Source organism: Vigna unguiculata, chromosome 10 (assembly GCF_004118075.2).
Source record: "Vigna unguiculata cultivar IT97K-499-35 chromosome 10, ASM411807v1, whole genome shotgun sequence".
Classification (NCBI taxonomy): Eukaryota; Viridiplantae; Streptophyta; class Magnoliopsida; order Fabales; family Fabaceae; genus Vigna; species Vigna unguiculata.
In genome coordinates, this window is record NC_040288.1 from 13794148 (window position 1) to 13866236 (window position 72089).

The 72089-nt window shown below is 35.9% G+C and overlaps 1 protein-coding gene, 2 long non-coding RNA genes and 1 other non-coding gene across 5 annotated transcripts; 1 reads left to right on the forward strand and 3 right to left on the reverse strand.

The window, feature by feature from the left end:
- The first annotated feature begins 17818 nt into the window (after positions 1-17818).
- LOC114166682 (TMV resistance protein N-like) lies at positions 17819-47510 on the forward strand. 2 transcript variants are annotated; one of them, XM_028051445.1, is made up of 14 exons: positions 17819-18498; positions 18585-18674; positions 18757-18819; positions 18925-19023; positions 31996-32100; positions 32189-32281; positions 32372-32479; positions 32571-32636; positions 39430-39537; positions 39619-39717; positions 40220-41324; positions 41569-41844; positions 45282-46091; positions 46753-47510. In XM_028051445.1, the coding sequence occupies exons 1-14, from the start codon at positions 17966-17968 to the stop codon at positions 47335-47337; spliced, it is 4140 nt and encodes a 1379-aa protein (XP_027907246.1). In that variant the 5' UTR covers positions 17819-17965; the 3' UTR covers positions 47338-47510. The 2 variants fall into 2 exon arrangements, with proteins under 2 accessions (XP_027907246.1, XP_027907247.1); XM_028051446.1 differs by lacking the exon at positions 17819-18498 and having other exon boundaries at positions 18630-18674; positions 18779-18819.
- Positions 42541-45274, reverse strand: LOC114166686. The gene is made up of 2 exons (XR_003599980.1): positions 44314-45274; positions 42541-42874 (listed from the first exon to the last, which is right to left on the reverse strand). It is a non-coding gene; the product is annotated as an uncharacterized LOC114166686 (long non-coding RNA).
- Positions 47511-54140: 6630 nt separating the features above from the next.
- Positions 54141-55742, reverse strand: LOC114167551. The gene is made up of 3 exons (XR_003600261.1): positions 55256-55742; positions 54971-55073; positions 54141-54198 (listed from the first exon to the last, which is right to left on the reverse strand). It is a non-coding gene; the product is annotated as an uncharacterized LOC114167551 (long non-coding RNA).
- A 9104-nt stretch (positions 55743-64846) lies between these two features.
- LOC114167979 lies at positions 64847-64953 on the reverse strand. Its single transcript, XR_003600578.1, has one exon. It is a non-coding gene; the product is annotated as a small nucleolar RNA R71 (small nucleolar RNA).
- Between the last annotated feature and the right edge of the window lie 7136 nt (positions 64954-72089).

Consider the following 72089-nt stretch of genomic DNA (forward strand, 5'->3'; position numbering starts at 1 on the left):
GGTTATGGTGGAGACAGTATGTTATGGTGATGATTCAGTTCCAATGCCGACATCAGAGGTTGGTATTGTATCACAAGCAATGGGAACCTTCATCGCTTTGTCGAAACATCTTTTGAGGATGACACCACAAATTGAATTGGTTTGTATATGTAGTAATATTTTTTCATATGTAGTATATAATTTATCCTAACTAATATTATGCTTGCTTTTATTTGTAGCAAGATGAACCAGAGTTGCATGTATCAAAAAATTTTGAGGATTCAATAGCGGCATTAGTGGAATATACTGCAAGCATGAGTACAAATGTTGCTTCTATTCCTTGGAATGCCAATGTTTTTGGCAGAGAAAACGAGTTGTCGTTGTACATATACAAAAGTGATTTGATGGAGATCATATCAGGCACAGAGGACTTAAATGTGTCTATTATGCAATTATGGATGATGTAAGTGAATCATTTTTTAATAGTTTCCTTCTTAGATATTAAATGTGTGTCTTCATTGTTAAATTAGGTACTTGCATGGTTTGAGTGTGCAAGCAGGAAAGAATGACATATATGGGTTTATAAACCCTCATTTCATGACTCCAATGGGTAGTAGGAACCCTGCAACAAAAACATACATCTAGAATTCCATAATGCAACGAAATAAAAAGATTTTCATTGCTCCATATATGGATAGGTAACTATATCCTTATTTTTCATTTCATAAGGTCTAAATTTTGTATTATTAAAATTTGAGGTATTTAAACTAATTTTCATTGTAGTTGTCATTGACAATTGCTTGTTGTATTAGTGCCAAAGTGTACCGCTATATGGTTTTTCTCTTGTCATAAACCTCCCCCCCTATTTGAAGAGCATAATTGATATGTACGTTTTTTTCAATAAATGTCTTCATTTATACATTAATCTTGAATATATAATCTCATGTTTTGTATTGATTATTTTAACTTTAGTGCTTTTAATGGACAAAGTATATTGAGTGGTAGATCAACTGTCAATGCTAAAAGGGTCACTTAGATTTCCCTTCGGGTACTTATACTATATATGTCATTCATTTACTCAGTATTGTCATGTATATTTATAACTAAATACAATTACTGTCAGTGTAGTGTAATAAACAAACTGAGAGTTTTGAATGTGACTATTATGTGATGCAATGGATGACAACAATTGTTCAAGGCAATTATGAAAGCGATTGGGATGCGATAATATACTAACTTATTTCATGTACTAATATTAACTTAACCTAATTTACATATGTATTGCTATTAATTTTTCTAACACTTTTGCAAAAATTCAATGACCCAAGTCCAATTGATTCAGGAGCAATAGCTTATGTTCAAAAAGCATGGGCAAAGTACTTTCTATCTGTAGTTAGTGAGAGTTGGGTTAGTGACACTTAGAGGTAGTTTAGACTTATGTTGTTAGACTTATGTTGCTATATAAGTTATTTGTAACTTTGATGGAACTGTTTAGATTGAAACTCTGTCTGGATTGGAACTTCATATAAATTGGAATTCTGTTTATGGATTGGGTCTGTTTTTCTGAATTACAAGTTCGGATAATACATCAAACAAAGCTTGCTTTTTTTTAAAAAAAAAGCCCATAATTAACGACGGTTATGACCATAATCATCATTAAAACAAGTCTAATCCATGACGGTTTTGGCACCAACCGTCGTCGTTACTTTCTGGGCTTCTAATCAAGGTCCAAGTCCATATTGTTATCGTTCATAGTTCAACGATGACTCTTCAAACTGTCATCGTATTAGTTAATAATGACGAAGGTTATAAAATCATCATTGTTGTTTGTTGCTTTTAACAACAACTTAATCAACAGTGAATTTGGAACCATCTTCATAAACTTTGGTTAGCCGTCATGGATAAATATTGCTACAGTAGTGATATGATAAAGAAAATAGAAGTAGTGTGTAATTTCTAAATAATATAAAAAGATATATAATTCACATTCAACTACACAAAACAGGAGTAGTTTTTTTCTCAGGGTATATAGAAAACGAAATTGTAAGGACGCTGAATACAACGAACTATTATAAATGATAAAACAAGTTTAAAAAAACAAAGGTTGTGTTCACTTTCTAATATTCACTATTTCAGAAGATGAAATGGAGACCTGCAAAGTTATTTGTATCTTATTTTGGTTTTAGTTTTGTTATATGTACTTTATTCATCGTCATCATTACCTGTTACGAAAAAGACGATACCATTTACTGGTTTTTCATGATTAATGGCGCTTTTTTGTTTGCACTGAGCTGTGTTTTGTTGCAGGAATGAATGGGTCCTATGGACTACAAGATAGGCGTATTCATTGGAAAAGTCAATGAATGGCTTTTTAAGATAACAAATTTCATTATAAATGGTCCAAAATAAAATCTACATTATTAAGTTTATAATATAAAGTTAAAACAATAATATAATATTAAGAGTATTCAAAGATGATCTAAGAGGATAAGAGTCTGAGGTCACTCCAATATTGAAATTCACTTTTTCTTATATGCACCGGTAATAAATAGAATATTTATAATCATTTGTTTTCCAATTTTATTTTTAAAATAAAAATTTTAAATTACAATAATTAGCTTATCAATTTTATTTATTAAGTGATCGTGTTTTTTAAATTTTAACAATTATTTTACTTTTACTAATTTTTTTAAATTTAACTATTTTTGATTAAAAAATTAACTATAAAATATTAAAAAATTATTTATAATAAAATTATAAAAATTATAAAATTATTTATATTATTAAAAGAAAATAGCATTACAGGTGTGTTTTTATTATTATAAAAAAATTATTAAATCTAAATTTAGATTCTTCAAATATTTTAATTTAGATTCTTCAAATATTTTAAAATAAACAGAGAAGGGACGACCTAGTCAATGCCCATCGGTCACTCAACCAACTCAGTGGCTTAAGTCTACAAGCGTGTAGACTTGGTTCCACTCCACACTTGTTGATGCATAAAAATATCTGTACAAAAATATAATGTTTTTTTATTTTATTTTAAATTTCTTCATATAATTCAAAACAAAAATTAAATTTCACAGCGTTTTTCAAACTAAATAATTCCTAATATTTCTAAACGCTTCTTCATTTAGCAGCCAGCCAGTACTCGCATTTCATATTAGATTGGTAAATGAATCTACTATGAACAAAAGCACTTATGGTCAAGAGAGAATTAATTTTCAGAAATCTGAAATTGAAAACAAATTTTTATCTTATTTAAGTATAATTTATATTCAAAATTTAATTAGATTACTCAACTAATATTTATATATTTTAAATAGTTTTATTCTATTATTTATATTATTTTTAATTTATGGTTAAATATTTTTTTATTTTTTAAATTTGTACTCACAATTGAAGTTTATCCATATTTTAAACTTTGATACACTTTGGTCCAAAACTTTAAAATTAAATTTTTTAGTCTTCTTAATCGAAGGATGTTATTTTTTTTTTACGTGTTAAATTGCGTTCTATGCTTACATTTGAGCTAGAATGTGTTAGTGTAAACAGCTCAAACATTAGTCTGAAAGACAGTTAACAAAATTTAACGCAATTAGGTTAAAAGAACTATATCCATTAATTTTTAAAGTTTAAAGACCAAATTTGTAGCAAAGTTTGGGATAACGATGAATTCTATTTTCATGTTAAAGTTTAAAGAATACAAACATATTTACCCATATTTTTCAAAAATTCTAAAGCAAAATCAAATTAAATTTTTTTACCATTTATTTTAAAATTATTTTTTTTGTCTACTTTCTACCATAAAAGATTTAGTTTGAAATTAACTTTTAAAATATGAATTTAAAGTGGATATCTAGTATCCCATTATTTGTTTATAGTTCCACTCTAAAGTGTGTTCACTTACACTTAGGGTTGAGAAAAAAATCGTATCCGAAGTGTACTGTACCTAACCAAACTCAATCAAGTAAATAGTACACATATCAAAACCACATACTACCTAGTACTCGGATGCCATCAACACAAGCCATCTAGGCAAGTAGTCGGTCTCGGCCGACTACCTGTCTAGAAAGTTGGTCAACATCAATGCCCCAATACACCTCTAAGACCTGTTATAGGACCAGGCCCACTCATGGCCCAAGCCGGGGCCCAAGCTAGGGCCTAAGTCAAGGCCCAGCCCATGAAATGGTCAAACGTCATTAATACTCTATAAATACACGTGGACCCCATCATTTAAAGGTACGCATTCATTAATTGCTGATTTGACTCTTTGAGAGCTTTGACTTACTTGAGCTTCGGAGATTCTTCTGCAGGTAACCCCTCCTAGGTTCAAGCCGACATGTATCGAATGGGAAGAGGCCAACTGAGGAGATAGCGGACTACATGGTAAGGTGACTCTTGTGTCTGACTTCTTATTTGTTCTCTGCAGGAACAATTGGCGCCCACCGTGGGGCACGAGACAAACACCCTTAGTACCCGCTTTTCTCTGAAGATGGTTTCTACCCGCAGCAAAGCTGGAGCTAGCAAACAAGTTGACGCTGGTCCCTCTGGACTTCCTGGCGTCACCCCTGACCTGGCCGCCATCCTAGACGGCCAGATGAAGATGCAACGAGAACTCGCAGATCTGAAGAAGCGCAACGCTGAAGAGATGGAAGCGCTCAAACAAGAGAACTCCCGCCTCAGGAGGAGAATCGAGGCAGATGCCGACCTGAAGGGTAAAGCCAAGGAGACCTCTGAAGCCGTGAAGTCTCCGGCTTTCCAACCTACAGAAGAAGAGAGTGAATACAACCCCACCCCTCACACCTTCACCTCCACCCAACAAACCCCTCTCACGACCACACACCCCCAACACCTCCCACCCAGTCATCCAGGGCTTACAGCACCCTCAACAACCCACATTCCCCACAACCTACCCACCACTCTCCACACCACATACGTCCCACCCTACAACCCCCCATATCTCCCCACAACCCACATCCCTCCTCATAACATCACCTCCACCTTCCCTACCATGATCAACCACCCACCTCCACCCCACATTCCCCATCCCCACCACCCCAGACGCCGCCACCCGTTCACAGACTTTATCTCCAACACCCCTCTCCCAACCCAGTGGGAACCATTCAACCTCGATCGCTACACTGGCGAAACTGACCCCGACGAACACCTCAAAGTTTACATCACACATGTCGCCCTGTACACGTCCCAGGACGCAGTCTTCTGCAAAGCTTTCCCCACAACACTCAAAGGCCCCGCCCTAGAGTGGTTCACCACCCTCCCACCCTACTCCATCGATAACTTCGACACCCTTTCCCACATGTTCTCCACACATTTCGCCGGCAGCCGCCCTCACCAAACCACTACCATGTCCCTACTGGGCATCAGACAAGAGCCCAACGAACCACTCAGAACATTCATCGACCGCTTCAGTAAAGCAGCCCTCCGCACCCCACACCTTAACCAAGAAATGATACTCCAGTGCATGACCCTCACCCTGCAACCTGGACCCTTCGGTAACAACGTCTACCTTCACCCGCCCACCTCCATGCACGAACTCAAGCTGCGTGCCGCTGACTATGTACGCATGGAAGAAATGCAAACTCTTCACACCAAATTCTGCAACGACTATGCCACCAACACCTCCAACCCCAATCCCAACCCCGTACCCAATCCCACCCCACAGCCTCAGCCGCGCCCCGATACCCGTCCACGTGAACCCCGCCAACCACGTTTCACCAGATACGCCCCACTCACAGTAGCCCGCTCCCGCATACTTGACGAAGCCCTCCAGGCTGACCTCCTCCCCCCACCACGCAAAACAACCACCCCTCCTAACGCGGATATGACCAAATATTGTCGATACCACCGCAATCACGGTCATACTACAGAAGAGTGCAGAGCGCTACAGGATAAGATTGAAGAACTGGTACGCGCCGGCCATTTTCGCCGCTTCATCCGCAGAGATGACCACAACTCCTCCCGACCCCACCACACCCCACGCCACGACCACAGACAACAACCAAACACCGCCAGCCACAATAACCAACCCACCCAACCCAATGATCAACACTCACAACCCGCCCACACCAACATCACCCCTGCCGACCCCCCCTTGCGAGGTACTATTAACACCATCTCTGGTGGCTTCGCAAGCGGAGGCTCCACCTCATCCGCCAGAAAGAGACACCTCCGCCACATACAATCTATCAACCACATCACCCAATCTCATCACAGACGACGTATGCCCCCTATCGTGTTCACTGATGATGATTTTCACGGCCTCGACCACCAACAAGACGACCCCATGGTCATCACAGTTGAAATAGAAAACTATGCCGTTAAGAAGGTATTAGTTGATCAAGGCAGCTCCGTCGACATTCTCTACTGGGCCACCTACCAAAAATTACAACTACCTGACACCGCAATGATCCCTTATGACGAGCCCATATACGGCTTCTCCGGCGAGCAGGTCTCTACCCGCGGCTACATAGACCTCCATACTGTCTTTCGGGAGGGAACCCAAACCAAAACTATCCCAATCCGCTTCCTAATAGTCGATGCACCTACATCCTACAACATACTCTTGGGCTGTCCTTCCCTCAACACCCTCGGAGCAGTCGTCTCCACCCCTCATTTGGCCATGAAGTTCCCAGCACCATCCGGCGATATCCTAACCATCCACTGTGACCAACGTCTGGCACGCGAATGCTACATGGCGAGTTTAAGGCCCCAACTCCCAATCCAACAGACAAACCACATCGAGCGACCGCCTAATTCACGCATAGCCTTATCCGGCGAAGACCTTGATCCCAGAATAGGCCGAGACGCCCGTCTCGAACCAGTCGAGGACACAACTCCACTGGAATTTCCCAACGGCCATTCCATCAACTTGGGCACTGGTTTAAGTCTTGATGAGCGTGCCACAATCACACCCATCCTTATAAACAACACGGATCTCTTCGCCTGGTCAGCCGCCGACCTCCCAGGGGTAGACCCTAACGTCGCATCCCACAAGCTCTCGGTATATAAAGAAGCCCGCTACGTATCTCAGAAAAAACGCAAACTTGGCGAAGAACGCAGACAAGCAGCCAAAATAGAGGCCGAGAAGTTGCTGAGCGCAGGATTCATAGACGAAGCGCATTACACCACCTGGCTTTCTAACGTTGTCTTGGTGAAGAAGGCCAACGGTAAATGGCGGATGTGTGTGGACTACACAGACCTAAACAAGGCATGCCCTCGCGACGCCTACCCCCTACCCAACATCGACCGCCTCGTAGATGGCGCGGCAGGAAACAAAGTACTCAGCTTTTTGGACGCATACTCAGGCTATAACCAAATACCCATGGCCACAGCAGACATGCATAAGACCGCCTTCATCACAGACGATGCCAACTATTTCTACAAAGTCATGCCCTTCGGCCTCAAGAACGCTGGGGCAACATACCAGCGGCTAATGGACAAAGTCTTCAGCCACCTCACAGGACACTGTGTCGAAGTCTACGTCGATGACATGGTCGTCAAATCCCCAAGCCATCATCAACACGCTATAGATTTAGAGGCAGTTTTCTCCGCACTACGCCAGTACAACCTCCGCTTGAACCCAGAAAAGTGCGTATTCGGCGTGGACCGGGGTAAATTCCTCGGTTTCATGTTGACACAGCGCGGCATAGAGGTTAACCCCGAAAAATGCAAGGCCATTATCGAGATGCGTAGCCCCACCACCATCAAAGAGGTACAGCGATTAATTGGCCGCCTCACGGCCATATCTCGTTTTCTACCTAAACTAGCAGAACAAACTCAACCCATAATCCAGCTCCTAAAGAAATCCGCCCGCTTCACTTGGACTGAAGACTGTGAACACATCTTCCTCAAACTCAAAGCATCCTTAACCTCACCCCCCATCCTTCGCAAACCTGACACCACACAACCCCTGCTGGTATACATCATGGCCACCAATCACACCGTCAGTGCTGCCCTTGTCCAAGAAGCAGAAGGCACCCAACACCCTGTCTACTTTGTAAGCAGGACACTCCAAGACCCTGAAACCAGATACCAAATGGTAGAAAAACTAGCCCTCTCCCTGGTCCACGCTGCACGCCGCTTACGTCCATATTTCCAAAACCACACAATAACCGTCAAGACCGACTATCCAATCCAGAAAATATTGCAAAAACCAGACTTAGCCGGGCGCATGTCGTCATGGGTCGTGGAGCTCTCCGAATTTAACATTCGCTACGAACCACACGGCCCCATCAAAGCCCAATGCCTCTTGGATTTCGTCAACGATCTACAACAAATACCTATCGAGGACCAATGGACGCTTCACGTAGATGGCTCCTCGAACCCAAGGGGTGCAGGTGCCGGTATTGTACTAGAAGGCCCCAACGACATCCTCATTGAAAAATCTCTTCATTTTGCTTTCAAAACATCAAATAATCAAGCTAAATACGAAGCTATCCTGGCCGGTCTCTCCCTAGCCCGTGAAGTAGGCGTCAAAAGGCTAATATGTAAGACCGACTCCAAACTCACAGTAGGCCATCTGAATGACGAGTTCCAAATCAAAGACCCCGTTCTCCAACAATATTATCACTTGGTCCGCGCAATCATCCAATCTGCCTTCGAACTAGTCCGCGTCGAACACATCCCCAGAACCGACAATATCAGAGCCGACATCCTTTCCAAGTTGGCCAGCACCAAACTCAAAAACCGCAACCAGTCCTTGCTACAGCAAACACTATCCTCACCCTCCGTCACACACACTTGCCAAACAATAACTCACACCCCATCAGACAATATCACCCCTACCCTAAACCCAGACTGGACCACCCCATACATTCAGTACCTCAAAACTGGCAACCCCCCGGCCAACGCGGACAAATCTTGGCTGGCCAAGGCCGCCAGGTACACTATGGTAGGCGACGATCTCTACAAACGCGGATACGGCCAACCCTTGCTTAAATGTGTCACGCCAGAACAAGCCCAGTACATCATTAAGGAACTACACGAAGGAATTTGCGGATATCATTCAGGCGCGCGCACCATGGCCACAAGAATCCTTAGAGCCGGGTACTTCTGGCCCACAATAGAGGCCGACTGCCACGACTACGTCAAAAAGTGCAAGCCATGTCAGAAGCATGGTAACCTTATACATCAAAAGCAAGAACAGCTACATCACATATTATCCCCCTGCCATTCGCTAAATGGGGAATGGACATCCTAGGCCCATTCACACCCGGTAAAGGACAGGTTAAGTTCCTAATCGTGGCCGTCGACTACTTCACCAAGTGGATTGAAGCCAAACCATTGACCACTATCACGGCCCAGCAAGTCCAGCAGTTTGTGTGGAAGGACATCATATGTAGATATGGTATACCACATACCATCATAACAGATAACGGCCGACAATTCATTGACAAAGAGCTAGCAAAATTCTACACCGGTTTGGGCATCAAACATATCACCAGTTCAGTAGAACACCCGCAAACCAATGGGCAAGCAGAAGCGGCAAACAAAGTTATCCTCGTAGAACTACGTAAAAGATTGGATACCGCGAAAGGCCGGTGGCCAGAAGAGTTAATTGAAATACTTTGGGCCTACAGATGCACCCCGCAATCGTCAACCAACGAATCCCCTTTCAGCCTGGTCTACGGTGCAGACGCCATGATACCGGTAGAAATTGGCGAACCATCCCTACGCCGAGAACTATACGACCCAGCCAGCAACCACCAAAACATGGCTTTCCATCTCGACCTCCTTCTCGAACTCAGAGACAAAGCCCAAATACGCAACCTCGCCGCCAAACAACGAGCCGCCAGGAAATACAACGCAAACCTGCAACCGCGTTCGTTTGTCATAGGAGACTTAGTATGGAGAATGGCCAGCAGTGCTAGAAAGAAAGATGGCAAGTTCTCTGCCAATTGGGACGGCCCGTACCGCATACGAGAAGACACAGGTGGTGGGGCTTATCGCCTAGAGCAACTATCTGGGGAAGAAATTCCCAACACATGGAATGTCTCCCACCTCAAATTTTATTTCAGTTGAACATGCATCACAAGCAAATCCATGTTTGTAACCACGGGTGTACTCTTTTTCCTCACTTGGTCTTTTTTCCCTAAGGAGGGTTTTGGCCAAGGAGGTTTTAACGAGGCACCCCCATTTGAATAAATAAAACGAGTGGTTCCCTACTTTATAACTCTATACCCTTTACTTGTGTTTAATTCGTTTAAGTTCCCCACCCTTACCACAAGTAAGCGGCCTGGGTCGAACACCCTCTACTCGTGTTTAATTCGTTTAAGTTCCCCACCCTTACCACAAGTAAGCGGCCTGGGTCGAACACCCTCTACTCGTGTTTAATTCGTTTAAGTTCCCCATCCTTACCACAAGTAAGCGGCCTGGGTCGAACACCCTCTACTTGTGTTTAATTCGTTTAAGTTCCCCACCCTTACCACAAGTAAGCGGCCTGGGTCGAACACCCTCTACTTGTGTTTAATTCGTTTAAGTTCCCCACCCTTACCACAAGTAAGCGGCCTGGGTCGAACACCCTTTACTTGTGTTTAATTCGTTTAAGTTCCCCACCCTTACCACAAGTAAGCGGCCTGGGTCGAACACCCTCTACTCGTATTTAACATACAAACGCCAACAACGTTCCCCTAGTTAAATACACATACAACACAACATATATCATACTCCTATCACATGCTATCATCAACAACCACAGAACAGGTACATATCCACAAGATACATCATATTAAAAACAAATCAAAATATTGTACGAGTTATTACAGACTTAGGATTCATTGCGCAATAAAACAATATGAAAACTACATCCTAAGCTGTCTGGTTGCCATCACCCTCCACGGTTACACCCGCTTCCTTCTCCGCCTCGGGCGCCTCCCCCCCAACCTCTTCCTCACCCTCTTCGTCCTCCCCCACCAGCTTTCCACCAATCACATCTTTATCTACATCAAACCTTGAATCCAGTGTATCCACATCTTTATAGAAAAAGGCCGCCTGCCGCAAACCCTTCTCAAAGCCGTTTATATGCTCCTGAATAACACTGTTCTTCAGGTCATCCAACTCGCCGACAGCTCCGTCGTACTTGTCTTTCAAGTCATCATAATCTTCCTCCAGCTCCCCAATGCGTTTGTTCAACTTCTCCTCCGAATCTAAGCAACGCACCTTCCACGACGCCAACCTTTTTCTCTCAGCTTCCCATCCCTCCTTCTCCTTCTCCAGCGCCGCCTTCTCCTCAACAAGTTTGTCCACCTTACCTTGTAACTCCGTCACCTCCTTCACTTCCCGTCGGTAAAGTGACCCCACCCGGCGACCCAGGACTAATGCCTTGCTTCCAAATTCAACCATTGTCCTCACAATGTGATCAACCTCCATGTTATCAATAGAATTCACAACAGTGTCCGGGAGGTTTATTGCGATGTCTTTCCTCACTGATATCTCGGGCAACTCAATCAGCCCAGCCTCTGGCAGCTTCTCCCCACTAGCCGATCCAGCCCCACTACTTGACCCAAGAATGGCCGCCCTCACCTTCTTCACGTCCTTACCCTTCCCCGGCCGAGGCGGTAGTTCAGCTTTCCTCTTAGTTCCTCCATGTACGTGGACTTCCACAACGGATTCCTGCAAATTGGGAACACCAACTTTCCCAGCTTCCTTGGCCTTGGCGGCCATCTCCTTCCTCAGTGCCTGGAAGAGCGCCAAGTTCTTCTTGCCGGATTGCGCCATATGCCCTGCAATAACATATCACATCTCGGATCAAAACAACTTAGCATCACTAACACAGCTTAAGTAACAAACAGATACCTTCAATATCTATAATCGGATGCACCGAATTATAAACCCTAACTAAGCCCTTAGTGGGCAACTTATCCACAAATCTTAATAACATCCCGACCACCTCCCTATCTCCGGACGACAACTCCTCCATCCCCATATCCTTGTACCGCGAAGGGTTGTTGGTCCAACTAAAAGGGAATTTCGTACTCCCATCCGCATTCAAAAAATACTCCTCGCCTCCCTCCTTCACCACAACCTTGAAGTATCCATCCTTGAAGTGCTTGAAAGATTGGGAGAAGGCATCCAATTTACTAATGCTAGGACGGCTGATCAATGATAGCCAGGTAGCCGGCCTCCGGGGTCTGGTATCATAAAAATATAGGAACGCGTATGGTGAAGGCTCCAAGTACAGCGACTCGCACAGGATGCAGAAAGCCTGTAAGTACGCCCAACTATTAGGGTGCAACTGAGTAGGCGCCACGTTCAGAGCCCGTAGCACACCCATAGTAAAGTCATCGAATGGTAGCCGTATATGAAGCTGAGAAAAGTGGCACATGTACATATAGAAGAACTTCTCAGCAGCCCCTTCTTGCCCATGGCATACCCGGTCTATGGCGCTCACTCTTTCTAATGAGACAATATCTCCACTAACCCCTTTAGAGATGACGGGCGTACAGTTTAGCCAGGAGTTCAGCAGACGAGACCACCTGAACAGGGATGACTGGTCTCGAACATCGGATGCAACCCACGCATATCCGCCCTTAGTCGGCCAGTTGCTTTCCTCCAGTTCTTCAGGAGGATCTTCTCGGATCTCTCTCACTACCTCCATTGGCACCCCGCTTGTGCCAACTCCAGCACTCACACCCTCTCCACGAAACCGGTCATCTATACTTCTATCCGACTCAGTACTCTGACTACTACTAGATGTAGATAACGGTGAGCTATCGCTACTAGACATACCTGTTTGATTTTTTTTACGGAAAGATGTCGGCGGAAATTGGGAACTAGTCGGACAAGAGGACGCGCACAAGATCTCTGTTTTCAAAACTCGCAAATGAACCAAGTAAACCATCAGCTGCATTCAAACCCGTATTTATACTCCACGATCCCAAACGACTCAAACTCTTCCCGCCAAAATGAACCCCCAGACCAAGCGACACCATCATTGTGAAATATACGACACATAAAAAATGGCGGCGCCAAAAGTATAACGATGTGACCACCTGACGCCCTTTCACCTACCTTCTGACACTTCCAAGCCTTAACACTGTTCACCACACTTAAAGGCTGGGGGGCTGGTGTATCACACCTAGCCGGTTTTGCTAGTTCACCTACACATGTCATCCTTGACCGACAACCCATATCGGACAAGGCTGGGGGACTGGTGTACTGTACCTAACCAAACTCAATCAAGTAAATAGTACACATATCAAAACCACATACTACCTAGTACTCGGATGCCATCAACACAAGCCATCTAGGCAAGTAGTCGGTCTCGGCCGACTACCTGTCTAGAAAGTTGGTCAACATCAATGCCCCAATACACCTCTAAGACCTGTTATAGGACCAGGCCCACTCATGGCCCAAGCCGGGGCCCAAGCTAGGGCCCAAGTCAAGGCCCAGCCCATGAAATGGTCAAACGTCATTAATACTCTATAAATACACGTGGACCCCATCATTTAAAGGTACGCATTCATTAATTGCTGATTTGACTCTTTGAGAGCTTTGACTTACTTGAGCTTCGGAGATTCTTCTGCAGGTAACCCCTCCTGGGTTCAAGCCGACATGTATCGAATGGGAAGAGGCCAACTGAGGAGATAGCGGACTACATGGTAAGGTGACTCTTGTGTCTGACTTCTTATTTGTTCTCTGCAGGAACAATTGACGCATTCATTAATTGCTGATTTGACTCTTTGAGAGCTTTGACTTACTTGAGCTTCGAAGATTCTTCTGCAGGTAACCCCTCCTGGGTTCAAGCCGACATGTATCGAATGGGAAGAGGCCAACTGAGGAGATAGCGGACTACATGGTAAGGTGACTCTTGTGTCTGACTTCTTATTTGTTCTCTGCAGGAACACGAAGAAACCCAAAGTAAATGTAAGCATACGGTTGGGTTGGGTTGGGTTGGGTTGGATTGGATTGGGTAAGTAGATAATATTGGATAAATATAATTGAGTACAATGAATAATTGCGGTCAATTTTGGATAGTGGATTGGAACTTTATTGATGATATCCAACATAACTTGAATTTATATTTTTTAGGGTTAAATATGTTTTTACTCCCTGAACTTTGACACGAAATTAAAATTCGTCCATGTTTAAAACTTTAATACATGTTGGTCTCCAAACTTTAAAAATGAATAGACATAATCTTTTTAACATAATTATGTCAATTTTTTTTACGTGTCAAATGTGTTTCATGCACATTTGAGTTGTTTATATCATTTGACACATTCCTGCTTCAATGTTAGCATGGAAACATGTTTGACACATAAAAAAAGTTGGCTTAAATACCTTTTTGGTCCTCATTTTCGTAGTGTTTGTTGCGGATGGTCCTCATTGTGACAGAATGTTTAAAATGGTCATCATTTTTACCGGATGTTTAAAATGGTCTTCATTTTCGTAATTTGTGTTTTATTTGATCCTTTTTTGTAACGTCGTTTAAATCATTAACGGAGCATTGTACAGGTGACACGGTTTGTAGTAGAGTATGTGTACTGTGTGGTAATTAACGTTAATTACTCAATTTAGGAGAAATTTTGCAATTAGGGAAATTTCTTCATCTTCGTCTTTCTTGAGCTCGGATTATTTGCAGAGGAAGCAGCTAATACTTGTCATTTCATCATTGGATTGCAGTTGCGCTCTTCATTTCAATTTTACATATTGGACTTTAAAAGATTACACACAATAACAGTACGAATAATACAATAACAACACAAGTGAACCCTATTACTAATTGCAACCTCTTCTCAACAACCTTCAATGACTTCTCCAAATCATTAATCTGCCTCATTTGTGTCATGATGATGACATCCTTTTCATCAACACCACCATTTGAAAAAGTTGCAGCCCACATTATTGGAACCACTACTCTGTAAATCAATAAACCAAAAATTAAAACCAATTTATTATTAACACAAAAATAACAACAGATTGTACCCAAAATTTTCTACCAATATTATTTGGAGTTCTTGCCATCCTCAAAGTTGCCATCTTTCCGCAGCTACTGCCATCTTTCTGCAGCTACAAATCGGGGTTAATCCATTTCTCGTTGAACCACCAACAGTGCACGAAGTGATACAACACGGTTGCCTCAAACTTACAACCAAAGGTAAAGGAAGAAGATTGGGACCGTAACATACCTATATAATGGGATTGCAGGAAGAAGAAGATTAACTGGAAAATTGAAATGAAGAGCGCAAATGCAATCCAATGATGAAATGGCAGTATTAGCTGCTTCCTCTGCAAATAATCCGAGCTCAAGAAAGACGAAGATGAATAAATTTCCCTAATTGCAAAATTTCCCCTAAATTGAGTAATTAATGTTAATTACCACACAGTACACATACTCTACTACAAAACTGTGCCACCTGTACAATGCTCCGTTAATGATTTAAACGGCGTTACAAAAAAGGACCAAATAAAACACGAATTGCGAAAATGAGGACCATTTTAAACATTCAATAAAAATGAGGACCATTTTAAACATTCTGTCAAAATAAGGACCATCCACAACAAACACTACGAAAATGAGGACCAAAAATGTATTTAAGCCTAAAAAGTTTAACATAATAGGGTTAAAAAGACTATATTTTTTTAATTTTGAGGACCAAATTATACAAAAATTTCATACAGGAATGAATTTTAATTTTGCGTCAATGTTAAAGGACTAAAAACATATTTAATACTTTAATATTTAAACATTTGTAAATATATTTTAAATTTCAAATTTTATTTTCGATATGATATCATTTTGTTAAAAAATAGTAATAAGTTATATAAAATCATACTCCATTATAATAATAATTATTAAAATTATACATTTTTTAAGTTAAAGATTCATTATATTTATGTTATTTATTCAAAATAAAAATAAATTTTTCATTAAATATTTTTTTAATTTAATATAAATTCACAATCTAAAAAACCTGATCGTTTTAACCCATAACCCAAACAACCTAAATCCAACTAACCCAATAGATTAAATGGTCATATATAAATAATATAAATATAATGATGATCAACTTTACTAGATTAGTCAGGTTGGATTTGAATCCGACCTAATGAGACCAATGATCAACCTTACTTATACTTGTTTTTGTTTTCTTTGGATAGAGATTTTTATAATTGGTAACATATTCAAATATATTGAATTTGAATTAAACATATTTTAAATTGTTTTACGTTTTAAATATTTTGTTCAGATAAAATAATTTAAATTTAAGGTTAAATTATTTCAGAGGTCTCTATTTTTGTAGCGAAATCTCAAGTAGGTTCTCCCATTTTTATTTGACTCAATTGAGTCCCTATTTTGGAAAATTCGTTACAATCAGTAGTTCTTTTCCGTTAGTTTTATAGTAAAGGTGTTAATTATGTGTCACGTGTTAGCACGTGGTTTTTTTTTTTTTATTTTAAAAAAAATTATAATTTTTTTTAAAAAAATGAAAATTTCCACATGTCAATATGACATTGTGCAAAGTGGTAGAGACAATGTGATGTGGCAGTGGCAGTGACACGTGTCACTATTGGATGTGAAAAGTCTCAATGTAGTCCTTGTATTTGTTATTTTCTCTCAATTTGGTCTCAATTTTTTTAAAACTGAATCAATTTCATCCTTATATCAAATTTAATTTTTATATAAATGTTACAATGGTATTTTTATTATAATTGATATTTTTAACAAAAATTAAGTTTATTTAAATGTATATTTTGCATTGAATTTCATTTAGATATATTTTCAAATATTTATATATCAATAATTTATAGACAAATGTTAGAATTGTTAGAATTTTTTTAAAAAGTTTTATATTTGAATTTATAAAGTTTTTATTTTTAAAGCAACTCTAACATTTATTCATAAATTATAGATATATAAATATTTAAAATAAAATTTAAATAAATATTAGTGCAAAATATACATTTAAATAAACTTAATTTTGTTAAAAATATCAACTATAATAAAAATAGCATTGTAAAATCTATATAAAAATTAAATTTGATACAAGGAGGAAATTGATTCAGTTTTAAAAATACTGGGACCAAATTGAGATAAAATAACAAATACAGGGACTACATTGAGACTTTTCACATCCAATAGTGATACGTGGCACTACCACTGCCACATCACATTGTCTTTGCCACGTGGCACCATGTTAGATTGACACGTGACAATTTTCATTTTTCTTTAAAAATTAAAAAAAATTAAAAAAAATTAGAAAAACTACTTGCTGACACGTGAAACATAATTAACACAGTTAATGTACAACTAACAGAAATGAACTGATTGCAACGAATTTGTCAAAATAGGAACTCAATTAAGTCAAATAAAGATGGGGGACCTACTTGAGATTTAGATACAAAAAGAGGATGAAATTATTTATCCTAAATTTAATAAATTTTAATTTTCTTGTTTGGTTAAAGTACTTCAATTTAACAAGGTCGAGCTCATACAAAGTTAGGCGGAGTCAATCTACATGTTCAAGTTGTTCCATGTTCAAGTTGAATCAATTTCTTTTTTAATTTACAGTTGTCTATATAAAATTAATCTTACGGTTATTAAAAAGTTTAAACACCTATTTAAATATCTTAATTACTGACCATTAATAAAATTTAAATCAAAAACATATTTAAAATTGTTGTATTAAATTGATTTTTTTACTATACCAACACTATATAAATATATATTATTTAAAACTCACTGGTGATTTATTTGTATAATAGTAAAAGTTTAAAAACTCTAAAATTGATAAGATTTCACGTTAAAGTATAACTACGATTATTTTGTTTTGTTTTTTAAACTTTACAAATATAAATATAAATTTAAAAGTTGACGCGGCAAAGTCGTCGGCAATGCTTTTCGCCTTTATGGTGGTGTTTGAATTTTGAATGAATGAGTGGAATGGTTGTGATTTGCTCCTAAGCATTTCTCTGAAGCTCCACTTTCGTTCTCTGGGAACAAAGAAGTTTCATCTCTTCCATGTCTCTCTCAGGTGGCGATGATGACATGGAAATGGACTTTCTCCGTGATCGGTACCAGGACAGCAGAAACTTTGAAGTTTTTCTGAGTTTCAGAGGGGAAGACACGCGCTTTTCTTTCACTTCGCATCTCTATACCGCTCTTCAGAATGCAGGAATCGTGGTTTTCAAGGATGACGAGGCACTTCCACGGGGAAATCAAATTTCACCCTCTCTGCGGCTAGCGATCGAAGAGTCTCGAATTTCTGTTGTTGTTTTCTCGAAAAATTATGCAGAGTCGTGGTGGTGTTTGAAAGAGTTAGAGAAAATAATGGAGTGTCACAGAACCATAGGGCAAGTGGTGATACCAGTGTTCTATGACGTTGATCCCTCTGAAGTGCGTCATCAAAGAGGCGACTTTGGGAAAGCATTTCAACGCCTTTTGAACAAGGTTTCGATAGAGGAAGAGGAAAAAGTGCTGGATTGGAAGCTGCGTTGGAGGACGACACTTGGTGAGACTAGTGGCATCTCAGCGGTTGAAATCCTAAATTTCAGGCAATGAAGCGCTCCTTGCTTCCTCTGATTTTTACAGAACATTGTCTCTAAGAATAACATTTTTGAAATTCATAACATGTATGTAGCTTTGAAAGGGTAGACGAACACGTAGAGCGTTGGAAAGAGGCACTTTCAGAGGTTGCTCAGATCTCAGGGGTTGTAGACTTAGATCCAAGGTAATAGAAACGCTTTTTATTAATTTTTACTGAACATTGTCTCTCAAAATAATAATTATGATATCATGAAAATGGCTGATAGGATAAACTTCCTCGTGAAGCAGTGGGTGGAGGGACTTTGTAAGGGTGCTGAAATCCCAATTAGGTCTGTATTAAACCGTGAGTAATTGAAACATTTCCTGCTTTTAGAGTTTTCGAGTACATGGTCTCCAAAAATACCATTTATCAAATTCCAACTTGTATGAATTAGAGAAATGGAGATTGATGATAAGATGGACTTCCTCTTGAAGCAATGGAGGGTATTTTGCAAGCCTGTTTGCATGCTAGAGGTTGCATTCTTTGATCCAAGGTAATTGAAGCACTTTATGCTTTCAGAGTTTTGCTTAACATTGTATCCTTTTTAAGCCAATATGCATCACACTATACCGGTTATAATGCTAATGCTAACTAGTTTACATTATAACCTGTTTCAATCAATCATATGCAACATTCTTCATATTATTAACAAGCAAGTGGGGGTAACCAAACCAAACCTAATAAGAAAAACCTCTTCTTTTGTTGTAGACTAATCTTGTATCAAAGTGGTCAAATCAATAAATAGTAACAAGGGAAGGAAAGTTTTCTTCTGGGTTGTGTAGTACGAGAGTGGCCAAAAATGGGGATAAACTAATTTTGCAACTAACTATTTGATGTTAATATCTTTATTTTAGCATAACTATATTCTATCAAATATATAGGTCTCCAATTAATACATTCAAACTAATTAAGTTTATCTTTATTAGGCAATCCCCTATTTGCTGAATTATAAGAAAATAAATTGTGTGAACTCGAGTGGAATTAAATATATTTATCTAACATTTGAAATTATTATTAGGATGTTACAACAATGAGGTAATTAAGTATGCCTACTGGATGAGATATCTTCCCCTGTCTTTTACTAGCTCCCCTTGACCTGAAAGACACTTCAAATTAGGATTCATAGGCTGGGGTGACAATTAGTCATACCAACCTCGATAAAAATGTCCAAAGCATACTTTTTGCTGGGAAATGATAATGCCAAATGTGGATAGTGCAACTTCGATGCTAAGGAAGAACTTAGTGTACCTTAGTTGATGTTATTCTTACAAGGTAGGAAGGATCTTCATAAACTCAAGTGGTGTTAGAGTACTCAAAAACATGGAAGAACAAAGGAAATAACAAAAGCATTGCCACTTGAAGCTCCAACTCAAGATATGACTTGAAAATTTGAAGAGAACTCAACTTTTACAAAATCACTATAGTAACTTTACTTTAATTGAAATATGTCAAATATAAGTGGGGTTAACCTTAATTATTGTGTGGAGTGGTCGAAAACTCCAAGTAGAGGGAGATTCAAAATTCAAATTGTTTGTCCTACGTGCTCCTAAAATTGCACCGCACAAAGTGGAGCGGGAAGGCCATCCATACTTTCAACATTTGACATGTGTTTAATGTGTCAAGTGCGGTAGACGATGCCAACGTTTAGAGCATCTAGTGTAATGTGTATATGTGCGTTTAGGGAATGCATCTAAGATGTATGTGTGTCTAAGGTGTGTGTTTAGGATTTAAGTGGGCTTGAGGTGACCTATTTAATTACACCAGAAATCTATTCCACTGAAATACAAAATAAAGTAAACAGTTGATGCTTTGACCCTTGTTTCTGAGCAATGCTCTCGGTGATTCTTCTAGGAATAGTTGGTCCTAACTCTTTGAGTTGTTTGGGTTGACCGTCTAGACCTTGGGTCTTGTGTTATGCTCCTTGTTATCCTCCTAGATGGGTCTCTGGTCAATTGGTGTTGGACTAGTCATGGTTTCATCCTCTTCCTTGGTGTTCGACTATATAGAAAAGTATATTTACTGAATGTATTGTTTGTCTAATGCAGACTACACAATATATATTTATATTAATTTACATAATCAAATTCAATTAATTTCCACCTAATAATCATGAATCAATCATCCCAATTTCCTAGAAATCTGAAATAGTTAATTATATTTTAACACTCCCTCTTAAGCTGGAGCATATATGTCTTATGCACCAAGCTTGTTAGAAATGTACTCAACCTGATGGTCTCTAAGGACCTTGGTGAACATGTCACTTGGTTGTTCGCTAGAATTGACAAAATTAGTAGTGATTTGTCCAGGACACCTTTTCTCTCACAAAGTGACAATCAATCTCAATGTCTTTGGTTCTTTCATAGAAGACTAAGTTTGATGCAATGTGAAGTGCAACTTGATTGTCACAAGTAAGCTTTGTTTCATAGATGTCCTCTATTTTTAGCTATAGTAGTAGTTTCCTAAGCCATATAAGCTCACAAGTGGCTGCTGGCATAGCTAGATATTCGACTTCTACACTAGGTTTGACAATTATATTTTGCTTCTAGCTTCTCCGTGAGATAAGGTTTCCTTCGATAAGAACACAATACCCAGAAGTGGATCTTCTATCTAATGGTGATGCTGCCCAATCCGCAGTAACAAGTGATCTTAGTATTGCGTTTGTCAATAATACTCGTTCTGGAGTATATTTTATGTATTGAAGAATACGGGTCACAACATCCCAATGGCTATCACAAGGGACATCTAAAAATTGGCTTACCACACTAACCGCAAAAGTGATGTCAGGTCTGGTAATGGTGAGATAGTGGAGTTTGTCTACCAGGTGGCGATATCTTTCCTAGTCTTTCAATGGCTCCCCGTGACCTAGAAGAAGCTTGATGTTGGGATCCATAAGAGTATCACAAGGATGACAGTCAAGCATACTGGTTTAAGTAAGAATGTCCCGAGCATACTTACGTTGATTAATGACAAATCTATAAGAAGATTGAGTAACTTCAATGCTTAAGAAATATTTGAGAGGGCCTAAATCTTTAGTATGAAATTGCTGTGAAAGGTGCTTTTTGAGTAGTCGAATTCTAGTCTCATCATCACTAGTGATGTCAATGTCATCAGCATAAACAAGGTAAATGCACCTGTTGGAAGAAGAATGAAAGGAGAAGGCAAAAGGATCAGCCTCACACTTAGTCATGCCAAACTGTATCAAGGCAGAACTTAAACAACCAAACCAAGCCAGAGGAGATTGCTTCAAACCACAGAGAGCTTGATGAAACTTACAAACAAGATGAGAATCGCCAAGTGCAAGAAAACCAGGGGACTAACCCATAGAAACTTCATCTTGCAATTCACCAGGAATAACAACCCTAGCCAGAAATAGACGAACAAAAGTGATTTGTTCCATAGGGGAAAAGGTGTCATCATAATCTAGATAAAAAATCTGTATATTTTTTGGCGACCAATCAAGCTTTTAATTGATCAACATGACCATCAGGTCCAATTTTCACTGTATAAATCCAATGACAACGCACAATTTTATTGCTAAGAGGTAAAGGAACAAGTTTCCAAGTGCCACTGGAATGTAAGGCTGCCATTTCCTCTACCATTACTGGATGCCGGCCGAGATCAACCATGGCTTCAGTTTTTGTCTTAGGAATAGAGACAAAATCCAAAGACGAAACAAAGGAGAAATCGGACGGAGACAAACAATCATAAGAAATGGTAAGCATAAAGAGGGTTGGGATTGTGAGAAGAGCAAATACCTTTTTGTATCGCAATTGGAAGTTCAGGTGTAGGAGGCATGGGCGGAGGGGCGATTGAAGCCGAAGATGATGTTTGGGATTAGTGGAGTGAGTCACAACTAGAGTTTCAAACGTATGTGGTATTGAAGCAATGGAGGTTGAGGAGAAGCAATGACTTGAGTCGGAATAGGCGAGACTACTAACGATTCTGTTGCAAAATTGACATCCAATATAGTGAAAGTGTAGAAGGGTGTAGTCTCGAAAAATGTGACATCAATAGAAACTATATATAGTTAAAGTTGAGGACAAAAACAATGATAGCCCTTTTGAAGGCGTGAGTATCCAAGGAAAATACACTTGAGAGATTTGGAAGAAAGTTTATCTTTACTTGGATTAAGGTCATGGATAAAGCATGTGCAACCAAAGACGCGAAGAGGAATGGAGTAAAGATCTTGTGTTTCATATAAGAGAGAGTGAGAACCTGATTATTAAGGATGAAGGAAGGCATGCGGTTGATCAAATAACATATTGTTACAATGGCATCTCCCTAGAAGTGAAGAGGAACATTGTGGTGAAGAAGAAGGGTACAGGCAATTTCAACCAAGTGTCGGTTATTTCTTTTGGTGACACGATTCTGTTGTGGTGTGTGAGAGCAAGATACTTGATGAAGAATACCCTGTGAACTTAGAAAAGATTGAATACGGAAAGACATATATTCATGGCCATTATTAGTAGGTAAAATTTTAATAGAGGTGCCAAATTGATTTGAATTTCAGTCCAGAAACCTTGGAATATAGAAAAAAAAACATCAAAGTGATTTTTCATTAAGAATAACCACGTACATTTGGAAAAATTGTCAATGAAAGTAATGAAGTAATAAAACACAAAGTTGAACAAACACGACTAGGATCCCAAATATCGAAACAAACCAAGGCAAAAGGTGACAAAACACTTTTATTAACTAGCTATAACAAGTGTGTTTTCCTAACTGACAAGACTCGCATTGAATAAACAAATGATGAGAAAAAATTAGAAGCATTAGATGTATTTTTGTAGGACTAGGATGACCTAAGAATTGATGCTCACGAGCTTGAAACGCAATGGAGATACAAACAACTAATTGTGATAGATAGTATAATTCTTGAGACTTATGTCCTGCTATAATCATTTGTTCGGTACGCTGACCCTGAACAAGAACAAAATTATTTGCTAAAAGAATAGAGTAATTTTGGGTGTGAGTGAGCTTGCTTATAGAGAATAAATAAAAGGACATTTGGGAATATTAAGCACAAAATATAGGGTAAGATTAGAAGAAGGTCATGTTGGACCAATGGCTATGAACTTTTATTTGAAGGCCATCTGCCATGGTAACAAAATGTAAAAAATCCAAGTAAGCCAATTAAGAGAAAATGGACTTGTCACCAAACATATGATTAGAGGCATTAAAGTCAATAATCCAAGGTCCAAGGGAGGAGGATTGAGAAATACAAGCTACAAGATTACTGGACTGAGCAACAACGACGACAAAGGTGGTATTTCATTGTGGGTTGTTGGAAGCCATAGGAATTTTTTTTTTATAAGAAAGAAAAACAATGGCCATGGACGATGGTAATGACAGTTGTGCTATGCAAACAAGAAGAGAGAGGAGCAACGCACGTTGACAATGGTGGTTTGGAGTTGTGGTGGCGGCTTGTACATGCAACGTCACCAGGAGGCACATTTTGAACGAAAGCGTGATGATTGGCCCTGTGGTGTTCGTGAGAGAGAAAGGAGTTAGTGTTGCTTTGCTTCTTGTTGGCAATGGGTCCAGTATGGAATAAAGATGATGGCATTGATGTTAGTTGGCTGTCGGAGGATGGAACGACAATTGTTTTTCTGGAGGCAAGGTTTGTATGTGAGGAGAAAGGTGGGAAAGGGCGTGCGACTGATTGGAGCGACAAACGAAGCTTGGTGGCCACTAGAGGAAGGCAGTTGTAGTAGCATTGGTCATTGGAGTAAAGGGACGCTCAATGACAAAGAAAAGGGACACACAATGGTCGTGGGTACTGTTCACCCGAAAAAATAAAAATAAAAAGGCTACTACAGATTGCAAAACCTAAACTATTGATATCATATAGAAAAATATATATACTAAATGTATTATGTGTCTAATGTAGACCACACAATATGTATTTATATTAATTTATAGAATCGAATATAACTAATTTCCACCTAATAATCAAGAATCAATCATCCTAATTTTCTAGAAACCTGTAATCGCTAATTATATTCTAGCAGACAAGATCACTTACATTAAAAGTGTTGCTACCTAAATATGTGCATGTGTCTAACTCATATGTATTGTTATTTACCCTCTTAATGAATTCCAATGGAAGCACCTACCTTCCTCCTTCCTTCTCATAGACTTAGCATAGGGAAGAGTTCTTGTTCCCTTGTTTCTTGACCCAACTATTGTGCTTCCTCCAATTTTGAAATCTCGCTGGTTTGTGAGGGGTGTATCTTTCCTTGCATTACTATCCATAGTGGATGAAACTTGCCAATTTGATCCTTTAGAATTTTCCATCTGTGTTGTGATGCTTATGCCTCTTGACTATTGAAAATTGGAAATGTTATTATGTAAATAACGAACACTCCCTTGTTTGAAATCTTTTATTGTATCTTCCACATGTTGGGCAATGTCCATGACTCACATCAAGTTTTGAGGATCATAGGGTTGTGTTTGATTTTAGATCTTCGGTTATAGCCAAACATAAAAGTACCTCAAAAGCTATTCTTCATTTGTGAACAAGATTTGACCTAGAATTCTTGTTTGTATTCATTAACCCTTCTATGAAAAATGGAAAAACTAGGGATATGATTAATTCCCTTGTGTAAAACATATACATAAGGTACTGTATTTATAATGAAGAATAATAAAGGAAAATATGGGCCAAGCCTAAATACACATAGTATTGTAACTAACATAAGTTATTGTATCTAACAATATCTTGTAACTAATAATATCTCAAGAATATCTAACACTCCCCCCTGAAGTTGATGCATATAAATCATATGTACCAAGATTGTTACAAATATAATCAATTCTATGTTCCCGTAAAGACTTAGTAAAAATATATGCTAACTGATCAATTGAGTTAATAAACTGAGGCTTGATGTCTCTAGATACAATCTTTTCTCGAATAAAATGGTACTTAATCTCAATATGATTGGTCCTTTCATTAAAGACAAGATTAGAGCTAAAATGAAGAGCAACCTGATTATGACATATAAGTGTCATTTGATTGACATCTCCAAATTGCAATTCTTAATTATTTAAGCCCAACAAGTTCACAAGTGTCTGAGGCCATAACTCTATATTTTGCATTTGCACTTTGTTTCTTGCTCTTACAAGAAATCAAGTTAGTTCCAATGGAAACATAGTATTCGGAAGTAGGTCGTGTATCATAAGAAGAGCCTGCCCAATAAACATTTGCATAACACATAACTTTAGCGTGGTTAATGTGACCATATAGCAAACCTTTTTAGGAAATCCTTTAATGTTGTTTAATATACAAATGAATGCATTCCAATGATTTGCACGTGGGGAATTAATAGTTGACTTACAACACTGACTACAAAGGAAACGTAAGGACGGGTAACAGTAAGATAGTTCAGTTTTCCAACTAATCTTCTATATTTTTAGACATCTAAGAAGGCTCCCCCTGATTAGGTAGGAGTTTGAGATTTAAGAGTGTGGTAACAAATTTTGAGTTCATCCAGTTTCCTCCAAAATATTCAATGCATACTTTTTTGACATATAACAATACCATTGTTGGATTGTGCTACCTCAATCCCTAAGAAATATCTGACTTTGCCAAGATCTTTGGTTTGAAAGTGGTGACAAATGTGTATTTTATCTGGGACATGCCATGTTGATCACTGGCTGTTAGAATAATATCATCAAAATATATAATTAAATAGATATACCAACACTTAAGTGTTGGAAAAAGACTGAATGATCTGACACAATGCGAGTCATACCAAACTGTTGAACAAACAACTAAATTTTCCAAAGCAAGCCCTAGGAGACTATTTGATGTAGGATTATCTTGTTCCTTTTTAAGATTCATGAATATGGTGTGAGTTGATTAAGAAAGCTTAGTGAAATCCCAACAAGACATTAAGATAGTACGCTATCTAGATGTGAAGGTTCCTTTCACAAAGCTCAAGGGAAAAAGATGATGAATTGATTCAAATCAAAGCAAATAAGAGTGGAAAACACAGAAAAAGAGTAAAACCCGAGACACACACACAAAGGAAGAAGAAAGCATCAAATGGAAAGGAAAGGAATGGTAAAAATGTGAGAAGTACGCCACTACAAGGCTAAGCTAGAAGGCATGACAACCTTGAAGATGAGTAGATGTGTGCCGCCGCTTGAATTAAAATTCAAGATAAGGCTTAAAAACATTCACTCCTTAGGGTTGATACACAAAGGTGTTTAATTTCTCCAAAATATTCATCCCTTGTACAAATGTTAGAAGTCCCCTTAAATAGACGTGTCTAGGGGCCTCTTAGCAAAAACAAATAAGCTAAAAAGGATTACATTTCCAATAACATAACCTAAAGTTTAGAAAGTAGGTCAACAAAGTAGCACATGGACACATTCTAGAAGCCTTATTGGCCAAAGGCAAGGTGGATGCTCTTTCTAGATGTTTCTAGACTTATTGGTGGCTAAGACATGTGGTCATCCTTTCTAGATGTTTCTAGAAAGCTTTGCTCCTTCTCTTTCCTCCACATGTACTCTCCAAAAGTCATCTAAATGCGCCACTTGTCCTTCCTTTTCCCACCTCTTAATCAACCTAAAAAACAATTAAAATAGGATTAGCATGTTTGCTTAGGTTAAGCTAATCTTTGAGTCAACAAGTCAACCTAAGGTCAAAGTCAACAAGTCAACTTAAAATAGTTAACCAAGCCAAATTCATGGAATTCAAACTAAGGAAAATAAAAGCAAAGGAACGGCTCAAGGAACTCCCTTTCTTCTAAGCATGTGCCATGGGCCTTCACCCTTGGTAGGGATCAAAGCTTCATCATTCAGGCCATATAAAGATTTGCGGAGATGACATATCAATCCAAAAGACTCTCTTTGAGCAACAAAACCTGGAGGTTGTTTCAGATAAATTTCTTCCTGCAAATCTCCTTTCATAAAAGCATTTTTGACATCTAGTTGGTAAAAAGGCCATAAGAGCAACCATGGCTATAAATAAGGGAACAAACCATAATCCAAACCAAAAGTTTGTATGTAACCTTTAGTCACAAGACGAGTTTTGAGGCAATCAATAGTATCAGGACCAACTTTGTGAGCAAAGACCCAACTGCAACCAACAATTTATTTCCCATACGATAATGGGCTCCCAACAAGGATGTCCTACGACATCACCTACACATTTTGGAATTGAAACAATAGGAATAGACGAAAGGCAGGTATAAAAGGATGGAGATATTTGATGGTAACTCAAGGCAATGTAATGAAGAGATGAATTACAGGTAGAGTGTATGACTTTATGGAGGGCAAATGGAAGTTGAAACATAACTGTTAGAGCTGGAAGAGCTAGAGGAGATGGAGGATTGTGCACTAGAAATGAGTCATCTGGTGAATGATGAGAATGTTGTTGTTGACTATACACCAGAAGGATGTTGGAGAGACTGGAGGTGAACTAGACACAATAGGAGGGTCACAAATAACAGGAATATTAATCGTATTGGAAGAAGAAGAAGAAGACTTAAATTAAAGAGAAAACTCGTTGAATATGACATTAGCTGAAATAAAATAGCGATTAAGTGAAGAAGTGAAGCATTTATATTTTTTTTGATATAATGAGTCCTAAAAAGACACATTTGTGTAACCTAGGAGATAATTTATCAATATCAGGACTAAAATTATGAACAAAACAAGTAGACCAAAAAACTTTTAGAGGTAAGGGATGAAAAAGTTCATGAGCAAACAAAATAGAATGAGGGATTTTATTATCTAAAAATTCAGATGGCATGTGATTAATAATGTTGGAAGTCCCACTTATTAACAAATAAAATAACATGTAGTGAGAACAACATCACATCCAAAATACTGAGGAACCTCACCATGGATTAAAATTGTGTGAGTGGTTTCAACATGATGTCTAGCACTCAACCATCCCATTTTGTTGAGGTGTATAAGCATACAAATTTTGATGAAGAATGCCATGATAACTCTAAATGTTTGAAAGAATGTGAAAAGTATTCATGGTCATTATGACTGCTCAAAGTTCAAATAGAAGTCCCAAATTGATTTTGAACTTCATTGTAAAAGGATTGAAATAAAAAACTATTCAGAAGGATTTTTTATTAAAAATAACTAAGTACAGATTGAATAATCCTTAATAAAAGTAGCAAAATATTGAAATCCTAAATTGGACATAACATAGTTGGGTCCCTAAATGTCAAAATGAACTAAGACTAAAGGGAACAAAGCACGTTGTTGGACACTATGAGGAAACGAATTACGACTATGTTTCCCTAATTGACATGACTCACGACAAATTAGATAAATTTGACAAACTGATAACAAGCTATTACATTTTGGCAAGACTAGGATGACCCAACTGAGCATGAAGGAGAGATGGAGAATCCATAATCGTGCAAACATGTGCAAAAGGTTGTAGGTGAGAAAGACCTTGAGACTCACATCCAGTGCCAATCATCTGTCCTAAACTCCGGTCCTGTAAACCAACAAGATCTTTGGTGAAAGAAATAACATAATCAATGGAGCTGGTGAGACGACTTATAGATAATAAGTTAAATTGTGACTCAGGAACATAAAGAACGTTATCAATGGATAAATAAGGAAAAAGATTAATAGTACCAATACTATGGGATAAGACCTTAGATCCATCAAACATGGTACCAAAGGTATATAACCAGTAGAAGATAGAGAAGAAAACAAAGATTTGTTACTTGTAATATGGTCTGTGACACCTGAGGCAAAAACCCAAAGTCCAAGGGAAGTAAAGTGAGTTAGGCCAACAAAAAAATATACTTGTGTATGTAACAAAAGCAGTACAACTAGGTTTCTGACGATTCTCATACCATTTAAGAAAGTCATTGAGAATAACATAGTCTTCTGCGGTATTAGATGAAGTAGGATCCACATTAGATGGTTGTGAGGGAGAATCAATTTGGACCAGTGCAACAACAGTTCGAGAAGGATGATCATGTAAGGCATAACACTTGTTAATCTCATGAGTTGGATTAGGTCAGGTTGTCTTTGTCTGTTCTGCTATTGTATACGGAAGAAACACTCTGGATATTTAATTTCTAGAGTTGTCCCTGACTTAGGAATAGAGATGCCTTTGTTAGGAGCAACTTCAGAAGCATGACTAATTTTTGGGGCTGACCCTGGCTCTGAACAAAGATACCCTTGTTAGGGGTAGCTTCAAGGATATTCATACTAGATGTGGCAAGAGTTGTATCAGGAGTACTAAGAGTAGTATGAGACGATCGTTGTATAAAAGGGATAAAAGATCACTTAAGAGATTCAAAAGACTCAACTTCAAATGAACTTTCCCCTTAAAGTTGAGGATGTTCGTGAAAGGATTTAGTTTCATCAAACGTAACATCCATGGACGTAAGAAAACCTTTTGACTCAGACGATGGTAACAACAATATCCCTTTTTACTCGATGCATAATCAATGATTATGCATTTAACAACCCTAGGATTTGATTTTACACAAAACTGATTATGAATATGGACAAACACAACACATCCAATCATCCGACTGTGAAAACTCGAGAGAAAAGCAACAAATAGAAAGAAGAAAGACATGAACTAAATGGGAGTTAGACCATCTAAGACTCGAAAGGGTAATTGATTAATAAGATAGGAAGAAGTGAGGGCAGTCTGTCCCCAGTAAGATTTAGGGATATTTTTTTGGAAAAGAAGTGTTCTTTTTTGTCACCTCAAGATGTTTTTTTGTGTTACAGCAATGTCATTTTGCTGTGGTGTGTATCAACTCCACACAAGTAAATTCATGAACACCATTTATGGAGGAATTTAGAGATATCATGATTTACATTTTTCATTGCATTATTAGAACGTAAATGTTTAATTGACTTCCCAAATTATGTTTTTACCATATGGAAGAATTTGACAAATAGAGTAAAAAATTAAGAATTTTCTTTCATGAGGAAAATCCATGTAACTTGTGTACAATCATCAATAAACGTGACAAACCATTTGACACTAGATATACTATAATTTGATGTAAACCCTCAAACGTAAAATTGAATTAAATCAAAAAAGGATCGACACTCTTTGTATTATTAGGAGGATATGTGGCACAATGGTGTTTTGCAAGTTGACTAATATCATGTTTAAATAACTAAAAAGTATTGGAAGATGGGAGACAAGCGATACTTGTTTGTGTATTAATACTATCTTTTGTTCTTAAGTTGTTAAAACAATACAACCTTCCTTGTTCTTTAATAGTTCCAATCGTCTTCCTCGTGACAAGATCTTGGGAAACATAATGAGTGGGAAAGAGCATTACAAAACACTTCAAGTCATGGGTATGTTTTTTGAAGTTGAGGAAAGAGGAAGGGAAGAGCTTTAGCTCTTTGTGAAGGGGAAGCCCTTGAAAGAGAGAGTGTTATATTTTCTTTTGTTTTCATTCCATTGAATAAAAGACCTTTCTTTTCTTTCTCTTTTCAATTTTGGTTCCTAACGATTAGATATTTTTAGATTTCCCTTTTCAATACTTCACATGGTATTAGAATCATGAGTTAGAGCCTATCCTAGTGAAATTTGTTGTTTGTTGGGTCTATTTCCACCCGCTATCGGACCACTCTTAAATGTCTTGTCCCAAGCACGAGATATATATGCCTCTGCATCAGGGGGATGTGTTGAAAGTCTCACATTGACTAGTGATAAGACCAATTCACAAACCCCACCTTACAAGTTAGTTTTGTGGGGTTGACTTAGGTTTAAAATCAACTTCTTAACATCTAGTTGCAATGGCATGAAGTATCTTAGGCACCCAGTAATCTTGCGGTAAATAAAAAGTTCTAAGCCAAACTTATATAAGTGTTCCTTTAGGTCCTTTGGATAGAACTCTAGCTTGCAGACAACCTCATGATTCTAGGATTTATATTCCAAGATCCTGCAACAAGAATCATTCTTAAGTTCTCTTTAGACTTGAATTTGAACACAAAAACCACATTGACTAGAGATAAAACAAAATTATAGTATATAAATGGAGCAATTCTTACAAGTCGATTTTGTGAGGATGAGTTATGCATAAATTAACTTACTAATATGGTAACACAACCATTAAGAGTCTATTTTAGTCGAGATTATGGCATGTTGTGCCATTATATCTGGTCCCTCAATTCCCATGCATGATGTCCTTAGTGTGAGGGGATGCATTAAATATCCTACATTGACTAAAGAAAAAACCAAATTATAGTATATAAGTAGGGGCAAACCTCCACTTACTAAGTCATATAGAGGTTTTGGGTGGAATGGAATGTTGATCCTTGGGATGTATTAGACATTTACAATGAGTCAGGCTAGAAGATTCCTCCCATTCCTAGCCAAAACCAGTCCTCAATGAGTCAGGCTAGAAGATTGATGTTGAAATCTTGAATGTTGGAGACAAGACATTTGAACATTGTATCTAAAAATATGGTTTATGAAATTAATTACATTACATATATGCAGTGGAGACATGGAGATTTCTGATGTGATAGAATTCAACGTGAAGCGTTGTAGGGAGGCACTTTTTAAGGCTGCTGGCATCTCAGGGGGCGCGATCTTGAATTCTTGGTAATTGAAACATTTAATGCTTGATCATATTTTCACTAAACATTATATCTAAAAAATAATATTTATGAAATTCATCACATGTATGAAGCGAAGAAATGGAGATTAGTGATGCGATAAAACTCCACATAAAATATTGGAGTGAAGCATTTTCTGAGAAAGCTGGTGCGATTGATTATTTTAGGTAATTGAAACACTTTCTGTTTTCAGATTGTTACGGTAAACTTTCTCTTAAAGTAACAATTATGAAATTTGTAACATAACATGTTTCCAGTTTTGATGAGGGAACGATTGATTGTGAGATATCGAACCTCGAGAACCATTGGAGGGAGAAACTTTGTGAAGCTTATGGTATATCAATGGATAAAGACTTACAATGGAGGTAATTGAAATAGTTCCAGCTTTCAAAATTTTACTGCATAGTATTTTTCCAAAAAATTACATTTATGAAATTCATGAAATGTATGAAGTAGATATGTTTTGAAGATTTGGATGAAGGCACTTTATGGCATCTCAAAAGATGCAGTCTATACACCGAGGTAAGGGTAACTTTAGTAGCTCTTTTAGATGTTCTTCTTTTTTCAACACTTTTACAATTAGTTGAAATTTGTTTATTATTATAATTTTTTATACCTTTTTATCACATCTCACCAAGAGATACATTGATGAGATTTTACTCTTGCAACATCATCTATTCCTGTGTAACACTCGATTATTACAATTTAAAAGAAACGGACAAACATAAAATATAGGGTAAGATAGTGTTTTGAAATGTAATATCTATGCATATATTAAAACCATATACATATATTTTCATAATTTATACAACTTGACAAAATTAATATGAAAGAAAGAAGATTTTGTATTCAAATTGATTCATTTGAAACAGTACATCTGTCTCTATTTATAGAGAACTCTAACTTTAAAGTAATAATTACAAAAAGATATCTATAATCTTCTATCAAATATATAGAGTAAGCTACTTCTATCTTAAGGAAGTACTTCAACTTTCCTAGATCCTTCATTTCAAATTGAGTAGCAAACGTTTTTGTTAAAATTTGTTTCTCGTATTCATTATCTCCTGCAACAATCATATAATATTATTAACATAGACCAAAAGTAGAGTTATTTTACCTTATGGGGAATGCTTGATGAACAAGGTGTGGTCACCTTGACTTTGTCGATACTCCATGGAGATAATAACATGATGAGTTGACCAAACCAAACACGGGGTGATTGCTTGAGTCCATACAAGGCTTTTTTCAACCTACATTCTTTATTCCCTTCTTCAGTAAGCCTAAAACTTGGGAAAATTTTCATACGGACTTCTTTCTATAATTGTCCATGCAAGAAAGCATTTTACACATCAAATTGTTACAATTCCCAACCAAAATAAGCTGTCAATAAGAAAATGATTCTAACTATATACATCTTTGCCACGAGAGAGAAAATCTCTCCTCATAATCAACACCATAAGTCTGCGTAAATCCTTTAGCAACTAACACTACAACAAATTTCCAGATTTGTGAGGGAATAATTCCTAGCTAATCTCTCGCTAATCCCTAGCAAAACGATTTAGCGAAGGATTAGCGAGAAAACAACGAGGGTAATGAACCGAAGCTAAATTATAGGTAGCTAATTAGCCAAGGAACTACTCCATAGTTAATCCCTAGCTAATCTATAGCTAATCCCTAGCAAACTAGGTGTAGCAAATCCCTAGGTAATCTCTAGCAAAATGTTTGTAGCAAATCCCTAGCTAATCCTTAGCAAAATGTTTGTAGCAAATCCCTAGCTAATCCTTAGCAAACTAGTTGTAGCAAATTCCTATCTAATCCCTAGCAAAATGTTTGTAGCAAATCCCTAGCTAATCCTTAGCAAATTAGTTGTAAGCTACAATGGTAGAATCCATGAACATGTCTCACTTGAAAAGGTTAAGATACAATAACTTAGTACTACAAAAATGAGAAATTGTTTTAAATAACAGGAAGGAGAAATTGATCTTCATGTAATCCACCTTGCATTGTAGCTGACTTGTCTGGTCAGGGGTAGTAAGCCCTTTAAAAAAGAGCCAACATAAAATGCATGCGTCCTTTTGTCAAAGGAAAAGTAATTTTTTGAGACAAAAACTACATTGTTTTTTCTTCCCTATGTTTGTTGATTGATGTCACTGATAACATCTTTAAAACAAAAATAACCGATGTTCAAGCAGCCAAAACTAGATCATAAATGATTAATCTAAAAATTCCATTAATCAGATTTAAGTACAAAAGGGATTTACACCAATCAACTTACATGAGATAAGTTAGACAACCCTTCAACATAATCACAATGAAGATGCAATGGAAATCACATATTGTTAATGACACTTCTCAATAAGAAGAGGTGACACAAACAAAACCTATTAGAAAGCCATTAGGGGAGAGATCCTCTGCCGACATTAAGGAAGTTCCCAGCCGCACATTCACAAGTATATCAATCCTTCCAAAGTGCTTAAACGTTTATTCCACCACCCTCTCTACATCCTCTTGCTTCCATAACGCTCATACTAGTGTCCAATCCTAACTATACCTTAGTTGCTATTATCCTAATTCTAAATTGAACACTACTTTTTAATTAAAACTAAACAACAGGAAGAAGTATTTAGTTCAGAAAAATTTAACAATGGTGAAGAGTTGGAAGAATGTGCAGTTGTAATGTTAAATAAAATATTCCACTTTTGCCGTGTCCATGTAATTGTTCAACAATTCCAAAGGTAGTAGTAACTTCCTCCCCTTAGACATAGAAAACACTAGGTCCCCTACATTTCTCCAAAATTTTGGTTACAAGATCACTTAACTCCTTCACAATCATATTTGAAGTAATCACGAAAGTAATAACCTTAATTTATACAACTGCAATTTTTTTCTCAATGCAGTGACATAACCTAAGGTGTTTTTGGTTGCTTAGTTTAGTTTTTGGTCTGTTCCGTTTTTCTCCTAGGTAGCTAGATGATATGTGACTTAGATTACCTATTATAGCTCCGTCCTTTACACCATTACAATTCATTTGTTTCTTGGGATTTTCGCTGCTCCAACAATGATGTCTTATGTGGTGGAAAAAATGGCAAAGATACAAGTCACAGATCATGCAAACCAGGCAACAACGTTAGGTAGAAATTGTTTCAGCTTTGGACAGTTTGAAGAAAACGCTTTAACTAATTAAATTTGAATCATATTTTCCCAATGTAAGAGGCTAACAAAGCATGCAATATTGCGCAATGTAAGAGGTATACTGAAAAAGTAAAAAAATAATTGAAGAACTTACATGAAGACGAGCCACAATGTAATCGAGAATCCGAAGAGGAAATTGATCGGAGAAGCCACCACAATCACTTTCAACGTCATCTTCTTAGCACCACAATCCAATAATAGAAATGTTTGGATGAGTTGTCAAAGCACATCACGACTGCATCAACACCATTCCTATAGCTCTCGCCCTTCGTACACTCACCCAATCTCGAAAATTCCAATTATTAAGGTTTGAAAATGTGGCAAGTGAGGCAGATGAGAAAAAAGTAGTTTCAGAGGAGATCGATACGAATCTTGGGAGGGCCATCGAAGACGCAAACAAAAATTGAGGGTTTCGAAGAAAGGAGTCGGAATAGAGATGAAAAGAGAAAGAAGCGAAACGACGATGTGGAAAAGGAAATGGGAGAAGAAGTTCAGCTAACGCGACTCGTGAAAGGCAAGGTGAGAAGTTCAGCAGCTGTGGTGCGTTTTTTGGATGTCATTCCTTAGCACTAGGGAAAAAGGTCGCTAATCTAATTAGATATTTTGCACATAATAATAACGATAGCACTATTAGTAGTTTTAAACATAAATGTAAAAGTATTACTTCCATATTTTAGTATATATTCTATTAAATAACTTAAATTTAACATTTAAATATTTTTAGAATAACTCAAATTAATTTTTATATTTCAATTTTGGTATTGTATATAAAATTTATTTGTTTATATATATTAATATATCTCCAAAAATAAATTTAATAAATTTTCCTATATTTTTAATATTATACGTAATATAAAAAGGTACCGTTTATTTCTATTCTTAATAAATTCAAAACTAATATAAAATAAGTATAAATATATTTATATATGTTTATAGTTTTTAAAAATTTCTTTTGAAAATTTATTTTTTATAGAATAATTTGTATATTATTTTTTAATAAGAAATTCTATTTATTAGTTTTGGATTAGCAACAAAATCATTTTATAGTTAAAACCATAACTAATGAGCTTCAATTTAGCTATCATATTATGTTATATCTAATCTCTAACTAATTAGCTACAACTTAGCTATAATATTATGTGTCTAATCCCTAACTAATTAGCTATCATATTATGTTGTAATCCCTAACTAATTAGTTACAACTTAGCTACAATATCTATGTTGTGTATAATCCCTAACAAATTAACTACAACTTAGCTACCATATTTATGTTGTGTTTAATCCCTAACTAATTAGTTACAACTTAGTTACCATATTTATGTTGTGTTTAATCCCTAACTAATTAACTACAACTTAGTTACCATATCTATATTATGTCTAATCCCTAACTAATTAGCTACAACTTAGCTACCATATTTATGTTGTGCTTAATCCCTAACTAATTAGCTACAACTTAGCTACCATATTATGTGTTGTCTAGTCCCTCACTAATTAGCTACAACTTTGCTATAATATTTGTTTGTTGCTGATTTCTCTCTAATTAGCGAGGGATTAGCGAGTAAAATTTTCCCTCGCTAATTTCCCTCACAGATCATCAAATTTCTTGTGGTGTAACCTTATTTTGTAATCAACTAATCTTTGCGCACGAAAAATTAAGCTTTTCCAAGAAAAAAAAGCAACAACAATAACTCTTAATTTTTGTTCCCATACCTAACAAGTTTAAAGAAATACATTTCCTTCTAGTCATTTTAATTTAATATGATCAAACAAAACTTATTTGCACTAAAACTCATTGTATATTTAAATGAACATATTTCTCAAAGACTCTTAAACTAAAACTCAGACCTACTAATTTTATCAATAACTTGCACAACTTTTTCAACCATAAATAATTTATAACATAAATCAGTAATTTTTGACAGCCTTTATCAAAATCATGGCTAATATATCAAAACTATCAAAGTTACAAATTTTTACATTTTCAAAATATATAAGCTCAACAACTCTGATAAAAAATACATCCTTGCAAAAAAATATATTATCGTGACCAAGTCACATCTATACCCTCTATATAGTCTATCCTAAGGTTCTATCATAGTAAGACTAGTGTCCTTTACCTTTTCAGTTTTTATTGTATCATGCTTAAGCTTCTACTTATCTGCTCTAAACATAACATCACACTCCTAGACTAAGAAAGATTCATCTTCGTCCCAAAATTGTCACATGCAAGATTTTATCTTAAACATACAACTTTTACAATTAAACCAACTCAAAAAAAGAAAAAAGGCAAAGATAAACTTACTCAAAAACAACTTTTGATCAAACAAAGGTGTGCTATCCACTTGGATGTCTAAAGTGGACTTAAAACTTATTGTTTTAGAAATTTAGAGAGAAGACCAGTGTTATCAAAAGTTGGTTCTGGATAACGGCTAGTGGTCATGGAACAAATGTGATAGTAAAGGTGTGAAGAAGAAGGGTTGTGATGTGGAAAAGGCATGAAAAACAACGTTGTTGCTTGCCCCAAGGCTCTGAAAATTGTGAGAGAAGAACTTTGGTAATTATATAGAGAAAAAACAGTTCGCTCCTCTGTAAATCTTGGATAGAGTGCAACTAATGATAATCATGAGTGAAGATGAAGTTGAAATTTCTATTGCTAGTAATAATAAAGGGAGAAATAGCGGTGAAAGAAAACGATCAATGCATATGTTTTGTAGAAATCTAGTTGTTGCAATAGAGAAGAGCGAAAAAAAGAAAAACTAAGGCAACATAACATCAAAGAGACATGTGAAGAAAATTTAAAGGTCTTGGTTCATCAATAGATTGCTTGGTTTTGGTACCAAGTTGGCTTGTCATTCAACCTCATGAGATTGAAAAGTTTTCTACATATGATCGATACCATTGGTTCTTATGGAGCAAATTTACCCGCTCCTACTTATCATGAAATTAAATTTCAACTTTTGAACAAGGAAGTTGACTGAACAATTGTTGTAGAATCATAACTTGCAGCAGTTGGAGGACTAATAGTTTATATGAGGTGACAAGCAACCAATGAAAGAAAGCAACCACTAAGTGGTGGTATTGTTATTGGATCTTATAGAATTGTATATGTTCAGAATGGATTGTGGGTCTAATGCAGGCCACACAATATGTATTTATACTTATTTTAAAACATCAATTATAGTAAAAACACCTAATAATTAGGAATCAATCATCCTAATTTCCAAGACTATGTAACGATTGATTTGTTAGAAATGTGTAACAACTTATTATATTCTAACATGTCTTTTCATGCTTCTAAGAAAGTTCTAGGTGTAAGTCTAACCCCAACAGGGAAGGGGTAAAGAGAAAATTCAAATTGGGGTTCAGAAAGAATTGCATGATAGCTTTGACTTTTAGTTTGAAAAATTACTTAACTTCGACAAGAGTTTCTAAAAGGGGAAGAGGAAGAAGGATATGCCCCATTTGATGATAATATTGAAGACAATTATGTTGGGATTAAAGAAGAATTAGATTATTAGAATTTTAAGACATTTTTTTATGATGTTATTATTATTTGAAATTCTAGACATTATATCATTACTTTTGCATTACAATTATATTTTTGTAATTTTTTTATAATGTATATGTTAAGAAGTGAACTTGAAGTCCAGCTCAGCCACACAAAACCGACTTATAAGTGACTAGACATTAATAGGTGGTTCAATAGGAGGTTGAACAATATGCCCCACAAACCACAAATCTCGTTAGGATAGATTCTACCAATGACTCTAATACCATGTTAAGAAGTGGACTTTAATCCTAACTTAACCCTATAAAACCAGCTTGTAAAGTGAGGTTTACACCCACTTATATACTCTAAATTGACCTTATATTTAGTTGATGTGGGACTTCTAACAACATATATTATGTTTCTTTTGACCGCAATGTTTCTACCATCACCGGTCTAAAATTTCAAGTTCTAATACATTTTAACAAATAGTAAAAAGAAAATTAGAAAGAGTGTCAAAGAGATTCTCACTACCACTCCTCTTCGAGAGATAATTGAAACACTTTGTGCTTTCTTGTTGTTACTTAACATTGTCACTAATACTAACATTTATTAAGTTCATGACTTGTATGATAGTGTTCAAAAGCTGAAGGCTTACAATCGGATAGAGAGCCTTGTGAAACATTGGAGGATCGCACTCTCTGAAGCTGTTAGCATCTCGAGGTTGGTAGTTCAGCACTACAGGTAATGAAACACCCACCTTCTCCCAATTTTACTGAACTTCGTCTCTAAAATTAACAAATAAAATCCATAATATTTATGAAGGGGAATAACGGATAATGAGATCAACTACATCGAGAAGCGTGCTAGGGACACATTTCGTGAGGCTGCTGGCATCTCCGCGGTTGTTATCCTCAATTCTAGGTAATGAAACACTTCTACTTTCTCTCATTATTTTTATTAATGAAATACCATTACTTTATAGTTCAAATTTTTATGTATCACAGATGCACAAATTTTAATTTTCAAGAAATCAAACAAACATTGGTTAAAGTACTAAGAACAAGAGCATGTTTGTTTCGTGTTCATAAACAAAAATTGTTTTTATAAAGCAAAAAAAAATAATGAAAAATATGTTTCAGAAAAGTAAATTCTAAAAACTATTAAAAAAGAGTCTTTGTTTCACTTTAGTTTTCAATTACTTAGATTCTCAGTTGTATAGCTCCAGCTTCTTCTCCCACTAACTTTCTTTTGTCCCATTCTGAAGAAAGAATAGTTACTGAAATATGTGCTACAAAATAATTCTTCAAAAATAAAAATATAGTGCATTAGATGAACTTAATAAAGCAACACACATTTGTACAAGTATAACTTTTACTCAAATTTTCTTTTTATATTGATGCATATAGCATGGCTTTTGTTGTAGGAATGAAAGCGAGGCTGTAAAAAATATTGTTAAAAATGTTACAAGTTTGTTGGATAAGACAGAGTTGTTTGTTGCCAACAATCCCGTCGGAGTAGAATCTCGAGTGCAAGAAATGGTTCAATTGCTAGAACAAAAACAATCAAACAATGTTCTGCTACTTGGGGTATGGGGGATGGGAGGCATTGGTAAAACAACTATTGCAAAAGCAATTTACAATAAGATTGGCCGCAATTTTCAGGGAAGGAGTTTCCTTGCAGATATTAGGGAGGTTTGGGGACAAGAAGCTGGCCCCATTTGTTTACAAGAACGACTTCTATTTGATATCCACCAAGAAAACAATACAAAGATACATAACATTGAATCAGGAAAAATCATATTAAGAGAAAGACTTCACCGTAAAAGGATACTTCTTATACTTGATGATGTAAATAAGTTACAACAATTAAATGCTTTGTGTGGAAATCATGAATGGTTTGGTTCAGGGAGTAGAATAATCATCACAACCAGAGACATACATTTACTTAGAGGGAAAAGAGTTGACCAAGTTTTCGCAATGACAGGAATGGATGTAGATGAATCTATTGAGCTTTTTAGTTGGCATGCATTCAAGCAAGCAAGTCCAAAAGAAGATTTTATTGAACTTTCAAGAAATGTAGTTGCTTATGCTGGGGGATTGCCACTTGCTCTTGAAGTCCTTGGGTCTTATTTATTTGATATGGAGGTTAAAGAGTGGAAGATTGTATTGGAAAAACTCAGGAAAATTCCTAATGATGAAGTACAAGAGAAGTTAAAAATAAGTTATGATGGTTTAAGTGATGATACTGAGAAAGGAATATTTCTTGATATAGCATGTTTCTTCATAGGAAAGGATCGAAATGATGTTATACATATATTGAATGGTTGTGGACTTTTCGCAGAAAATGGAATACGTGTCTTGGTAGAGCGAAGTCTTGTAACTGTGGATGATAAGAACCGAATTGGAATGCATGATTTGCTACGGGACATGGGAAGGGAAATTATTCGTTCAAAATCACCAATGGAGCTTGAGGAGCGTAGTAGGCTATGGTTTCATGAGGATGTGCTTGATGTGTTATCAAAAGAAACCGTAAGACCTTCATTTATTATTTTAGTATTACAAGCTAATGGAAACAATATACACCTTTATAAGTTGGCTATTTAGCATCCATTTGTTCCATTGATTGTCACAAGAATTTTTATAATTTGTTTGGTTGTGAATTGTTTGTTTCCTCTTAGCTCCTGTAGAGAAAATGATGGTATTTTTCATCAGGGTTTTTGCTGCCATATATCTTTAGCTATGCATATTTTACTGTTCCTTTTTTCTGTGATAGGGAACAAAATTTATTGAGGGATTGACTTTGAAGCTACCAAGAAGTAATACAAAATCTCTAAGCACTAAAGCTTTTATGAACATGAAGAAACTCAGGTTGCTCCAACTTTCTGGTGTAGAACTTGTTGGAGATTTTGAATATCTTTCCAAAGATCTTAGATGGCTTTGCTGGGATGGATTTCCTTTTTCCTTCATACCAGCAAGCTTTTATCAAGGAAGTCTAGTTTCTATTGAGTTAGAAAACAGTAAGATTACCATGGTTTGGAAAGGGACTCAGGTATTAATTTAGTTTTTTGAATTTCATGTGCTGTTTTTATTTATTTAAATATGATAGAATATAATTAGTAGTTACAGATTTCTAAAAAATCAACCGTTACATAATTTCATAAATTAGGGTGATTAATTCCATATTATTATGTGCCTTTATTATAATTGTTTTTATTCAATAGTATAAATACATATTGTGTGGTCTGCATTATACACACAATACATTCAGAACATATAAAATTCTATAAAATCATATTAGGCATTACTATAAAAGATTAACATCCTAACTAGGTTGGCATCTTAAATTTTCATCAATCACATGGCACCACATGAAAATTAAATAAGAGAAGGTGTTCTAGTATATCTAATAGTTTCATATCATTTAGGAGTTGAGGACAAGGGTAATTTTAAATATACCTTTCTCCTTCAATATTCTGAAGCGTCTTTTAAGGACAAAACTATGATAGGAGTTCATTGCTCCAAAGCGGACTATACCTCGAATGTGATGATTGGCCCTAACAATCTATCTCAATGAACTTGAGATTAGGACATTTGTGTCATCTATGAGAACAAAAACTTAAATACACCTTCCTCTTCCTACCCTCTAAGATGTCTTTTAAGGACAAAACCATGATAGCAGTTCCAAGCTTCAAAGCAGACAATACCATGGATGCGATTATTGACCCTAAAACGAGAAGGTAAAGCATCAAACCAAAGAAAATCAAGTCTATTAACAAGAGCAACGTTGGCAAAACATTAGCACATCCATTCCCTCACAAAAGATATGAGAGACTTTAAAATCCATAACTTTGCAAATGTTAAGAGCATTTTTGCAATGAGCTTTCAGCCTCCACAAAACAATACCAAAATTCTAGAAAGCGTGGCAAATCAAAAAGGAGTCACACTCAATCTAGACATGTCTGTAATTGTTAGGTTTAGAAATCTCTTTTGCAACAATGACGACCATCAACTCAACATAAATTGAAGACTTGATGCCCAACTAGATAGTAAATCCTCCAACAAATTCTCCTCTACTGCATCTGAATAAACCACTACAAGAAACCACCAGTGTCAACATTAAACTTTAACCAGCTATAACATCAGGCATAAACCAATATTCCTATTTAAGTCTAGTCGCTTTGTAATTTCTAGTCTAAACCTTGAAAAACTTCAAAATGAAAATATCAGTTATATCATTATGTATAGATTTAGAAGATTTTTTACTTGCCTTGCCATCTGAAAATTCCATTAAACCAAATGAAGTTTTGATTGAAAGAGGATAGGTTTTTTAAATCTCATGATTTTTAGCTTTCCAAATGATCCAAATAATAAAGGTTATAGTAGCAAACCTAATGTCACAAATGATAGGACTAACTCTTTCATAAGAAAAGGACAAAATATCATTAATAGAGGTGCAAGAGAAATTAGGAAAAACATAATTTAACTAAGCCCATAGATTCTTAGCAAAAACACACTAAAACAAGATGAATCAGACTTTATTCGAAGATTGCATGAACTACAACTGGAACATAAGCTAATGCCTCGTATCTAAAAATGTTTATCAGACGGTGAAAAATTATGCCACAACTTCCAATGGACTAAAGACCAAATAATCTTCCTCTAAGAATGAGAAACAAAACTAGTATGAATGAAGGCTTGAGTCTTCATATTAAGGAAACCAAACTCATCCATTATCCAAGCAGGTTCGTCACCTTATTAGCACTAACAATAAAATTGATGTTATAAATATCTTTAATATTACTTAACGACTTGGGATGTGCCAAGCAATACCATTCAAAGCATCACAAACCCTAGACCTGAGCTGATACTTAGGTGTTTTAGGAATGCAAAGATGCTGAAAGATAGAAATATAAAAAGCCAAGCTTCATTCCAGAAATTAACATATTGACCATTACCAATGATCCATTTGGAATTTTCAATAACAACATCATGCCAATCATTAATGTCGGGCCAAATTGATGAAGTTTTATGAAGAACAATTCTTTTATTATACTTATTTAGAAAACGTGCTCTCATAACTCGAGACCAATTCAAATTACCATAAGTAAAGCTCAAACCAACATAAGTTTTCTTCTCCAAGATTGATCACACCCAACCCACCATCATGCTTATGAGAAAACAAAGTGTTCAATTTAATAGTCACAATATAAGCTTTCAAGATATCTCCGGTCCAAGTGTAAGAATAAATCCATCTCTCCACCTCTTTTAGAACAAATTAATAGGCCATCTATAAACCTAAAAGCTGTAAAAATAGATCCAGTAATACGAGAATCAGCCAATCGGATCATACCCATCATACTAACAACTTACCTTTCCAAGAACTCAGTTTATTGTTAATATTATCAATAATAACTCTAAGAAATCTGGATTTATGCACACTTTTAAAAAAGGGAACACCCAAATAAGTATTTAAACCCAAGATATCTATAATAACTCTAGAAGGAGTTAGCAGCGTTACCAGTATAAAATTGACTTTTAGCACTATTGAGCCACCGACTCGAAGCAGAGCCATACATGTGAAATAGCTGCATAATACTTCCAAGACTTCTCTTATTAGCCTTGCAAAGGACAAAAACATCATCTGCACATAGACTATGAGAGGGAAACAAGGGAGGTTGTGCTTTGAATTAACCAAAAGCGCAACACCTCTGCTTAAAATAGGATCGAAAGCAATATGAAGGGTTGTTTGATTATCACAATGCAACTTTATCTTATCAATTTCACAAAATTTCAACTCTTAAAAGAGTTGTTTAATTCGCAAAAGTTCACAAGTAACTATAATCATAGATCTATATTCGACTTCTGCACTAGATTGGACAACATTGTTTTTTCTTGCTCGTTTAGGAGACAATATTCCCTCTAATGAATATACAACATTGTTTTTTCTTGACAACATTGTTTTTGTCAAGTATAACTCAGTATGAGATTGGTTCTGGTCTAAACAATCATAATCTGTTGTTTGCTAGACAACTTATGAAGAATTAATAGACGATTGAAGTCTAGATGACATGTGAACAAGAGGCAGTAGAAGTCGTTTGACTTCTACGATGATCTAGTCTTGGACGACTCATTAAGTAGCATTAGAAGATTGAAGCATCGTACAACTCCAATAGCATATTGAAGGAATAGACTCACAAACTTCAAAGAAAATCTTGATGCTTACAACCTATTTTTACAGCGATGTATGCTTATTTCAGTGCTGTCAACTTAGCTACTTAGATAAAGCCTGTCTTTTTACTCGATAAAAGGAGTATGAAGTGCCAACCAAAAGTCATGAGGATAGCCCTACAAAAATATAATAGCCCTACAAAAATGTCATCATCTTGAGTATATATTTCACATCCCACTTAACTGTTCATGACATTGTATTTCTTCTTTTGTCGTTTATTTATCTAATTTATCTCCATTGTATTTCTTCTTTTGTAGCTGATGGAGAAGTTGAAAATTCTTAATCTTAGCCATTCTCATTATTTAACAAAAACTCCAGACTTTCTAAATTTGCCTAATCTTGAAAAGCTTGTATTCATGGATTGTCCAAGGCTGTCTGAAGTTTCATATACCATTGGTCATCTCACTAAACTTCTACTAATAAACTTTCAAGATTGTATTAGCCTTCGTAACCTTCCAAGAAGTATCTATAAGTTGAAATCTCTTAAAACACTCATTCTTTCCGGTTGTCTAAAGATTGATAAGTTGGAAGAGGACATAGAACAGATGGAGTCTTTGACAACCCTTGTTGCTGATAACACTGCTATAGCAAGGTTGCCTTTTTCAATAGTTAGATCAAAAAGTATTGGATATATCTCACTATGTGGTTATGAAGGATTTTCACGCGATGTGTTTCCCTCTATCATTTGGTCTTGGATGTCTCCGGTAAATAGTCTCTCTTCTCGTGTTCATACATTCGTGGACATGTCTTCTCTTGTTTCTTTAGATGTACAAAATAGCAGTTCCAATCAGCTATCTTATATATCTGAGGAGTTTCCAAAGCTTCGAAGTCTTTGGATAGAGTGTGGGTCAGATCTTCAACTTTCTCGAGATACAACGAGTATTTTGGATGCCTTAAATGCGACAAATTATGAAGAATCTGAGTCATCTGCAACAGCATCACAAATGCAGAATGTATTTACATTAATTGAATGCAACTCAAGATCAAAATTGTTTGAGAAGACACTTTTAATTCAAATGGGAAGGAGTTGGGAAATCACACATATTCTGAAACAGAGAATTTTACAGGTTCCTTTCTTTCTCTTTCTCTCTTAAATGCTTCTGATTGTAATATTTTTATGATATAAATATTTGTCAAAAGTTCTGGTTAGAAAATCTAATTTTTTGCAGTAAAATTATTTTAATACATCAATTATATTTGCAAGTATATAGTATTATAATCTCTCAACATAATTAAAGATGATATTTTAATCACACTACTTTTAAGAACCGTTAGATATTGTTTGATATTATTAAGATAATATTAGATATCGTTAATCACAATATCAAAAAATATATTTTATTTACCCTTTTTTTTCTTTCAGTTACTTTTTTTAATTATACATTTTTCTATTATAAATAGATTATTCTATGTGTGATTTATACACAAGAAAGATTAATCTCAAACTCTATTTTCTTTATTCTCAAAAAAACTATTATACAACAACAGATTTTATTAATTGCCATCATATATTCTGCTATTAAAAGTTACCATCGGCTTAAATCAAGAAATGGAATAATAATATGATATGCATATGCATGACATCAAATACTTTTAACAATTTTCTTCTTCCATGGAAGTTATCATCGTTTAGAATACTTTTTGACAAAATTTACGGCTTTTATATATATATATATATATATATATATATATATATATATATATATATATATATAGATACTTTTACAGAATATGACTACGAGTGATGACGGTCATTGTTTGCTACCTGGAGATTGTTATCCAGATTGGTTAACCTTCAACAGCGAAGGCTCTTCTGTGACTTTTGATATTCCCCAAGTAAATGGGCGTAACTTGAAGACAATGATGTGCCATATCCATTATTCTTCCTCTGACAATATAACATCAGATGGCCTGAAAAATTTGTTGGTGATAAATCACACAAAGAGCACCATTCAGCTTTATAAGAGACATGCATTAGCGTCGTTTGATGATGAGGAATGGCAGAGAGTACTATCAAACATTGAGGCTGGAAACAAGGTGCAATTTGTTGTTGTTTTCTGGAGCAGATTAACTGTCATCAAGACGTCAATTTATCTTATATACGAGGCAATTAATGAAAAAGAAGAGCACTACCATGCACCAAATATGACTATTCCTAGTTATGAATCTTCATGTGCTGTTGGGTCGATCTCTCCTCCAGTGGAATCCATGGAGGACTTAAGGGGTGCTTCCGTAAAAAGCTTAACTAAACGCTTATTGAATAAATTCTTCTCATGTAAAGGAAAAGTGGAAAAGAAGAAAAATGAAGGTTAAAAAGATGGTGAACGAATGTTAGGTTAAAGTTGTTTATTATGGTGACTGCAAACCTTCTACAACAACCTAAGAGTTATTGATGATTTGTCCACAAACTTGCACCCGTCTTTTATTCACTTTTGAGCCTTATTTTGTTACAATACATTTATATTATAATATTTTGAAATGCTAAACGTGTGCCTTTGTTTTAAATATTAGGATAGAGTACAATTTCAGGATTTTAAATTTTTTTAAGACGGTCTGCTTTTACTGGATTGATAAGGGGTTAGGGTAATTACTTTTTTTCACCCATGTTTCTCTGTGTGTTAGAAATATGAAATATATAATGCTTTAGATTTCTGGGAATTTGGAAATAAGTTACAAAATACGTTTACCTTGGATAAAGAACTTTAAAAATTCTAATAAATTGACATAAGCAATATTTGAATTACTCAATTGAATTAAAGAACTTTAACGATTCTAATAAATTGAAATAAGCGGTATTTAGAATTATTTTTATTTTTTAAATAGTTTATTTGAATGAAGTAATTAAAATATTTTAAATTTAAATTTTCTTATTTAGACAAACTAATTTAATATTTTTAAAAGCAAACTTAACTATATTTTTGAGTTCGAGTTGAGTTAGTTCAACATTTAATTCATGATGACTTATCTTAACTTTTAGATTGAATCGACTCCTAAAGATTCAACTTGGATCGACTAGGCTCAACCTTCGTCACAAATCAGCTAGACCTTCAGTTCAGGTAAACTCAGCTCGACCTTCGGCCTGGGCTTGCTCAACTCGGCCTTCGGCCTGCGACCGACTCAGCTCGACCTTTGGTCCAAGTCGACTCGACTAGATCATCGACCCAGGTTGACTCGACTAGACCTTTGCCATGAGCCAACTCGGCTAGACCTTTTTGCTCGGGTCGGCAAGGCTCGGCTTTACTAGGGCCAGCTCGGCTTGACTCCACTCAATCTTCAGCTCGGGACAGCTCGGCTTAACCTTTGGCCCGAGTCGACTTGGCTAGACCTTCAGCTCGGGCCAACTTGACTCGGCCTTCGACTTGGCCTGGATCACCTTGACCTTCGGCCTTTGCTAGCTCAGCTTGACCTTCGACCTTTGCTAGCTCGGCTCGAGCTTCAGCCTTTGCTAGCTCGGCTTGGCTCAACTTTCAGCTCAGACCCGGCTTGATTGGGTCCAGTTTGACTCGGTTTGGCTCAACCTTTGGCTTGGGCCTACCTTGGCTCGACCTTAAGTACTAACTGCGAACTTTTCTTGTCCTAAGCAATGAATATTTCCACAACTCGAAAAATTTCAATTTTCTTATTTTTTGATGAATTTCAAATTCTACGTTTTAGTTATTTCAAATACCTACTTAATAAAAGAATTTCAATTTCAATTTCTTTTTAATTAAGAGTTTACAATTATCCAAAAGAACGTGCTCATAAGCAAGGGATTACAAAACTACAAAAGTCCTTCAAACGTGAGTTCAACAATGAGCTCAACACCAACGCATGACCACTACGCTGCAACATTCCCATCGTCACTGCGATCACCAGGGGTTCCCATATCTGCTCACACCAAGGAATTGGTGATCAGTGCAAAAAGGAAAACCACACAAGAAGATAGACACAAGCAAAAAGGGTAAGCTAGAGTAAAAAGATCTTTATCATACAATTAAGCATGCAATTTAAAATCAAGTACAGATCAATCATCCAAGCATGTGAAAGCAAACAAGCAAGACTCTAAGACTTAATTTATCCGGATATATATATATATATATATATATATATATATATATATATATATATATATATATATATATATATATAATCGGTCGGATTTACCGGATGCTTGCACTTGTGGTGGCCTCTATTGCTCTGCAAAGCCATTGCCAATGGGTTTCATCCTACCACGCACAAGGTTGGCCTTCAAACATCTAAGGTCATTATCCTGCCAAAGACTAGGGTCTCCTGCTACTCTCACCACTTGAGTCAGTCCGCTTTACGTGAGACTAACCGACTCTTTAGAGTTTCAGGATGCAATCCTTACTTGAATCCTTACCTAATTATATACACTACGATACTACCATGAAATATCACCACGAGATTCATGGAATTACATCCATCACATCCAACACCACCATGAAATCTCACCAAGAGTTTCATGGAATTACGTCAAACTCATACCACAACCATGTCTCTCCAACCAACCACAATTTATCAAACATAACCATCTCATGCCAAATATCCAACCAACCAACCAACCAACCATGTTTCATGACTTTATTCATACCAAGCTCATAAATTCCAATCTCATTACATCATATAGAACATATAAGGCCTCATACTTAAACTTTTTAAAGCAACAAACCATCTAATCATTAGAAACATACACGTATCCAACCAACTCTGTCAATCTCGCTCAGGCTAAAGAGCTCTCGCTTAGGCGAGAGGAACCCCTCACTCAAGTTAGCTCATCTCGCTCAGGCGAGAGGCCTTCGCTTAAGCGAGCCCTCGAAACAGAGAGGGGGTGAGTTGCTATTGTTCTCGCTCAAGCGAGAGCTCCTCGCTTAAGCGATAGCTTTTTGTTTCGAGCGACTACCCAGCTCGCTTGGGCGAGTTCAGCAGAACTCACCTACTCTCACGCGTTCAAAACCAGAAATCAAGCAGATACACAAGGCACAAGTATTTTCACACCATCACCAACATTATTCATGCATCTATAACTCGAAATAGACCCAAAACAAGCAAAGTAACTTAAAACATGCAAAATCCTAACTTCCCTTACCTTTTAGTAAGTTAAACTTGAGGGGTTTAAACACTGACAGAGGGACACCTCTGCTTCAAGAACGAACTCAACAACTATAAGGTACGAACATAGGAAAGAGAATGAGCCTCTAGGAGCGACCTAAAATAGAAACATGGCAACCGGAAAGGGAAAAGGGAAGAGGAGGGTGAAGTTTAACTTACATGAGGAAAACGCCTAACAAGCTTGGAGAAAATGAGAGCTTACTCAAACCCTAGCAGAGCTCTTTGGTTCAGCAGTGGAAGGAGAAATGTTCCTGTTTTATGAGAATGGGCAGAGTGAGAGAGGATAGGGCTGGAAAAGGGTTTTGGGACATCCTATGGGCTGACCTTAGGTCCAATAGAATAGGTTAGACCCTTAAACATTAGGGACATACAAAGTGGGCCTTAGATTTATGAATCACTTGATTTGAAAAGATATTCTAATTTTGAAATACATTTATGGATAACGTAATTTGAAAAAATATTTTTTACTGTAAATTCTAGAAACGTGTGTAAAATATAGAATATCTTTTCAAATTTGCAAGCGTTATTTGATTTTACTTTTTTAGGAGTCTATTTGAAATTTGTTCTCGGGAAATTGCTTTTTGAAACCCCATAAGTTTCTCTTGAACCCAAGAAGTTCTTAAGAGATCAAAGAGCTAATGTGCATCATATTCTAAGTTTTTTTTCAATACAAAAACATAAAATTATGAGCAAATATTTACATTTATATAATTTTTACAAGACTAAGAAAAAGCAAAATTTTAAAATATTACACTCCTTAAAACAAGACTTTCTTGTACACATTGCTTCCCATAGGAAAATGATATCCTGACCTCATTTTTTGACCCCTTATTTCACTCATGAGGTGGCATGCATAGGTGGATTTTATTTTTTAAATTAAAATTAATTTTATTAAACCATTTTACTTCAGATGTGGCACGTTTTGGAGAGTGGGTGTGGACGTGAAAATTGAAAGGGTGAGAAACACATTTTGGAGAGTGGGTGTGGCCGTGAAAATTGGAAGGGTGAGAAAGTAGGTTTTCTTTGGAGAGTGGGTGTGCGCAGAGGAAGCAAAATTGAAAGGGTGAAAAGCTAGGTTTTCTTTGGAGAGTGGGTGTGCGCAGAGCAAGCAAAAACGAAGAAAGGGAAAAGAAAGAAAGAAAGGGAAAAGGAAGAAAGGAGAAAGGAAGAAAGGAGAAAAAGGGAGAAGACGTGTGTTGTAGTGAAATCGAAGAAGACGAAGGGAGAAGACGATCTTCCCAGAGTTAGGGCTTTTGTTGCTCTCCATTGTTCGATTCAACATCGTGGTTCGTAGGTCTTTTTTTTTTTTTTTTTTGCGTTTCTCCACTACGCCAATAGGTTTGTGGTTTTTTTTTTTCGAAATCGTCGTTTGGGTTTTTTGGTTAAGGAACTAAGATTTTTTTTTTTGGTGGCATAGTCGAGTGAGTTATTCTTTAAAGGCAAATTTAACATCTATCTTGTACAGGTGAATGACCACAACACTGTAATCGAAGAAGAAAAAGGGAAAAGACAAAGCTTGCGAAGTTAGGATTTTGGTGCTTTCAATTGTTCGATTCAGGCGGTGATTGGTAAGTTTGTGTTATTTTTTCGTTTCTGTGATTTTGGTGCTTTGATAGGTGCATGAATACTAGTTTTCTAACTAGGTTGATGAAATCTGTCTTATTTTTTTGTGATGACCTGTTTGATCACAAGTGATGACCTGTGCTGCATTTTGTGCAATAATGTGGTTTGACTCAATTTTTTGAACTCATACTATAGATGTCAATAGTTGATTATAGGGTAATTAAGTATGGGTAATATGCGTTGATTTGTAGTTATTTCTTTCATGTGGTTTCATACCCAAGTGGGTTAAACATGTTTGATTTGTTGGTGATGACTTGTGTACATCCAAGTGATGACCTATGCTGCATTTTTTGCAATCATGTGAGTATTTTGTTGGGTATTTTGTTGTTCGATTTTTTTCTTAATGTGTCATCTATACTATTTGAAGGTTGTTGTGAATTGTTTCAGGTTGTTGCATATGTTGCTGCCTCTGTAGAAGAGTTGAGCAATTCCTTCGTTAAAGAAGGTTTTGAGGTATATGGACATCGAAATAAGGGTACTAAAATAGTTAACTTAATTAAATCTGTTGAACATCAAGAAAGTGTGCTAGGGAAATTGCAAAAAGAACTTGTAGACTTGAATGCAATGATGATTGAGAGGAAGAACCAACTCCAGCATCAGCAGGGCAAAATGAAGTTTTCAAAGTTGGGTGAACCAAGTGTTGGTCATTCGCAAACACCTAATTCCAACCACCCCAAGGGCTGTATTGAATTTGGCAATTCTGGTGAGAGGGGTCATGTGGAAGAAGTTCATTTTCCAAATTAGGAAGCACAAGAATACGAACAGAGCAACATGTATGTGCGACGAAGGGATGGTCCTCGGATGCGTGTCAAGAGTATGACAATAAGAACTCCTTTTGCAACATTTAGTGGGAGGAAGCGCCATAAGTAGTTGATTTAGAAATTTTATGTTTGTTGTAGTTAGGATTTATATTGCTAAATTTGGTATTTTTTATGTTTAGACATTGTGGAAGTGATTTATGACAATTTTCTTGGCTTAGTCATTGATTTATGAAATTCTGAGTGGTTTATATGAAGTTCTAGCTGGATGTTGTTCATCCTAATTTTCATTGAGTGCAAATAAATTTTATAGCAGGTGAACAGTGAATACGTATGTGGTCAGAAATTTAGTAATATTGGTTACCACACAAATAACAAATAAGTAATTATGTGCAAGATGTTGTTCACAGGTCAACACTTAATATATGAATGATCTACATTTAAAAATGTGAGAGTTATCATGTCTTGAATGTTTTACCAATTATAACACACCTGATTAATATATAATATGTGATGTAGAACTTGCGAACTAAATAGCTCATACCAAAATTAATGTTCTTCAAAAAAGTTTACTCTAATTTCATACCAGATTTTTTGTACATGTGCAAATTTTTTGGACCAGGTCACTACTTAATAGTTCTCGAGTCATCATATAATTTGAATACAGATAAGAAGAATATCATGTTGGAGTTGTTTTTCCTCTTTTATCAATTATCACACACCTACTTTGGTAAGGTTTATTTTCGTTGAATTTATGTTAGCAGAGACCACGAATTTGGAAGGTGTGCAAAATGTTTATTGTAGGTCAGCACTTAATACTTGATTGATAACCATTTATTATTGTCAGTGTTGGCATGTATGTTATGTTCCACTTGTACCACAATTTTCCCAGAGATTCATCATAGGCAGTATCCTACATTATATTTGACTCTATTTATGTGATTGATTGTAAGTGAGTTTCATACTAAAACGTTTTTCATAGATTAAAAATTTTGAAGGTGTGCAAAATCTTTGTCGGTGATCAACAGTTAATAGTACATAGATAATCATATAATAAGTTTAACTGACAGTAAATTTACATGGATATCAAAGTGATAAAATAAGTTTAATATCATAGATGTAGTAGATCCTTCCAACAGTGTCATGAAAATTAAAATTAACAACAGAAACACTAAAGTTAAAAATAAATAGCCTAAAAATTGAAGACATTAAACAGTCATGAGTTACGTAAGTGATATATTATGCAGAACAGAAGATTGAACTTTGGAGCTCTCCCCAACCTCAACACATGGAATATTGGTGGATGGAGGAACCATCCTCTGTAGTATATCCTCCACATTAGCAGTGTTAGTAGGCTGCATGTTGGGCTGCAAATTGGGTCCCATATTTTTGTTGTCATTTGCGTTCGGATTGGAATTTATACTAGTCTGGGCATTGGCTTCCACGTTTTGTTTGATAACATAGTTAAGTCGCACCACAGGCATAGAAGTTTTAACTTCTTCTTCAGTTGGATGAGTTATGTCATACTTGAAAACCTACAAATGTCATGAATGATTATATTGTGTGACTTGAAGACATGATATGAATTAAAAAAAAACATATATTTGTTTCAAGATTAGTTATTTGCCTTGACAATGTTCCTAAGTGTGATGTTGAGGTACCCAAAAGGCCAGAATATAGCAACCTATTGAATCAAAATTCATAAAGTTTTATGAGTAACTATACATGAAGAGGAAAAACAATAAAGAGACATAATTTCATACAAGTTTAATCCACTTGGGTATGAAACCACATGAAAGAAATAACTACAAATCAACGCATATTACCCATACTTAATCAACCCATAATCAACTATTGACTGGTACGACATGAAAGATCAAAAAAATTGAGTCATACCACATGCTTCCAAAAAATTCAACACAGATCATCATTTGTGAGCAAACAGGTCATCACTCATACATTATACAAGTGTAATCAACTTAGCTATGAAACCACATCAAAGAGATAATTACAAATTAACTCAGATTATCCAAAGTGAATCACCCAATAATCAATTATTGACTAATATAATATGGAAGTTCAAAAAATTGAGTTAAACAACATGATTGCAAAAAATGCAGCACAGGTCATCATTTGGATGCACACAAGTCATCACCAACAAATCAGACATGTTTAACCCACTTGGGTATGAAACCACATGAAAGAAATTATTACAAATCAACACATATTACCCAAAGTGAATCACCCCATAATCAACTATTGATTGCTATAGTATGAGTTCAAAAAGTTGAGTCAAACCACGTTATTGCACAAAATGCAGCACAGGTCATCACTTGTGAGCAAACAGGTCATCATAAAAAAATAAGACAGATTTAATCAACATAGTTAGGAAACTAGTATTCATGCACCTATCAAAGCACCAAAATCACAGAAACGAAAAAATAACCCAAACTTACCAACCACTGCCTGAATCGAGCAACTGAAAGCACCAAAATCCTAACTTCGCAAGCTTTGTCTTTTCCTTTTTTCTTCTTCGATTACAGTGTTGTGGTCATTCACCTGTACAAGATAGATGTTAAATTTGCCTTTAAAGAATAACTCACTCGACTATGCCACCAAAAAAAAAAATCTCAGTTCCTTAACCAAAAAACCCAAACGACGATTTCGAAAAAAAAAAAAAAACCACAAACCTATTGGCGTAGTGGAGAAACGCAAAAAAAAAAAAAAAAAGACCTACGAACCACGATGTTGAATCGAACAATGGAGAGCAACAAAAGCCCTAACTCTGGGAAGATCGTCTTCTCCCTTCGTCTTCTCCCTTCGTCTTCTTCGATTTCACTACAACACACGTCTTCTCCCTTTTTCTCCTTTCTTCCTTTCTCCTTTCTTCCTTTTCCCTTTCTTTCTTTCTTTTCCCTTTCTTCGTTTTTGCTTGCTCTGCGCACACCCACTCTCCAAAGAAAACCTAGCTTTTCACCCTTTCAATTTTGCTTCCTCTGCGCACACCCACTCTCCAAAGAAAACCTACTTTCTCACCCTTCCAATTTTCACGCCCACACCCACTCTCCAAAACGTGTTTCTCACCCTTTCAATTTTCACGTCCACACCCACTCTCCAAAACTGCCACATCTGAAGTAAAATGGTTTAATAAAATTAATTTTAATTTAAAAAATAAAATCCACCTGTGCATGCCACCTCATGGAGTCAACTAAGGGGTCAAAAAATGGAGTCAGGATATCATTTTCCTCTTCCCATATGCCTCAGTTGCATGGTCAACGAACGGGAGAACAGCTTAACAGACGATCTCGATTCAGAAACTGACACCAAGAAATGTTGACGTCGAAGAAGAGACGACATTGGCATTGGTGCATTCTTCCAGGTCGGATTTCAAGTTGTGGGAATAGAATTCGAGCTTGTTGAGCTTCTTCTCGAGCAACCCCATCGAATGCATGAGTCTGGAAGCTTCGAAAAAGGCCTCGTCGCGTTTCCTTATGGCGTGGAGAAGCTTGTGGGAGAGCCGGAAGCCAGAAGAGGGTGGTGCTGCGATGAGTACATGGGGGCTTTTGCGGGTGAGTTTGGAGATGAGGGTACGGAAAATGACTATTAGGCATGATTTAAATTTTTTTTTTAATTTTTAATGTCTATTAATCCTCGGTCATAACCGAGACAATAAATTTCAAATTTTTGTTTCAATTGTTCCCAAAACGGAGACAGTAAGAATGCAATATGCAAATTACCCATTTGATGGATATGTCTCTAATTTTAAATCGAAGTCAAATAACAAAAATAATTGCGACCAAAATCTTTTTCTAAACGGGTGGTCATAGGAAGAAAATGCTAATAAAGTATTTCACAGTAAGAAAGGGCAAACGGAGAAGCTAAGATGGAAGAATCATACCTGAAGGCAGAGAAAGTGTGAGTCGTAGTGAAGTGAAAGGAACCCGTTAGCAATTGAAGCGTTTCAAATTCTTCTTGGTTGCCGGTTTTGCAAGCAAGGTAGAGGGAATAAAAAGAGACTTAAAAAAGTCAAACGTGATGAGTTAAAGAGTGCACATGGCCACACGTGAGGGTAGCTGTCTTAACAAGTAAGTCCACAATGTCCTAGGGAAGGATGCCGCCGGGTGAATAAAAGATATTGAAGCATGGAAGATTCATGCCATGATACAAGTGCAAACACAGTTGGCGACTATTCCAAAGGTAGATGAATGACCAAAAAGTATTTCCCAAAAGACACTTTTTAGCTTATAAATACGACCACAATGGTTGAGAACAGACTAATTTTCAGGAGTCCAGATTTTAAAATGGTAGTACTTACTTTTACGGAACACTAAAAATATATTATATTAGTAATTTAAATATTTTTTTAACATATTTTATAATTTTAAAATCAGTTGCTATTAAGATATTTTGAAAACATATAAGAGAAATGACACAAAAAACCAATATTTGTTCCTCATAGGCCAGGTTCACTTATTTCAATCTAGTGATGGGAACAGTAAATATCCAACCTAAACAAATTCAATTCTTTCCCTCTTTAGTTACTTAGATTCACCTTTCGTTACTCTCCTGTATTATCCCTAGGGTGCTTCCCCACTTTTCAGCCACAAGGATCCCCCTTGGATTTGGTTTCTTTCCGTTGCTGTAGCCTTACCTTCATGGGCCCCTTCTTACCCATTACCCTCTTTCTTGGGTTCTTATCCAATACCGCACGGGGGCTTCTTTATGCACCTCCAACCACTTTTTCTGTATCTCTAAACAAATTTAAAAGTCCTACTTGTCCTCCAGTTAAAAGTAATTACTTTTTTTCTTTCACTGATACACTCTCAATTTTTTTTCAATGGATGTCGATATCTGCAATAGTGTTGAAAAGGATGTCATTTGTCTTGTGGATCTGCAACCCTTTTTTTTAATTTTTATATGTAATTTTTTTGGTTTTGATTCTTAATTCATTTGATACAGTAACCATACTGTAATATGTATAAACATTAATATAGTAGTTTGTTAATTATTTTTCAATTATTTGAATCTGATTTAATTTAAATTTTTTTTAAAATGATGTTAATGAAAAATTGTATTACGGATGTCGATTTCCGCAAAAGGATTTTACATTCACATCATTTTTAATTTTTTTTAACTAAATCAGATCCATATAATTCAAAAAAAAAAACAAATCACTATATTAATGTTTATACATATTATAGTATAGTTTACTGGATTAAATGGATCAAAAAATCAAACCCAAAAAAATTATTTATGAAAATAAAAAAAAATATATGTTGCAGATGTTGACATCTCAACACGAAGTGACATTCGTTGAATACTATTACGGATGTCGACATCCCTAATAGGATTTTACATTAACATCATTTTTATTTTTTAATTAAATCAATTTCATAAAAATTCAAAAAACAATTAACAAATCAATATATTAATGTTTATACATGTTATAGTATACATGTTAAAAGGATCAACATTCAAACCCAAAAAAATTATTTAAGAAAATTTTTAAAAAAAGGTTATGGATGGCGACATCCGCAACACAAAGTTACATCTGTTGAATACTATTGCAGATGTCGACTTCCGCTATAGGATTTTACATTAACATCATTTTTAATTTTTTTAATTAAATCATATTCATATAATTAAAAAAAAAAACAAATCACTATATTAATGTTCATACATATTATAGTATGGTTACTAGATTAAATGGATCAACATTCAAACTAAAAAAAAAATATCTACAAAAATTAAAAAAACTATATGTTGCAGAAGTCGACATCCGCAACACAAAATGACATTCGTTGAATACTATTGCGAATGTCGACATTCACAATAGGATTTTACATTAACATCATTTTTAATTTTTTTAATTAAATCAGATTCATATAATTCAAAAAGCAATTAACAAACCACTATATTAATGTTTATACATATTATAGTATGGTTATTGGATTAAATGGATCAACAATCAAACCCAAAAGAATTATTTATGAAAATTTAAAAAAAAATGTTGCGGATATCAACATCTGCAACACAAACTGACATTCGTTGAATATTATTGCGGATGTCGACTTCCGCAATAGGATTATACATTAACATCATTTTTATTTTTTTTAATTAAATTAGATTCATGTAATTAAAAAAAAATTACAAACCACAATATTAATGTTTATACTAATTATAATATGGTTACTGGATTAAATGGATCAAGATTCAAACCCAAAAACAAATTATGAAAATTAAAAAAAAAATGTTACAAATGTCAACATTTGCAACACAAAGTGGCATCCGTTGAATATAATTGCGGATGTCAAATTCCCCAATAGGATTTTACATTAACATCATTTTTAATTAAATTAGATTCATATAATTCAAAAAACAATTAACAAACCACTATATTAATGTTTATACATATTATAGTATGGTTACTGGATTAAATGGATCAACAATCAAACCCAAAATAATTATTTATGGAAATTTAAAAAAATGTTGCGGATGTCAACACACAAACTGACATTCGTTGAATATTATTGCGGATGTCGACTTCCGCAATAGAATTTTATATAAACATCATTTTTAATTTTTTTTTAATTAAATTAGATTCATGTAATTCAAAAAAAAAATAACAAACCAAAATATTAATGTTTATACATATTATAATATGGTTACTGGATTAAATTGATCAAGATTCAAACTCAAAAAAAAATAAATTATGAAAATTTTAAAAAAAAATGTTACGGATGTCAACATCTGTAACACAAAGTGACATCCGTTGTATATAATTGCGGATGTCGACTTCCCCAATAGGATTTTACATTAAGATCATTTTTAATTTTTTTTAATTAAACCAGATTCATATAATTTAAAAAAATAGCAAACCACTATATTAATGTTTGGTTACTAGATTAAATGGATCAACAATCAATCCTAAAAAAATTATTTATGAAAGTTAAAAAGAAATGTTGCGGATGTTGACATCCACAACACAAATTGACATCCATTAAATACTATACTAATGTTTATACATACAATAATATGTATAAACATATTATAGTATGTTTATACATATTATAAACATATTATAGTATGTTTATACATATTATAGTATGGTTACTAGATTAAATGGATCCACAATCAAACCTAAAAAAATTATTTATGAAAATTAAAAAAAATGTTGTGGATGTCGACATCCGCAATACAAACTAACATCCGTAACATAAACCACTATATTAATGTTTATACATATTATATTATGGTTACTAGATTAAATGGATCAACAATCAAACCTAAAAAAATTATTTATGAAAATTAAAAAAAATGTTACAGATGTCGACATCCGCAACACAAACTAACATCTGTTAAATACTATTGTGGATGTCGACTTCCTCAATAAGATTTTACATTAACACCATTTAAAAAAAATCATATTCATATAATTCAAAAGAAAAATAACAAACCACTATATTAATGTTTATACATATTATAATATGGTTACTGGATTAAATGGATCAACAATCAAAGCCAAAAAAATTATATATGAAAACTAAAAAAATATATATATGGTGCGGATGTCGACATCTGCAATACAAAAATGACATTTGTTTCAACATTATTATGGATGTCTATATCCGCAATACAAAAATGACATCCATTTCAACATTATTGCGGATGTCGACATCCGCAATGCAAAGTAGGTGAGGTTATTATGTTCAAAAATTCTGACATTTGGGGGTATTAGAGAAAGGTTTGGAGGTGCAGGGAGAAGTCCCCTACCGCACAGATTTGGTCAAGCCCAATTTTAACATCATCGACAAATTTTTAATTGTGACAGATTTGGCCGAACATTCTGACATTTGTTTTGTTTTTGGTTTTTATCCTTTTATCTTTCGATTCCCATTTTTTAATTGTTTTTTCTATTTTTTTGTCTATTTTTGTTTTTATTTCTTTTATTTTGTTGTTTTTGTTTTTGTTTTTCTTTGTCTATTTCTATTTTTTTAATATTTATGATTGTTTTGATTTTACTGTTTATGCGTTTTTTTTACTTTCTTCAATTTCACTTTTTTTTACTAGCGTAAACACAGGCGCTATCGCACCTATGTGTATGCATTTTTTAAATATGTGTGATGTTATATTAGTAGGTGATAATATTGTAATGTTATTAAATTAATATATAACCTAAAATTATATTTATTAAAAATAAAGTGAAATATATCATAACAAATGAAAGAATAACCATTGATAAATAAAGAAGAAGAGAAGAAGCAAAGATAGCCGATTTTACAAAAAGCTTGTAAAAGTAATGGTCAAATATTTAAAAATTTAATAAATTATTATATTTAAAAAGTAAAATTGGTATTTTGAAATATGGACACAAAAAGAAGAATCCCCTTTATATATTGTTATAAATATATTTTTTTCTATTTCTACCTTTTTTTTTGTTTGTCTTTTGGTTTTGTTATTTTTATTTTTTTTGTCCTTTTGACTGTTTCTGATTTTTTATGAATTTGGTTTTGATGATTAATTAGTTAGTATATTTACAAAATAACTTTTCAATATTGTTCTGATTCTGACCCAAGTTCGTCCGACAACCATCATTAGGAACAACCACCATGTTCCCAAGGTATTGTCCGCTTTGGAGCGTTTAGGCTCCGTCACGGTTTTATCCTTAAAAGATGTCTCGAAGGGTGGAGGGAGGTAGAAGTATTTAAACTTCACTTGACCTCGACTCCTAAGCGATGTGGGACTAATTGGGTGTACCGAAACAAATACCATGGGCATATGGAAGTCATTTTTCATTTCAATATGTTGAACCATATAATTGTGAATTATGAATAACCACGGTCTTATTATGAGTCATATGATAAGGACCAAGAAAATAGAAGAGTATGAGTGGTCTTACAAGATAATATAGTCGATTATTTTATTATTAAAAGTCAAACTATAAATATATATTTTATTAATCGAGTTTCATTTTATACTAACCATCATCTTTCTAATTCTTCTTGTAAACCTTTTCTATTCCTTCTTTCTAAATCTTTGTTTCCATTCTTCACTTGTACTCTCCTGATATTGAGGTCTACAATCCTACTCGATCAAAATCTTGATGAGTAAGTTCATCTTTTATTCTTCTTTGGTCTTTTAAGAAAACCTTATGTGTGGGATGTTTTGGGCTTGCATGTGGCTTTTAAGAGCTCAAGATGTAAGGGTTTTATTCTAATTGTTGATCAGAGTTCTTTGTATGCAGGTATAGCAGCCTGATTGAGGTAGAACCTTTTGAGAGAACCTTTTGGGTCCTAGGTAAGGGAAGCTACTAGTAATTTTACATTTACTCATGTTGGTTTAACTTTGACTTGTGTATTGGTTTCAATTGAGATCATGTGATTGTTTCATTTTGGTTTTTGTTTGATTGAAAATTAAACTGTGATGAACAATGTGAAGTGTTTGCAAATAATATGGCATGAATTGATTTGTCAAATGTTGAACTCTACTCGTAAGATTTTTTAGTATAAGGATGGAATTGATTTATGATTTTATTGCTCGAACTATTGTTCTTGGGTTAGGTTAGTAGTGTTGTTTGTGGAGTTGAATTGATTTGGTTAGGATTGTCCATTTGATCTATCTAATAGTTATTTTGAACTAAATGTGTTCTTTAAACTAAGAAGGAACTAAAGTTGCATAAATAGTCAAGTTGAACAACCTATTCAAGTCAAGTTGGAAGTTAAACTCTGATCCAGTACTTCAGAAAATAACTTAGCGCTACTCATAAGACTCAAGTCAGTGACCTCCAATGGTCCAGAATGTTGGGCACAACTTTGGGACCGTTAGACCGATGAACAAACAATGTGATAAATGTTGCGAGATCTAAATCTTGACTTAAGAGGACAAAGATAATTCAAAACTCTAGAGAAAATGTCAAGGAATTTTAAAGACACAAAACAAGAAAATTAAAATTAGAAAATAATAGGACTACCAAAGAGATTTAAATGAGACAACACGGAGACTCTAAGAGAAAGATGTTGACATGAGAAGCCAAGGTGATTTGCTTCTTAAAGATTTGATGAAGATTAAATGAAGCACTTTTTGAACTATCTTGAAGCCATTACCATTGGAATGAGCCTACATTGATGAAGGAAAGGAGATTTGATGTTAACCATGTTGATCAAGGCTGGAACCTGTGCTCTCCATGTAGGTACATCATTTAGAAAGTGTATTTTAAGGTTGTAATTGATAAGTGCCAAAAATGAGTAATTTTCATATGAAATGAGGGCACTTATGTTCTTAATTTGTGTTTATATCATGATTGATTCTCCCTAAATCTAGAAAAGAATGAGCTTCCAAGTTTTTGTTGAAAAGAAGTCACTTGATCCCTGTTTTGTGTAAATTTCAAGTACAATAGAGTAGAGAGAGGAAAGAACTTAAGAGGAGCAAAGGAGAAAGCAAGAAACAGAGAAAATAGGGAAGAAATGTTGTCAAGGTCGCTTAAACCAAAACATGCTCGCTCAAGCTAAAGCCACTGCCGCCATTCGAGCCTAAGCGACGCAGGACCTCGCTTAAGCGAGCTCTCGTGTAGTGAAGACCATCTCTTGCCGCCATTCTCGCCCAAGCGAGATCTGATGCTGCCAATCTCGCCTAAGCGAGATCTGATGCTGCCAATCTCGCCTAAGCGAGACCCTTTCTTCAGCTCGAAGTACTCATTCTCGCCTAAGCGAGATCTTTGCTTCAACACTTCTCGCCCAAGCGAGAGGCTTTCTTTAACATGAAGAATTTTTTCTCGCTCAAGCGAGACTCAGGTAGCTTGAGCGAGACCTTCGTGGAGTATAAATACTCCGTGAATCAGAAAGTGAAAACCAGCTGGGATTTTGGAGAAGAATACAGACTTGCTGCAGAGCTGTGACCAGGAGCAAAACACAATCATATTTTCTTCTTCTTCTTCTTCTTTAGTTAATAAGTTTCGATGGCTGCCATGAATGGCTAATCTTCTCCTTTGGGATTGAATGTAATCTACTCGAACTTGGATGTAATCTGGTATTATTTATATATAACATTTATGTTTTACTCAATATTGGTCTTATTGTTTTGCTCTTAATGCTTAATTCTATCTGATCAATAGATGTTTTGATTTTGATTTTTAGATCTGACTGGAAAGTATTTCTGAAAATCTGATTTGAACAATGATACTTGATATACTGTGATGCTAGGAATAGATCTCAATATATCAATTGCTTTTAACATTCGACCGTAATGCTGGATAGTTTGCTGAATATGTGAGGAATCAATATTCAGGAATCTAATCTTATGAATTTTATACGCGAGGGATCGGTATAAATGATTTTTGAATGTGCATCAATATTTGTATTTTCAGATGTTATGTATTATATTCATCCAGATTACAGACAAGGGAGATAGATGAAATTCAATCCCAATTTTTCTTATTGATCTTTTATCTAATTTTCTAATTTTACTGTATTCTGTTTATGAAATTTAATTTAACTACCCATGATCTATCAAATTAAAATTTCTGTATATATATGCTGATCGAGATAATTATTTATTTCAACTAACGCTGTTCCTCGTGGGGTCGACACTCTTACTAAAAAATCATTATACTGCAGTTGACTTTTGGTACGCTTGCCAAGAGACCAACAAGTATTTTTGGCGCCGTTGCCGGGGAATGGTGTTCTTTTGAAATTTTTAGTTATCTCATCAAGCTTTGTCGTATATTTTTCTTAATTAGATAGTTTATTGAATTTTCTCCTTTGTAGAAATCCTTGCTTGAGCTGTTTTGATTTATGCTCTAAAGAGGTCAAGTTCTTGAAGATCGATTAGCATTTGACCCGGAGATAGAAAAGACAACGAGAAGAAACAGAGGAAAAAACAGAAAGAAGCAAGGAAAGACAAGGGAAGAATCTTCCAGTACTTCCATCACATCTCAATCAGAAAACATGGAGAATCAAAGACCAGCTCCAACCAGAAAGACACTTGGAGACTATGCTATGCAGCAAGGGCCAAGATATTTTTCTAGCATAACAATACCACCCACTACTAAAACTTTGGAGGTGAAGCCAGTTTTCCTCAACTTAATCAGTTCTCATCAATTCACTGGAATGGATAATGAAGATCCATATACTCATCTCTCTACATTCTATGAATTGATAGGAACCATGGGCTTTCAAGAAGGAGATCTTGAGCATGTATACATGCAATTGTTTCCTTTTTCTTTGGTAGGTAAAGCAAAGGAATGGCTTAAGTCACATCCAAACCAGAGTTTGAACAACTGGAAGGATGTTGAGGAGAAATTCTTAAACAGATTCTTTCCATCATCTCGCTACATCAAAGCCAAAGCTGATATTTCGACGCTTAGGCAAGGACCAGGTGAGCCATTCCGTGAAGCTTGGGAGCGATTCAATTCTTTATTGAGGAAATGCCCAAATCACGGATTTGAAGATATTGCTTAGTTGAACATATTTTGTAACGGTCTAAGGCCTGATACCAAGATGATATTAGATGCAGCAGCAGATGGAACAATGATGAGTGTAGATGCGGAGCAAGCAATAAGAATCATTAAGGCATCCACAGATCATCAACCTCAACATAATAGGCAAACTGTTCAGAGCAAGGGAGTGCTTGATCTTAGTACTACAGATGCAATCTTAGCTCAATAAAATTCTGACTCAACAGATTGAAGCACTGACAAAGCAGATGTCTAAATTACCAGAGCAGTTGCAAGTTGTGCAATCTTCTCCCTGTCAACAACCCATGAAATGTGACTTTTGTGGAGGCGATCATCCAAATGGTCATTATTCTTATCAGAGTAGCTCACAAGGAGAAGTTCAATATGTGAGTAACCAAGGAAGACCAGGAAATTTCTCCAACAATAATAACTTTTCACAGGGGTGGAGAAACAATCAAAATCAAAATTTTGGATGGAAGCAAGATGCTGGTCCTTCAAACCGACAACCTCCTTATCAACAGCAACAACAACATTATCCTTCAGTGCATGACAGAACAACTAAACTAGAGGATACTCTAGAAAAGTTTATACAAGCTTCTTTGACCAATCAGAAAAATACAGAAGCTTCAATTAGAATTCTTGAAATACAGGTTGGACAATTGGCTAAACAATTATCAAATCAATAAGCAGGTCAATTTTAAGCCAACACTCTGACTAATCCAAAGGAGCATTGTAATTCAATTACTACCAAGAGTGGTAAAATTGTGGGAAAAGGGATTGGAGACAACCTGGTTGTAGAGGAGGAGGTGTTGGAGAAAAACGAGATAGAGAAAGAAGAAAATGAGTGTGAGGGAAAGGAAGAACAAAATAAAAGAGAGTTTGTAAATAAAAGAGAAGAAAAAGAGGAAAAAAATAAAAATAAGGAGAAAAAGAGGGAGAAGGGTGAAAAACAGGTACCTCAGTTGAAGAGCCTAGCATACCCTCAAACTCCTTCCAAAAAAGACAAGGAAAGGCAGTTTGCAAGATTCATGGACATTTTTAAGCGAATGCAAATCAATATTCCTTTTTTGGATGCTATGGAGCAGATGCCAACTTATGCAAAATTCATGAAAGAGCTCCTAACAAAGAAAAGAAAATTTTCTGAAGAAACAGTGGAGCTTGAAGCGGGGTGTAGTGCCATCATTCAAAAATCTTTACCTTAGAAGTCAAAGGACCTTGGAAGCTTCACTATCCCAGTCACAATTGGAACATTACCAGTAGATAAAGCATTGCTCTACTTGGGTGCAAGTATAAATTTGATGCCTCTGTCTATGCTACGAAGAATATGAGATCTGGAAGTAAAGCCTACAAGGATGACATTACAATTAGCTGATAGATTTTTGAAGTATCCATATGGAGTGGCAGAGGATGTCTTAGTTAAAGTTGACAAATTCATATTCCCAGTCGATTTTGTTGTGATGGATATTGAGGAAGACATTGAAGTCCCTCTGATACTGGGAAGACCTTTCATGAAAACAGCCAAGGTCATTATTGATGTTGATGATGGCAAACTGAAGGTCAGAGTGCAGGATGATGAAGTCAACTTTAATGTATTCGAGGGAATGCAACACACTAAAGACAAACAACAATGTTTCAAAGTGGATGTGATAGATGAAACTTTTTTATCAGCTAGGAAGCAAGTGACAAAAGCAAACCCTTTAAAAGAGGCTTTAGCTGGTGTTCATGATGATGAGGCAGCAGGAGAAAAGAGAAAATTACAGCTGCAAGAATATGAGGAAATGAGACTCAGCGCTTATGAGTCCTCTAAGATCTACAAGGGAAAGATGAAAGCTTATCATGACAAGAAAATTCTCAAAAGAGAATTTTATCCTGGCCAATCAGTGTTATTGTTCAATTCCAGATTGAGATTATTCCCTGGAAAGCTAAAATCAAAGTGGTCAAGACCATTTCTTGTCAAAACTGTGAAACCCTATGGAGCCATTGAGCTAGAGGATCCTGAATCTAAAAGGAGTTGGGTTGTAAATGGGCAAAGGTTGAAGCCCTACTTTGGTGGTGAGATCGATAGGCTCACCACAATCATTCAACTGGACGAACCTTAAATGAAACAGACGTCAAGCTCGTGACGTTAAATAAGCGCTTCCTGGGAGGCAATCCAGTGTTTTAATTATGTTCTTGCACTTCAATTTCATCTTGTGTGATTAAATGTGTTTGTGTATGTAATTATGTGTTTGTGTTTATAGTTCTATGTTTGTGTGCAAAAAGGTGAGTTTTAGCATCCAATCATCTAAAAAAGGCAAACCATGCACTTTTGGTGTTTTCAAACAAAACTGGTGTTTTAAGCATGTGAATGAGTTTTGGTGCCAAAATTGAGTTCATCAAATGCTAAAAATTAACTTGTTTTGGCCAAATTGTAAAATTTGAGTTTAAAAGCTTGATTGAGTTTGTTCATATGAAACCTTTTGGAATGGTAGAGAATTGATTGAAGTATGGTTTGGTGTGTGTTTATGAGTTAATTGGACTGAAAGGATCATGGAATGACTGAGTGAAAGTGAACAAAATTTTGAAAAGTGCAAATTTTGAGAATTCTCAAAACTACACGAAAAACTCGCCAAAGCTAAACATGTCTCGCCTGGGTGAGATATGCAGAACCTGAGCCATCCATTTTTGCTGATATACTCGCTTAAGCGAGTAGTGGCTCGCCTGGGCGAGAATGCCCTGTAGCAAAACACTTTTGGGCGACACTGTCTTGCCTGTGCGAGACTTTTTAAAGTGGTTATGCACGCCCATCTCGCTTAAGCAAGACTCGGTCGCTTGAGCAAGATATCGCGCTTAAGGCAGGGACAGGGGCAAAAATCACTCATTTGTTTTTCCCCCAAACTCTCGCCCACGTCTCGCTCATATTCTCCCTTCCTTAGTTTTGAGCGCACCTTCACTCATTCATTTATCTGCATTTTAACTCACAATTCTCTTCCTCCCTTTGCTAATTTCTCTCCAAAGGTAAGTTTTACTTCTCATTCTCTTCATTTTCATTAAGCATAGTCACGTTTTTGTGCTCTTGCAAACCCTAGGTAGTACCCATGCTTTGTTTTGATGTTTTTTGTGTTTATACTGTGGGTTTTAGTGTGAATTAATGCTAGAACTGAATAATATGGGTTGCCTATGGATGAATTGATTCAAAAATGTTCACAGTTTGAAAGTGCACTCAATGTGTTTGATGAAATGTCATGCTGAAATTGTTCATGTTTGTTCTTGGTTGGCTAGTGAATGGATTCTGGAAACTGCTATTGCATTATAATTAACTAACTTGGCAAGATTTTGGTGGGTTAATTTTCATCCTTGCGGGTCAATGGCTAGAACAAAGACAACATCTAGACTTCCCGATACTGAACCCAACAAAGGGAAGAGGAGAAGACGTGCAAGTAGCCCTTCTCCTGAAAGGCCAAATAGCAATTTGTTTAGAGACCCCCAAAGAGAAGAAAGATATGAAAAAATAAAGCACTGGGTCTTTATCAAAGAAAGAAAGGTGGTACTACTCCAGGACGAATATGATCCATTCTTGAATGGCCTTATCAGGAGGATCTGGATGAAGTTGGCTGACCTGCTTCCCAAATTTGATCCAGAGATTGTTAGAGAGTTTTACGCCAATGCATATTCTGAAGACAATCCTGGAGAAAAGAGGTATAAAGTTAGGGGGAGGTGGGTAAATTATTATCGAGCAGCCATCAGTGAATTCCTTGGTAATCCACTACCTCTGGAACCATGGCAACGCTGTGATTTCATAAGAAAAGGAGGAGTCATGAACCTTATGATGAAAATGAAGTGGCACTCCTTATATGCGCTGCCAATCGATCTTATCAAGTCGGGTCCATTGGAAATCCTCTCAGAATTATAAGAGGGGATATGAAAACCTTATCCCAAGTCTGGACCACATTCTTACTTGCAAACATAGTGTCCATTGGCCACGTGTCAGACTTGAATGTGCCTAGATGTCATCTCCTTTATTGCATAATGAGGGAAGATCTCACTGTTGACGTCGCCACCATTATATCTGAAGAAATCCATAAATTTGTGAGGTATGAAGTCAACACAAGGAATGAAAAGGCAAAGGGTGCTTTGGGTTTTTCGGCTTTAATCACAGCTCTTTGCCAAGATCAAGGGGTGGAGGTGGAGTTAACTGAAAAGATACGACCTTCAATTACCAAGAGATTCATTGAACATTTTTGTACCCACCCAAAGGACTTGGAGCAGCCAGAAGAGCCCTAGCTAGACCAACAAGCTGAAGACCAACCAGCTGAAAACCAACCAGCAATGGAAGAACAACAAACAGGGCCCACACAACAACCTTAGCTCAACATGAATAATGAATTGCTTGAGCAGATGAGATATCTGAGGTTACAGATGGAGCACACCCACAAGCAAAATGCTTCCATTCATAAAGGACAACTCCACCTTCAGGAGTACCTCTATCAGAATGTTCACGGACCATACCCAGGCATGACTCCACCATATTTCTTGACTTATCTACAGTGGCATAGGGACAGTCCTATTTTCCCGGGGGGAAGTGGACCTGCTGCATGTGAGGGACCATCAGGAGCTGTGGACAGAGATGACTTTGTTGCTGACACAGATGGAGCAGACATTGAGGAAGAGATTGATTTTAGAGGAGATTGATTCACATCACCAGTCCACTCTTCAGAACTCTATAAATACAGTTTCATTGTTTTTTTCTTTTAGTATTTTGCAATATTTATGTAATTAGTACTATTCTGATTTAGTTGTTTTGGCTAGAAAGCTATATTATCTAGTTAATTAACTATTTAACTTTACTTTTTGGCTTAGTATTTTGTGCATAATACTTAGAGACAACAAAAAATTTTTGGGAATCAACTGAGTGAGTATTCTGAGTCTAGAACAACTGAGTGAACTGAACACAGAGGTGAAAAAGGAAAATTTTGGTTGAATTCATAATTAAACAGGATTAGGATATTAGTGCTGGATAGTTAGTCAAGATAATCAGTTGTAACAACAAGTGAGATACCAAGGAAATAAACCAGAAAACCTAGTGAATATGTGAATCCTTAAACAGCTTGAGTGTTTCCGCTGTTTGTTGATAAGTTGATATTGCTTGAGTTTTCATTTGATAACATCACATTTGAAGCATGGAAAGGATTAAGGCAATTTTGTAGAATTTATAACTCAGTGCCAAATAGCCAACCTGTAAATAATCATCCTTTGTTGATAGCCCATTTGAGCCTAATTGCTTGAATTGTGCACCTTAACCTTAACTTGAATTATTATCCTTTCCCTTTGCACACTTAGAGATAGAGAGCATAGGTGCATTTTATTCAACTGTAAGGGTAATTGGTTGGTAGAATTGCACTCAAGGAAGAAAAGGGCTGAGTATCATAATTCACTCTTTAGTATTGTGTAGGGATGTATATATTTACTCAAAAAAAGGGAAAGAAAAGAAAAGAACAAAAAGAGATAAGAGTGTGATAACGCTGTCGTTGACGCGATCAAATTAATACAACTAAACTATAGCAACTTTAGTATTGCTAAGATAGTAGTCAAGAAAATAGAAATGGTAAAATAACCCTAAGTCGTCTCCCAACGAACATGGAATTGATTTTTAACAAATTAGTTCTTATAAAACTATACAAATGAGTTAGTCAAATAAAATAAAAAATATAGGGGATTAAGATAAACAAAGATAGAAATAAAATTTAAAAGATAAAAAGAAATAAAAAACAATAGTAAAGAAAATAGATTGATTCCATTGTTTTTTTCAAAATAGATTCATCACCGGTTATCTAAAGATTATTGCTCAATTAATTATTGTTATAGATTTACAAATTAATCAATGTAAAGTCTCAATTAATTTGTTGGTGTTCTCACTTTTAACCAAAGTACAGTCTCAATAAAAAGTGAGAACTTTCAGATTATCCATAGTAAATTCAACCAAAGTACAGTCTCAATCAAATTTACCATGCCTAATCATGTCTATTCTTTTATCTCCTCACCAAATAAAAAGCTTATTTAATCAAAGTAAAGTCTCAATTAATTGTAATTAGAGTAAATACCTTTAACCAAAGTAAAGTCTCAATTATTGGTAAAAACTCATTTAATCATATGAAAGTTTCTAAATAAAATCAAAGTAAAGTCTCAATTCAATTTAAAAACCCTTGGACTCATATGACCAACATGCATATAGATTTAAAATCATTACTTCTTACGTGATTTAAAGATAAAAGACATAGATGAATGCAAAACCTCAACAATAATAAAAAGAACAAAGAAATTAATTGATCTAACCTCAGAATCCAATTAAGAAATTACAATGGAATCAACCCAAGAAGTTTAGAACTCCATGAATGCAAAATAAAAATAGAAGAATGGAGAGAAGAAAAAAGAGAGAAAGAAATTAGGTCGCCCTAAGGGTTCCTCAATTCCAACGTGCCGAGCTTGTTCCCTTCTTCTTCTCACTTGGCCTCTTTATATAGGCTTCAATCGGACTTGGACTTTATCTGTTTGGTTGCTAAAATATTTTATCTTTATTTAATTAATTAGCAACTTAATTTCTGTCCAATTTCCAATTCTGCCCCTCTTGTTTGACCATTTTTAGAATATTGACCAGAATTTGACCAGAGTTTGACTAGTTGACCAACTTTGACCCATTGACTGCCTATCAGATGCTGACAGGTGGCAGTGCATTTTCACTTTCCAGGATTAGGGTTTCTTCCTCCTTTGGCTGCAAAGAGGTGTAATGACGGCTTCCATGGTGGCTGCTCCAGCGTGGCTGCTGTTTTGCAGATCATTTGCACTCTCGCTGCTACGCGAAGAGAAAGGAGGCTGCGTGATAATTACAGGTGCATGGTTCGAACTGCTCCTGTTGCGTGAACGATGGTGAAAGCGACTGGTCTGGTCTGGTTGTGCGTCTTGGTTGTAGGTCTGCAGTCGCCATGGTGGTGCAAGAGGAAACTTCTCTGGTTCACGTTTTCTGGCGACGCTGCAATGGTTAGCTCACGGTGCAGATGCAGAAATGGTGGTGACAGTGCGCTACTGCAGCGTGAACGAAGAGGCTGCTCGCGTGAAGATCTGGTCACGGGAAGAAGGTGCGTGTTACG

What these genes read in the sequence shown, in the direction of transcription:
- LOC114166682 (XM_028051445.1), top strand. Translation starts at nt 17,966, where the DNA reads ATGTCTCTCTCAGGTGGCGATGATGACATGGAAATGGACTTTCTCCGT. An exon ending in GGTGCGATTGATTATTTTAG is followed by an intron (nt 32,282 to 32,371) that starts GTAATTGAAACA and finishes ACATGTTTCCAG; the next exon opens with TTTTGATGAGGGAACGATTG. An exon ending in GATAAAGACTTACAATGGAG is followed by an intron (nt 32,480 to 32,570) that starts GTAATTGAAATA and finishes TGTATGAAGTAG; the next exon opens with ATATGTTTTGAAGATTTGGA.